The 72,089-nt window shown below is 41.4% G+C and overlaps 3 protein-coding genes across 3 annotated transcripts; 2 read left to right on the forward strand and 1 right to left on the reverse strand.

Moving 5' to 3' along the window:
- The first annotated feature begins 12,322 nt into the window (after window positions 1-12,322).
- LOC110621458 lies at window positions 12,323-15,037 on the forward strand. Its single transcript, XM_021765740.1, has 2 exons — window positions 12,323-12,880; window positions 14,588-15,037. Exons 1-2 carry the CDS (start codon window positions 12,323-12,325, stop codon window positions 15,035-15,037), a joined length of 1,008 nt encoding a protein of 335 aa, XP_021621432.1.
- A 6,813-nt stretch (window positions 15,038-21,850) lies between these two features.
- Window positions 21,851-39,016, forward strand: LOC110621306 (flavin mononucleotide hydrolase 1, chloroplatic). The gene is made up of 7 exons (XM_021765538.2): window positions 21,851-22,141; window positions 22,517-22,592; window positions 36,057-36,108; window positions 37,002-37,116; window positions 37,195-37,265; window positions 37,908-37,995; window positions 38,681-39,016. The coding sequence occupies exons 1-7, from the start codon at window positions 21,927-21,929 to the stop codon at window positions 38,811-38,813; spliced, it is 750 nt and encodes a 249-aa protein (XP_021621230.1). The 5' UTR covers window positions 21,851-21,926; the 3' UTR covers window positions 38,814-39,016.
- A 1,426-nt stretch (window positions 39,017-40,442) lies between these two features.
- On the reverse strand, window positions 40,443-43,869 carry LOC110621459. Its single transcript, XM_021765742.1, has 7 exons — window positions 43,595-43,869; window positions 43,288-43,480; window positions 42,654-43,173; window positions 41,997-42,413; window positions 41,875-41,899; window positions 41,058-41,709; window positions 40,443-40,991 (listed from the first exon to the last, which is right to left on the reverse strand). The coding sequence occupies exons 1-7, from the start codon at window positions 43,867-43,869 to the stop codon at window positions 40,443-40,445; spliced, it is 2,631 nt and encodes an 876-aa protein (XP_021621434.1).
- Between the last annotated feature and the right edge of the window lie 28,220 nt (window positions 43,870-72,089).

The following is a 72,089-nucleotide window of genomic DNA, read 5'->3' on the forward strand; positions in this document are numbered from 1 at the left end:
AAACAACCTTGGAGGAAAGCTCAGGTTCGGCCGCCGAACATGCATGTGTTTTGGGTGAGCCTTAGGCCCCCGAAGGCATAAGTGAGGGAAGTCCAGGTTCGGCCGCCGAACCTCAAGTTCGGCCGCCAAACATGGCATGCATGCGGAGGCACATTCGGCCCCCGAACGTGGCTTGGCCAGCCACTATAAAAGGGTCCCTTAGCCGAAAACGGGCGAGTTTTTCCCCATTTTCGGCCAAGGTGAGCTTTTCGCCGCCCCTCACCGATCTTTGATGCTTTTCCTCTAGATCCTTCAAGTTTTTCACTTGTTTAAACTTTGTTTTGAAGATTTGAGCTTTTGAGCAAAGTTTTGGAGCTTTGAGGTTCAAGAACTCAAATCTCTCCCAACCCCAAGTTTGGTCGCCTCTACTCTCGATCTTCAAGAGGTAAGAGTCGATCTCTAGCTTATATTATGTTTTAAGCAAGTTTTATGAAGTTCATGGGGGTAGAATGCATGTTTAGGTTAAAGTTACGTTTATGGGTATAAATGTATGTTCATGAACAATGTGGCTTGCAAATGCTTGTGTATGTGTGTTGTAGTTGGGGTTTAAGGTTGTAATACCCGGCTAGACTCCGGTATCGGAATTCCTACCGTCCGGTGGAATCTTGGATGTCGGAAGCCTCTAGTAGGGTAGAAACATGTTTTCATAAAATGTTTTAAAGCATTTCATGGTTTTAAGTATGAAAATTAAATGAGTTTTTGCATGAAAAGTCTTTGGAGGAAAACCCAGGTTCGGCCGCCGAAAGTCAAGTTCGGCCGCCGAAAGTCAAGTTCGGCCGCCGAACATGCATGCGTTTTGGAGGCACGTTAGGCCCCCGAAAGCATGAGTGAGGGAAGTTCAGGTTCGGCCACCGAAAGTCAAGTTCGGCCGCCGAACATGGCATGCGTGCGGAGGCACTTTCGGCCCCCGAACGTGGTCTGGCCAGCCACTATAAAAGGGGCACTTAGCCGAAATGGGCGAGCTTTCTCCCATTTTCGGCCACAGCTAGCTTCCGACCTCCCTTTTCCAGATCTAGTGTTCTTCCTTCAAATCCCCACCATTTTTCTTGAGTTTTAAGCTTGCATTGAAGGTTTTGAACTTTTGAAACAAGTTTTGGAGCTTTGGGAACCCAGGAGCTCATTTTCGTGGATCTCCAAGTTTAGGTCGTCTCCCTCTCGATCTTCAAGAGGTAAGAGCCGATCTTAAGCTCCTTATATGTTTTAAGTAAGTTTTAAGTTGTTTTATGGGTAGAGATGCATGATAGGCTTTAAGTTGAGTTTATGGGTTTGATGTATGTTCTTGAGCAATGTGGCTTGCTTGTGTGTTGTAGTTGGGGTATTTGATAGTTTGAGACCCCTAGGTGTGATGTATGGTGTTTATGCATGTTTTAGAACAAGTTTATGCATGATTGGTGAGTTTGGAGGCAAAAATGCTTAAGGGAGCCAAGTTTCTGCCCTTTGGCAGAAACCAGGTTCGGCAGCCGCAGGGAGTTTCAGCCGCCGAACATGGCTTGGGAGGCAGCTTTAGGCTGCCGAAGCTTGCCCCCGAAAGTTGGAGTTTCGGCTCTGTCCGAGACTTTCGGCCGCCGAAGGTGCCGCCGAACATGCATGAGTTTCGTCTCTGTCTGGGAGTTTCGGCCGCCGAAGGTGCCGCCGAACCTGCCTGACTTTCGGCTCTGGAGGGACTTCCGGCCGTCGAAGGTGCCGCCGAAAGTGCCCTGTCCAGCCTTTTCTTGCATATTTTCTAGGGGTGTTTTGAGGTGTTTTTAGGAGGTTTTTGGGGGTACGTTTAGAGTCTTGTTTATGTTTGTTTGGTACCTCATCTAAGTCCACCTATGTAGGTTCGGACCCGAGGAACCGAGACCCCCGGCAGTGAGATAGCTGCCTTTGAGTTGTTAAAGCTTCAGTCATCAGGTGAGTGGAACAACCCCTTAAGTTTTAAAGTAAAGTAAATGAATAAATGAATGAATCATAAAGCATTGCCCATGCATCACTAATGCCATGTAATATTTCAGGATGTTTGCATTAGAACTCACGAATATGCTGCATTGCATAAATTGATGTTGATGTGGATGGTTGATTGGATGATCCATAGTCCTCGATATGTTATGATGAGATATGGCATGTTATGTATGAAAGTCCAGGTTGTACCCATTCTACGTCCCTGGCACAAAGAAAGAGAAAGACCGGTTGACCCATTCTACGTCCCGGCATATTGGAATGTTATGTTATGATGTGATATGTAAGAGAAAGACCGGTTGACCCATTCTACGTCCCGGCACCTTGGAAAGGAAGAGGACTAATGGTGACAATACCATCCTTTATGTGATTAGCTGTGATGTGCTGCATTTCATGAAAGCATGAAAAAGAAAAAGAAAAAGAAAAAGTTAAATAATATGATGAAATAATAATAATAATAATAATAAAATGAATAATAATATACCTAAAAATGGAGGAATTAAAATCAATGTTTTTAGTTTCTGCTCATTGGGCTTTATAGCTCACCCCCTCTCCCCTAACCCCAGTCTTGCAGGTGCAGAGTAGATAGAGAAGTCAGCAGAATAAGAGAAGTTTATGTAATAGCTTAGCTGTGGACATGGTTTGTTTGTAATGTAAAAGTACGATGTAATGTAATGAAAGTTTAATAGTGTGCTTGACTAGAGTCTGTTGTATTCCTGTACACATGGTCTTGTATGAGATATAATGTTTTTATGATGCCTATGTAACCCAAACCTATGTTATGTTATGTTACCCCATTGGAGTATTTGTTGAGGACTCCAATGAGAGGTTTATGTTATGTTTGTGCATGCACAGGCTAGGCTTGGCAAAGAAATGTTTGAATGAAAGAAAAGTTTTAAGTTTTTTTTTATATGTTATTGACCATGTATGGGATTAAACAGGTTCACAGGATGTATGTTTGGCTTGCTACGGATTCTGGCGGCCTTAAGCCGACCTGAATCCTAGCGCCGGTAGCGGTCCGGTTTTCGGGTCGTTACAGAGTGGTATCAGAGCCCTAGGTTCATATGGTCGGACCTAGAGTGTCGGGCTCATAGATGTTATAGAAAGTCAAGCACAATAGGAAATCATGTCCACTAGGATAGGATGTAGAGTCCTGTCTAGAATGAAAGTATGTATGCCATGAGATATGCTATGAATATGATGTGTATATGATGTGGGTTCATGTGTTTCCACATGAACCATTTGATGCTAATGTTTTGTTATCTGTGCTGTTTTTCAGTAAACAGAATGCGAGGAACTCGTCGATCGGCTAGATTGACTAGAGTACCACCGGAGGATGAGGGCACGAGCGCCCGTCCTCCGGCATTGCCAAGGGCAATGTCAAGTAGGTCCAACAGGGACAGAGCAGTGGGAGACCCTAGAAGGTCTCTGGATCTGGGTAGAAACAGATCAGTAAGAGGAACGGTTCAAGGAGGCAGGTCAGTGGATATGGGAGAAGAGATGGATGTGGACCAGAGGAGGGATGGTAATCTTGGTGTGAGCATGCCAGAAGAGGGCATGGGTGAGTCTCAGGGAGGCACTCAGGCCTCGGGGTTTGTTCCACCACCCCAGTACCCACCTTTTTCACCATACCCCGGGTATTCGATGGGAAGTACATCGGATTACCCCAGTTTTAATCCTTACCCTTCTCACATGCCATACCCACCTTTCCACCCACAGTATCCACAATACCCTATGTACCCACCTCAACCCTCCTATCCAGGCACAGCAAACCCTATCCCAGGGGGTGTTGCACCACCACCACCAGCAGAACCCACAGTTCCAGAAACCCTAAGACCTCAGCCTAGCTCATCTGGAGGGAGCAAAGTCAAGATGACTGACTACATTAAGTTGGGTGCTCCCCAGTTTGATACAGGTGATGATCCGTTTGTGTACCTGGAGAAGGTCAAAACAATTACAGATGAGATAGGGGCGGATGACAGTAGAGCCATTCAGATGGCTGGTTTCACTCTGAAATGCAAGAAGGCACGAGAGTGGTTCAAGAACTATGTGAAACCAAGGGTGGACAGTCTGTCATGGGAGGAGTTTGCGGATGAGTTCGCAGGATGGGCTTTCCCTGACAGTTCCAGGGAGCTGAAGATGATTGAGTTTGAACAGCTGAAGCAGACAGATGAGATGGGTGTCGATGAGTACACCGATAGATTCTTAGAGTTGTTGCCGTTTGCTGGGCAACATCTGGACACAGATCCGAAGAAGTCGAGGAGGTATATCATGAGGCTCAATTCCAGGTATTCCTCTTTGATTCAGTCAGCTGATAGAGAAAGTTTCCATGCCATTATAGACATGGCCAGGAGAATGGAGGCTAGTGCCGTAATAGAGGGAAAAGTCAAGCAGTCAGTGGCACAACCTTCTGGTTCCAAGACCCCAGGTGGGGGAAGGATTGACCCTTCATCCTTGAGTTCAGGCAGTAAGAGGTGGAATAATACCACCAGGAAGACAAAGAAAAATAAGTTCTGGAGCAAGATCAAATCAGGTCTGGGATTAGGAGGTGGCTCAAGCTCTGGTGCTGATAATGCAGTGTGTGCAAGGTGTGGTAAGCTACACAGAGGGGTATGCCGGTTTGGGACGACAGCCTGCTACAGGTGTGGGCAAGAGGGACATATGTCTTGGGAGTGTCCGAGAGCAGTTCCTACGGCACAGCCCCAGCAGACAGCTTCGGGTAGTGTGGCACAGCCAGCAGCTTCAGTCGCAACACAGGCTAGTGGCAGAGGCCGAGGGAGAGGGTCAGCCTTTTCTTCATCAGGTTACAGAGGGGAAGGTCCGTCAGCTCCAGCACGGATCTTCACGATGACGCAGCAAGAGGCGAATGCATCCAACACCGTGGTGTCAGGTAATATCATCATTGGTTGTTCAGATGTTTATGCCTTAATGGACCCGGGTGCAACCCATTCTTTTGTTTCTCCGAGAGCGGTCGAGAGGTTGGGTTTGATGGTCTCTGGGTTAGAGTGTCCCCTATGGGTCAGTGGACCCAAGTGTGACCCGTCAGTGGCAGAGTCAGTCTGCCAGTACAGTCCAGTTTTCATAGAGGGAAGATGCCTATCCGCCGACCTAGTGGTTCTAGACTTGACAGATTTTGACGTCATTCTAGGGATGGATTGGCTATCTACCCATGGTGCTACCTTGGATTGCAGAGACAAGGTAGTTAAGTTCAGATGTCAGGATGGGTCAGAGGTTGTCTTTAGAGGAGACAGGGGGAGTACACCTAGAGGTTTGATATCAGCCCTACAGGCTCGTAGGCTGCTCAGGAGGGGTTGTCAGGGTTATCTAGCTCATGTGAGAGAGCTAGACAGAGATGTCAGAGAGCCCGCCTCGGTGCCTGTGGTTAAAGAGTTCTTAGATGTTTTCCCAGACGAGCTGCCAGGTTTACCGCCTCCTAGGGAGATAGAGTTCGAGATAGAATTGATGCCAGGAACCAGACCGATCTCTATCCCTCCCTACAGGATGGCGCCAGCAGAGCTGAAGGAGCTTAAGGAACAGTTACAAGAGCTGGTAGATAAGGGTTTCATCCGACCGAGTACCTCGCCTTGGGGTGCTCCAGTGTTGTTCGTGAAAAAGAAGGATGGATCCCTCAGACTTTGTATCGACTACAGACAGTTGAACAAGGTCACTACCAAGAACAAGTACCCGTTGCCTAGGATCGATGATCTATTCGACCAGCTAGCAGGAGCAGGTTGTTTCTCCAAGATAGATCTGAGATCGGGGTACCATCAGTTGAGGATCAGGGAAGAGGACGTTCCAAAGACAGCTTTCAGAACCAGATATGGGCACTATGAGTTCCTAGTGATGCCGTTCGGGTTAACAAACGCCCCTGCAGCATTCATGGATCTCATGAACAGAGTATTTAGCCAATACCTGGATCACTTCGTTATTGTCTTCATAGATGATATCTTAGTGTATTCCAGGAATGCAGAAGAGCATGCCCATCATCTGCGGTTGGTCTTGCAGACTTTGAGGGAACATGGCTTGTATGTCAAGTTCTCTAAATGTGAGTTCTGGCTGAGGAGCATTTCGTTCTTGGGGCATGTAGTGTTAGAGAATGGTATTGAGGTAGACCCCAAGAAGACAGAAACTGTGGCTAACTGGCCTAGACCCACTTCAGTGACAGAGATTAGAAGTTTCTTGGGTTTGGCAGGTTACTACAGGAGGTTCGTTCAGGACTTCTCAAAGATCGCAGCTCCTCTGACTAGGTTAACCAGGAAGAATCAGAAGTTTCTGTGGACCGACCAGTGCGAAGAGAGTTTTGAAGAACTTAAGAAGAGGTTGACTTCAGCACCAGTTTTAGCTCTGCCATCTAGTGATGAGGACTTTACAGTCTTTTGTGATGCGTCCCGTGTGGGACTGGGTTGTGTACTGATGCAGAATGAGAGGGTGATTGCTTATGCTTCTAGGCAGCTGAAGAAGCATGAGTTGAATTACCCCACACACGACCTGGAGATGGCAGCAGTAATCTTTGCACTCAAGATGTGGAGGCACTACCTCTATGGGGTAAAATGTGATATCTTTACAGATCATAAGAGCCTGCAGCACATCCTGAGTCAAAGAGATTTGAATTTGAGACAGAGAAGATGGGTAGAACTGCTCAGTGACTACGATTGCAAAATCCAGTATCATCCGGGTAAGGCTAATATTGTAGCTGATGCCTTAAGCCGGAAATCACTCGGCAGTCTATCCCAGTTCACCTCCAGGTTTTGGCGGAGTCTGCAGAATGCCATGGGTACTAGGTTGGATTTCAGTACTGCCTTCCACCCCCAGACTGATGGACAGTCAGAAAGGACCATCCAGACTATCGAGGATATGCTTAGAATGTGTGTGCTGGACTTTGGCGGTTCTTGGAGGCAGCATCTACCTTTGGTGGAGTTTGCCTACAATAACAGCCATCATGCTAGCATCGGGATGGCTCCATATGAAGCTTTGTACGGAAGGAAGTGCAGATCACCTGTTTGCTGGGAGAAAGTTGGAGAGAAGGCCTTGGCAGGGCCTGAGCTAGTAGAGATCACCAGCAGGGTGGTACCCATAATCAGAGAGAGAATCAAGACTGCTGCAAGCAGACAGAAGAGTTATGTAGACATCCGCAGAAGACAGTTAGAGTTTCAGGAGGGGGACCTGGTATTGCTCAAGGTGTCTCCAATGAAGGGAGTGGTTCGCTTCGGGAAGAAAGGTAAACTAGCCCCACGATACATCGGACCCTTTGAAATCTTGCAAAAGATTGGGAATGTGTCGTACAAGCTGGATTTACCTGCTTCAATGGCAAGAATCCATCCGGTTTTCCATGTTTCGATGTTGAGGAAGTTTGTGTCAGATCCGAGCAAGGTTCTTAGTGAGCCTGATGTGGAGGTCCAAGAGGATCTCACCTATGTTGAACAGCCAGTATGGATCATAGACACCCAGATCAGAAAGTTAAGAAACAAGGAAATCCCGATGGTGAAAGTCCTGTGGAACCACCACAACTTGGAGGAATGCACTTGGGAGACACGGGAGTCTATGCTCCAGCAGTACCCTCAGCTCTTTTAAGGTTAGATCTCTATGTGTTTGTATGATATGTTGTATGCTATGCATGTGTTAGTTGAGGAACATTCGGGGACGAATGTTCTTAAGGGGGGGAGAATGTAATACCTGGCTAGACTCCGATATCGGAATTCCTACCGTCCGGTGGAATCTTGGATGTCGGAAGCCTCTAGTAGGGTAGAAACATGTTTTCATAAAATGTTTTAAAGCATTTCATGGTTTTAAGTATGAAAATTAAATGAGTTTTTGCATGAAAAGTCTTTGGAGGAAAACCCAGGTTCGGCCGCCGAAAGTCAAGTTCGGCCTCCGAACATGCATGCATTTTGGAGGCACGTTAGGCCCCCGAAAGCATGAGTGAGGGAAGTTCAGGTTCGGCCGCCGAAAGTTAAGTTCGGCCGCCGAACATGGCATGCGTGCGGAGGCACTTTCGGCCCCCGAACGTGGTCTGGCCAGCCACTATAAAAGGGGCACTTAGCCGAAATGGGCGAGCTTTCTCCCATTTTCGGCCACAGCTAGCTTCCGACCTCCCTCTTCCAGATCTAGTGTTCTTCCTTCAAATCCCCACCATTTTTCTTGAGTTTTAAGCTTGCATTGAAGGTTTTGAACTTTTGAAACAAGTTTTGGAGCTTTGGGAACCCAGGAGCTCATTTTCGTGGATCTCCAAGTTTAGGTCGTCTCCCTCTCGATCTTCAAGAGGTAAGAGCCGATCTTAAGCTCCTTATATGTTTTAAGTAAGTTTTAAGTTGTTTTATGGGTAGAGATGCATGATAGGCTTTAAGTTGAGTTTATGGGTTTGATGTATGTTCTTGAGCAATGTGGCTTGCTTGTGTGTTGTAGTTGGGGTATTTGATAGTTTGAGACCCCTAGGTGTGATGTATGGTGTTTATGCATGTTTTAGAACAAGTTTATGCATGATTGGTGAGTTTGGAGGCAAAAATGCTTAAGGGAGCCAAGTTTCTGCCCTTTGGCAGAAACCAGGTTCGACAGCCGCAGGGAGTTTCGGCCGCCGAACATGGCTTGGGAGGCAGCTTTAGGCTGCCGAAGCTTGCGCCCTAAAGTTGGAGTTTCGGCTCTGTCCGAGACTTTCGGCCGCCGAAGGTGCCGCCAAACATGCATGAGTTTCGTCTCTGTCTGGGAGTTTCGGCCGCCGAAGGTGCCGCCGAACCTGCCTGACTTTCGGCTCTGGAGGGACTTCCGGCCGCCGAAGGTGCCGCCGAAAGTGCCCTGTCCAGCCTTTTCTTGCATGTTTTCTAGGGGTGTTTTGAGGTGTTTTTAGGAGGTTTTTGGGGGTACGTTTAGAGTCTTGTTTATGTTTGTTTGGTACCTCATCTAAGTCCACCTATGTAGGTTCGGACCCGAGGAACCGAGACCCCCGGCAGTGAGATAGCTGCCTTTGAGTTGTTAAAGCTTCAGTCATCAGGTGAGTGGAACAACCCCTTAAGTTTTAAAGTAAAGTAAATGAATAAATGAATGAATCATAAAGCATTGCCCATGCATCACTAATGCCATGTAATATTTCAGGATGTTTGCATTAGAACTCACGAATATGCTGCATTGCATAAATTGATGTTGATGTGGATGGTTGATTGGATGATCCATAGTCCTCGATATGTTATGATGAGATATGGCATGTTATGTATGAAAGTCCAGGTTGTACCCATTCTACGTCTCTGGCACAAAGAAAGAGAAAGACCGGTTGACCCATTCTACGTCCCGGCATATTGGAATGTTATGTTATGATGTGATATGTAAGAGAAAGACCGGTTGACCCATTCTACGTCCCGGCACCTTGGAAAGGAAGAGGACTAATGGTGACAATACCATCCTTTATGTGATTAGCTGTGATGTGCTGCATTTCATGAAAGCATGAAAAAGAAAAAGAAAAAGAAAAAGTTAAATAATATGATGAAATAATAATAATAATAATAATAAAATGAATAATAATATACCTAAAAATGGAGGAATTAAAATCAATGTTTTTAGTTTCTGCTCATTGGGCTTTATAGCTCACCCCCTCTCCCCTAACCCCAGTCTTGCAGGTGCAGAGTAGATAGAGAAGTCAGCAGAATAAGAGAAGTTTATGTAATAGCTTAGCTGTGGACATGGTTTGTTTGTAATGTAAAAGTACGATGTAATGTAATGAAAGTTTAATAGTGTGCTTGACTAGAGTCTGTTGTATTCCTGTACACATGGTCTTGTATGAGATATAATGTTTTTATGATGCCTATGTAACCCAAGCCTATGTTATGTTATGTTACCCCATTGGAGTATTTGTTGAGGACTCCAATGAGAGGTTTATGTTATGTTTGTGCATGCACAGGCTAGGCTTGGCAAAGAAATGTTTGAATGAAAGAAAAGTTTTAAGTTTTTTTTTTTATATGTTATTGACCATGTATGGAATTAAACAGGTTCACAGGATGTATGTTTGGCTTGCTACGGGTTCTGGCGACCTTAAGCCGACCTGAATCCTAGCGCCGGTAGCGGTCCGGTTTCCGGGTCGTTACAAAGGTAGTTGGAGACCCCTAAGAGCTTGTGTGCATGTTTTGGTTGAGCTAAATGCATGATGGTATGAGTTTGAGGCTTTTGTGCATGTTTGAACCAAGTTTCTGCCCTTTGGGAGAAACCAGGTTCGGCAGCCGAAGGGACTTTCGGCCGCCGAACCCTCTTGTGGAGGCAGCCTTCGGCTGCCGAAGCTTGCCCCCTAAAGGAGACTTTCGTCTCTGTCTGGGAGTTTCGGCCGCCGAAAGTGCCGCCGAACATGCATGAGTTTCGCCTCTGTCTGGGAGTTTCGGCCGCCGAAGGTGCCGCCGAACCTGCCTGACTTTCGGCTCTGGAGGGACTTTCGGCCGCCGAACCTGCCGCCGAAAGTGCCCTGTCCAGCCTTCTTTTGCATGTTCTTGCATGGATGTTTTGAGATGTTTTAGGGGGTTTTTGGGGGATGTTTTTAGAGTTATGTTATAGTATGTTGGTCCCTCATTTGAGTCCACCTGTGTAGGTTTGGACTCGAGGAACCGATGACCCCAGCAGTGAGTTCAGCTCTTCTGTGTCTGTCAGAGCTAGCCAGAGGTGAGTGGAATGACTCTTATGCTTTTAAATAAATCAGTTTTGAGCATGTTCATGCATCACGGATGCCATGTGATATTCTAGGATGCTTGCATTAGAAATCACGAATATGTTGCATTGCATAATATGTTGATGATGTGGATGAATGTTGAATGATCCATTAGCCCTCATATGTTATGACATGATGATATGATATGGAAGTCCAGGTGTGGCCTGCACTACGCCCCTGGCACTATGTAAGAGAAAGACCGGATGTGGCCTGCACTACGCCCCCGGCATCATGGATTATGTATGTTATGTTATGTTATGTATAAGAGAAAGACCAGGTGTGGCCTGCACTACGCCCCTGGCAGGATTGGATTATGTAGAGGGCTAAATGGTGACAAGTTCATCCTTGATATGATTAGTTGTGATGTGATGCATTCCATGTTATCATATGTTTTAAATGCTTTGCTATTCTGCTCACTGGGCTCTAGTAGCTCACCCCTCTCCCAAACTCCCCAGGTTTGCAGGTACGGGTTAGACAGAGAAGTCAAGAAGAGTAATGAAGTCATTTGTATGTAATAGTTAGAATGTGGACATGACAGATTGTATAATGATGTATAGATATGTAATGTAATGATATTAAGGTTAGAAGTGTGCTTGACCATAGTTTAATGTAATCCCTTTGAAACATGATCTTAATGTTATTGATGTCCATGTTTAGCCAACTCAACTCTTGTTATGCCACCCATTGGGGGCATTGATGAGATCCCTCAGAGGGGTCAAGTTTATGACTATGTATATGTTCAGTGCATGCACAGGTTGAGTTTGGTGGATGATAGAATGTATGAAAGAAAAGTTTTAAATTTTTATGTATGTTGTTGATCATGTATGGGATTAAACAGGTTTACAGGTTACATGTCAGGCTTGCTACGGGTCCCGGCGGCCTTAAGCCGATCTGGATCCTAGTGCCGGTAGCGGTCCGATTTTCGGGTCGTTACAGATCCAGTTAGGTCAATGAGTTAAGCCCACGAAGCAGCAGATCCTACACATTCAGGATCATGCTAAGACAAATACCGAAAGGAATTAAATAGTCACCTGATATAGAGGGAAGGACCGTACATCTGTACATACAATCCTACATGATAACAACACCAGGCACTGTAGTAGGGTGACAGTTATACATCATAAAACGATAAAAAGGAAAAGAGAATAAAAGGATATAGAGAGAAAATAGAGACCAAGCTTACACACACTCCCCAACTCTACCTTATTTTGGATCTCAAATCATCAATTGACGCCATTTGTGAGAACAAAGGAGATCTTTTCATCACCGGAGTTTTTATCCTCATAACACCCGCTGAGATTCACATGGCCAACCACGATGAAAACCACACCGGAAACACCCCAAACGACCCGAGTTCCACCCATGAAGGTCCACATTTTCATTCTCCGGTCCTACAGTCCCATTAAACCAACCACCTGTATTGCTTAATCCCTCACCGAGCTCGGTAGGGAACGTGTTTAGAACCACCCTACCTGACTAAAAGCTACAAAACATTGCTCTCCAAATACAAAACACTATCCATTGGTTGGGGCAAATGTTACAGCAAAAGGGACAGGCGAATAAGATGGAGAGGCTTGCAGAAGAAATGAGCCCACGGTTAGGGCAAGGGGCTGGGTAGTGAGAGAGCTCATAAAAAACGATGAAGTCAAAAGTTATTCCTCCAAATCAATGCGAGGATCAGGGAGTGAAGAGTTGGGGGGAGGCTACTGTTTGGAGAAGCAGCTGAGAAAGGAAGAGGCGGATGTAGACCAAAAACTAGAGAGGCTGAGGGAGCAACTCTTAGCAAAACTGGGGGCATGGGATAACAGCAGCCCCTTGCTACCTCCCTCATCCCCATTTGTGAGATGGGTGCAGCAGGAGACTATTCTTAGGAAGTTTATGATGCCACCGATGGCCGCATACGATGGCACGGGAAACCCCCCAGAGCATGTCCTCAACTATAAGAGGTTTATGGAGCTTCAAACCCATTCTAATGCTCTAATGTGCAAAGTCTTTCCTACCACCCTCACCGGATCAGCTCGGGCATGGTTTAACAACCTAGAAGCGAGAAGCATTAAAAACTCCATGGACCTGGCTAATGTATTTATCAGCAGGTTTATTACAGGGGTCCCAGCGGAGAGAAAAATTAGTTATTTGGATACAGTCAGGCAAAGAAGGAATGAGTCTCTGAGAGAGTACATAGCCAGTTTCAACTCTAAGGCTTTGCAGATTTTCAAGTTCAACGAGGTTAGAGCAGTAGAGGCCATGCAAAAAAAGGACCACATCCCCAGAGTTTTCTGGCTCGTTATGCAGAAAGCCGCCCACCACCCTGGCTGAACTGATGAAAAGGGCTGAAAAATACATAAGGCAAGATGATGCCTTAACTACCAGTAGGTTTGCCAGGGAAATAAGAGATAGGGGAAAGGCAATGGAGGATAGACGACCTGAAAGGCAAGAGAGGAGACAGAATCGAGGGCCAGAGACGCTGAACAGGCACCCGTGGGAGAGGAAAGTGTTAGTGTATTTTTCCTAAGCCATTATCTTGGACCTTTTTGTATCTCATTTTGATTATTAATAAAAGAGGTTTTTACTATCATTATTATTTGTTTGCATGTTACATAATAATTATTAACATCCCTGGTTACTTATTATTATGTTGATAATAATAAAATATAACTAGTGTGGTTATTGATTGATAATCATAAGATGATTATGTATATGTTGATATAATTCAATAATCATAGATACTTGTTAGAGAATAAAGTATTGGATGGACCCGCACTGAGATCACTACATGGGTTATTGTCATAAGTGAATATCAAAATAGTTATGTCTTAATCCTTTAATTTGAGATTGTCATAGTTTTCAACATAAGAACTGTTATATTTTGACATAACCAAACATTGTCTTTAATCGGACAATCATAAAGGTTATGATTGAGCATAATAGAAATTATGTAGAGGATATTGAACAATCAAGATAGAATTTGTCCCTCTCTTTGAGATAGATATCTTCTGGACCCCTCGATAAGTGAGACTGAGAAATGCATGGCCGTGCTCAAATGAATTGATAGTGTGATCAATATCATTTGAATTTATCAGTCTACTTAGAGATCAAGAAATCATAAGTTTGAACATTATAAGTTTGACATTGACCATAATTTATGTTCAAACTAGATATCATGTGACAAAAGGAGTAATACATGTTCTATTTATTAGGCTTTATTGGACTATCGATCATCATATTAATTGGACAGTCATAATGTCTTGCTAGAGGCCGCTTATGATTTATGGGCCTTGTGGGACTGGACCTATTGCCAATTAATATGAGCCTATTGGGTCACACACAAAAGAACGTTGTTGATGTGTTATATTAATGGGCTAAAAGCCCATTAGTATAATTAATAATAATAAAGATATTATTATTATTAATATTAATTATTATTATGAGATAATAATATTTAAAAGATCTGCCGTTTATCTGTAACTGTTACAGATAAAAGATTCTTCAGTTTTCCTTATAAAAATAAACTATCACGTAAAATATTAGAGTATCTATGAGATTGTGATAGTGGGTTATGCACACAACTCTTTTACGAAAAAAGTGTGGGAAAACTAAAAAACTTAAAACGTATATAACTCCTGCTGTGAATTGTGGGGAGATGGCTTTTGGAGAATTCATTTTGAGCTGTAGATTGAAACATGTAGCATATCCATCAGAGAGAGCTAACACTCTAGAAGAATAAGAGACGTTTATGTGGATACCACAGCGGGTGTTCGTTGAAAAAGTAGCACCTTGAGTCCGGGATTGTATCTTCTCGTCGAGTCTAACAGGTTAGTAGCTTATCATTCCTTTTGAATTAAACGAAGCACACGGATCCCGGAAAGGAAATCAGAGATTTTTATTTTTTCGCTGCGTGTTTGGGTTGCAGTAAATCTCTGGGTTTCCTAACAGAAAGAGCAAAGACCATACCATCCCCGGATCCCCGAGGTAATCACTCCTCTGAATGTGTCTAGGGCCGACGTGCTTGTGGTTGTACAGGACAAGGACTTTATACAATGGCCCAAACCCATGAAAGCCGAGGCCAGCCGAAGAGATCCGAACAAGTACTGTCAATATCATCGAATGCATGGCCACGACAATAACGATTGCTTCCAACTGATAAATAAGATAGACAGGCTCATCAAAAGGGGGCATCTCAGAAATTTTGTGAAGAAACCAGAAGGGCAGAGACCTCAGCAAAATGCTGTGGTAGAAAGACCTTGCAGGCAGACAGAAAGACTTGTGAATGACGGCTCTAACGGAACGATAAACATGATCGTAGGAGGAACTAGGGGACGAATGAGTAGGAGGGGGAAGAAGAGAAGCATGAATGGAGAAAGGAGCAGTACCGAGATCATGTAGATAGTAGAACACTCCTCTATGACCGTCTCTTTCTCTCTAGAAGACACCCATGGCGTACAAATGCCTCATGATGACGCCCTGGTCATCGAGGCCTTCATTCACAATTTTCGGGTTCGCAAGGTTTTGGTGGACGATGGGAGCAAGGTAAATATGCTATCTGGGTCTTTCAATAGATGAACATACCTGAAGAGCAATAGGTAAGGGATCAAGCCCCGATTAAGGGGATAGGTGAAACCCCCGTGGCAGTAGAAGGGAAGGTGAAAATAGCCCTGATGCTGGGAGAACCACCCCTGTCCCACACCTACTACACAGTATTCCTTGTGGTGAAGTTACCTTTGAATTACAGTGCTATTTTGGAAAGGCTAGTACTGTACGACTTCGAGGCAGTAACCAGAATCCGGTACTTGACCATGAAGTTTCCAACAGAGTCAGGGGTAGGCATAGTATGAGGAAGGCAAGTGGAGGCTCGGGATGTATATTTGGCCAATGTAGAAGAACCAAGCACCTTGCCAGAAGAAATAAACCCGGAGGTCATGGAGGTCCTAGATGAGAAGAAGGAAGCCAAGATAGAGCTGGATGATAAGCCGAAGACATTCCCACTGTCTAAGGAAGAAAGCGATAAGATCTTCAGTATCAACACGAGCCTTAAAAAGGACCAGAAAGAGACAATAATGGCTCTTATCAGAGGGCATGCCTCACGTTTTGGCTGGAAGCCTTCAGACATGCCAGGGATAGACCTCGAGATGATGACGCACAAGTTGAATGTCCTCCCCATAGCCAAACCAATAAAGCAGAAGAAAAGAGTGTTCGAGAAGGAGAAGCAGCATGCCACAAGGGAAGAGGTACAAAAGCTGGAGGAAGCCGGATTCATTAGGGAAGTCATATACCCACAGTGGTTAGCCAACCCTATGCTATTAAAAAAGGCCAATGAAAAATATAGAATGTGTATTGACTTTACCGATCTTAATCAGGCTTGTCCAAAAGATTGTTATCCCTTTCCTGCTATTAATAAAATGATCGATTCTATGGCCGGTTTTGATTACATGTCATCTTTTGATGCAATATCAGGGTACCACCAGATCCCCATGAACAGGTCGGATGAATAAAAGACCTCATTCATTACTGAAGATGGGACGTACTATTATAAGGCCATGCCCTTCGGGATGAAAAATGCAGGGGCGACATACCAACTATTGATGAATAAGATCTTTAAGGATCAGATAGGAAGGAATGTGGAGGTTTACGTTGATAACATGATAGTAAAGAGCCAAACCTTCCAGCAGCACCCAGCTGACCTAGAATAAGTATTTGGAGTGCTACAATGATACAAGATGAGGTTAAACCCGGCGAAGTGTGCCTTCTGTATTAAAGGGGGAAAGTTCCTGGGCTACATGGTCAGTGGGAAGGGTATACGAACCCAGAGAAGGTAGAGGCCATATTGAGAATTTTCGAACCGACCTACATAAGGGATGTGCAAAAACTTACAGGAAGAGTGGTGGCGCTCAACCGGTTCATGTTGAAATTTGCAGAAAGATGCTTACCGTTCTTCAGAAAGATGCTTACCGTTCTTCAAAAAGCTGAGGAAAATTTTGAATTTTAAATGGATAGAAGATTGCTAAGAAGCCTTTAAAAACCTCAAGCAGTACCTTAGTTCTCCGCATGTCCTCAGTAGCCCTTTAGCTAGAGAGGAACTTTTGATATATTTAGCTGCCTTTGAATAAGCTATAAGCGTTGTGCTGGTAAGGGATGAAGCTAGGATACAAAAGCCTATTTTCTATGTTAGTAAGGTGCTCAAGGATGCTGAGGTTAGGTACATGAATATTGAGAAGTTGGCGTTTGCCCTATTACTGGCGGTAAGGAAGTTTAGAGTGTACCTGGAATGCCACCAAGGAGTAGTGATGACTGACTAGCATTTGTAGAAAATCTTGCACAGACCCGAGACCTCGGGACGGATGCTAGCCTGGTCCATGGAAATCAGCCCATATTGCCTCATTTACCGGCCTCGGACTGCCATCAAAGGCCAAGCCTTAGCTGACTTCATAACTGAGTGCTCTTTCAGTTTGGACCAAGAGGAATAGAGTGAAAGGCCACCGAGGCCAGCAAAAGAGAAGGAAAGGGATCAATAGCCACGCGAGTTCAGATGGAACCTATTCGTAGACAGGGAATCCAACTCCGCTGGCAGTGGGGCAGGAGTACTTTTGAAAGGGCTAGATGGATTCAAGGTGTACTATGCTTTGCGCTTTGGGTTCCCTGCATCTAATAATATGACAGAGTATGAAGCCCTTATAAATGGGATGCATATAGCATTGGAAGTGGGGGCAACCGACCTCAAAATATACATTGACTCTCAACTTGTGATCAACCAAATAAAGGGGGCATACTAGGCAAAAGACCCCGTCATGCAGAAATACTTAGCCAGGATGCGGGCTGTAGAAGTTGAGCTCGGAGAGCAGGGGGTCGCTGTGCAGTACCAAAGAATACCTTGGGGGGAAAATGAAGAAGCAGACCTGCTCAGTAAGCTGTCCGAAGAAGAACTAGAGTAGCTCCCAAACGGACTATATATAGAGTACATTAATACCCCTACTTTCAAAAAACTAGCCCCAGTCATGCAGATCGAAGAGGAACGGAACTGGATGACTCCATACTTAGAGTACCTGGAGGCAGGAAAGTTATCCAAGGACAAAGCAGAGGCTAGAAAGATTGCGGCCAAGGCCGCGAATTATCAAGCAGTGAGGGGAACCCTATACTGAAGGGAGAAATCCTGCTCGTGGCTAAGATATATGGGCCCGGAGAAGGCTGCCAGAATAATCCAGGAGATATAAGATTTTCAGGCAAGGGTACTATTGGCCCACGATAAAAAAGGAAGCAGAAGAGTTCGTCAAAAGATGTGATATATGCCAAAGATTTGCCAATGCCATTAACAGCCCGGCCACACCACAATCAAGCATATCTATCCTTTGGCCATTCTCGCAGTAGGGAATCGATATTATGGGTCCTTTCCTAAAGACTGTAGGGTAGAAGAGGTTCGTGATAGTGACTATAGAATACTTCTCCAAGTGGCTAGAGGTAGAAGCTGTACCCACAATCAAGCTCGTAATGTGATAGACTTCGTTTGGGACAACATCATATGCCGATTTGGAATACTGAGGATGCTCATATTGGACAATGACAAGCAATTTGACTATAGGTCCTTCAAGGACTTCACGAGAAATATGGGCATATGGCACAAGTTTTCTTCTGTAGTTCACCCCCAAATAAATGGTTAGACGAAAGTAACGAACTGGGCTATCCTCCAATGACTGAAAAAACGGCTGGATAGAGCTAAAAAGAATTGGGCAGCTGAGCTGAACAGTATCCTATGGGCATTTCAGACTACACCTCAGACACTGATAGGGGAGACACTATTCGCACTAGCATTCGAAACCGAAGTTGTAGTCCCCATAAAGCTACAGATCTCCTCCCACAAAGTCCAGTTTAGTGACGGGGAGAAATAGAGGAGCAACATGGATGCCCTGAAAGAAATCATAGAAGAAGCTCAAATAAGAACAGTTGTGTAACGACCTGCAAACCAGACCGCTATCGGCGCTAGGGTTCAGATCGACTTAAGGTCGCCAGAACTCGTAGCAAGCCTACTGTATATCCTGTTACACCAGATAAAATCCCATACATGATCACAAGATATAACAAAAACATAAACATCCCATGAACTAAGGCTCGATCTGTGCATGCATCAAAACTGAAAGCATAAACTCATACTAGAGCCCTCATCAAATGCTCCAGTATGGTGTACATCACATGCCTCAAGCTTAGTTCAAACATAACTCATACTTAAAACTTTTACATAAAGATCATGTAAACAGGGATTACAAGATAAACACTAGGGCAAAACACAATTCTAAAACCATAAAAATATTACATGTCCACATCTACACTATTACATCAGGGTATACCGGTAACTATGCCAACTTTTCCGAGCTATCTTTGACCCTACAAACCTGGGGTTAGGGGAAAGGGATAAGCTACAAGAGTCTAGTGAGCAGAACGTAAAAATAGTTTAATAACCATATGATTGAATGAAATGCGCCACAACACAAATAATACACATCAAGATGGATTTGTCACCAGTAGCCCTCTACATATTCCAATAGTGTCCAGCCCTCGACGGGAGCTCCTCAGGACTTCCTCTTAAACATAACATAACATATTGACTGTGTAGTTGTCGAAGCCGGTCAAAAATAACATTTTCAGTTATTAACAATTTTACAACTGCAGATAGTGCAGTGAAAGGATCGAATTCACAGGGAATTGATACTTACCTATCTTTCTTATCAAGACCAAGAAAATAAACTGAAAGTAAAATAAAAATAAACTGCAAGTAAAGTAAAAAGGGGGGGTGTTTGAGATTGATTCAATTAAACTAATGATGAAAGTAATAAAGTAAGCGAATAATAAAAATAAAGAGATTCAATTATGAGAAAAGCTCTAGTTGAAGAATTGGATCCACTTCGGTTGTTGGATTGATCATTGAAACTTAGGTTCCTTTGTTTGATTCAATAAATTAGTTATGGAGATGGAAGACGCTTCTCACCACCATATCTCTCCTTAAGCATAAATATTAGGGAACTTCCTCTAACCAATCACTAATCAACAAGTTGCCAAGGAACGTCCTTGGGTCTTAGGCATCTAACAACTGTCAATTGCATTAAGAAATAGAGAGACCTAATTCTAACTACCCAAACGCATGTTGATATCGCTAGATCATGCAATTTCCTTAGTTTTTACATCAAGAGTTACTTATGTTTGAACAATCCAAGCAATTACGGACTTAAAACTATCCAAACTAATAATTTATTACCTTACAATCAAGAATCAATTGGCCATATTGATCAAAATAACAAAGCAACAATGGAATTAAGCATTAGATTGCATGAATAATGAAAACCAAAAGTTAAACAATGTGTTCAGATCTCCCAATCCATAAAATAACTAAAGTTTCACCTAATATTCAACTAGAAAAAAAAGGTTTCAGCCACTCATGGGTGAAACGAAACCAAAAATAAAGAAAGAGATGAAGAAGAGATGTGGCCACTTGCAATCCCGTATGTGTGTTCAAGGGAGAGTAAAAAAAGCATGGGGAGGCTCCTTATGTGTCTTTTTATAGTTAAAAGTGTTGCCCTAGGTTTTCTTGATGAGGTGGAGTCTTCTTTTGAATTTTAAATTTTGAATCTTGATTACTTGGAAGGCAAGTATGTTTTCTTGAGATTTGACTTCCTAAATAAGCTGAATTTTGAATGTACATCTTTTTAAGATTTGACTTCTTTAATAAGGGAAAGACTTCTTGAAAATTTGAAATTTGAATTTCAAATTACTCTGCTGAATGTACTTTCCTTATTTACCACTTTCCTTATTTATCTTCACTTCAGCTGCAACTTGACTTGGGCAACAAGCTTGTTCTCTTTTATCCTATTTTAGGCAGTTTTAAGAGCACTTTCTCCAAATTACCCTTTTATATAATTTTCTGCAAAATAAGATCAAAATCACAAAATTAGGCAGAAAAAGTGTAAATTAACATTAATAACATCATAATAAAATGGTCTAAATTTGGACTGATCAAATACCCCCACACCTAACTTTTTGCTTGTCCTCAAGCAAATAAACTTAGTCAAACAAGCTCTCTTTGCTACTTGATCATTTATTTCCACTTAAGCTCTTACTCTAGATCCCTAATTTGAAGTATTGCAGTGAATAATGTATTGAGTGTGGGGAGTGCCCTTCCCCCTTTATCCTTTTTCTTTTGTCTGTTAGTGATGCTTAACGGCTTCACAACTATAGTGCCACCTGTCTCTATTGTACAGACCCGTACGTACGAAAGCATGAGACATCTGCTCCACGCTAGGCGGCTATTTAATTTCCTCCGGTGCACGTGTAGACAGGGCTGCGAGGTGACTGGGCCGGCTGTCCTTTCTCTTGTCACGTTTCAGGGCCGAGCTCGTGGTGGGCAGGCTGGGGCTCATTAGCGATCCAATTTACTTGGCAAAACTGAGTCAGAACTGAAGAAATCGGGGCGGCCCATTCGAGAGGCTTCGTGGGCCTTGGACCAATACTGCCATGGCATCGGGCCTTGGACCAATACTGCCATGGACTTGGTCTCATACCGGAATACTGAAATAGTGAAACCCATCGGTCATCGAGTGTTAAACTCTAGGGGTGAGCATTCGGTCGATTCGGTTCAAAATCGAACCGAACCGAATAAACCGAAAACTGAAATTTTAGTGTTTATGAAATCCGAACTGAATCGAACCGATTTTGATCAAAAATTGAATCGAACCGAACCGGTCTGATTCGGTTCGATTCGGTTTGGTTTGATCGGTTTCAATTTTTAATAATTTTTTTATTTTTTACACTTTATTTTTAATATTTTAAAATTTAATTAAAATATTTTAATTTTAATATGATTTAATTTCTCTATATTATTGAAAAAACATATTATTATCACTAATCGGTTCGATTCGATTTTTTTGATTTTTTTCTAATTAAAATCGAATCGAAATAATCGAAATTTCTAAAATTAAAAACCGAATCGAAATATATAAAAAACCGAACTAAAATTTTAAATTAGTTCGATTCGATCGATTAATGCTCACCATATTAAACTTTATATGCTTTTGATCATAATTTATTACAAAGACTTACCCTTGGGAATACCTTTCTGATTCTCATTACGAATTCTCTCTCTCTCTCTCTCTTTTTTTTCTCTCTCTCTCTCTTTTTTTTTTTTTTTTCTTTTAATCATGTTATACTATATATATCTCCAGTGGGAGCTGACAGCGTCACACTGAATTTCCAAATATATATAAAGATTTTGTTTAGACGTGGAAAAGCAAACCAAATGGCATTGCCCCTGACCCTGAGAGTAACCGCAGGATTCTCTTTGCCAAGTTGCAGAAAAATGACTTCGAATCCCACTTTCAACACCCACAGGAGTTGCATAGCCTTCGCCGCGACCTCCCAGAATATTGATAGAAAGCTGCCCATATTGCTCTTTGATATCATGGACACTATCGTTCGAGACCCTTTTTACAACGACGTCCCTCCCTTCTTCGGGTACTTTCTCAATCCTTTTTCAATCGTCTCTAAATTGTCGAACAACTCAATTTTAATGCGTGAAATTTGCTGATATTTTGGTTCTGATTTTGCTTTGCTGGTTGGTATGTTAGTGAAATGAGAAAAATTCTTTCTTATTTGTCTCAATAGCTGCATTTTTTAAAAAAGTTTCATCCCGTTTGGTTACTGAAAGAAAAGAGAATTTGTTAGTGCCCTTTATCAATTTGTCATCATGACGTCGTAAATGGGTTTTTGATTTTGTCATTAGCATAATTGGCTTCCTTGATGGATGGCTCCTGCTGCTGCAAATTCTATGACCATGAAAAATGCTTTTTCTTTTATTTTGAGATAATCAAATCGGGTTTCTATCTGCAGAATGTCTTTCGAGGAACTGATAGAAAGCAAACACCCAACTGCGTGGATTGAGTTTGAAAAGGGGTTGATTGATGAGGTACTCTTAATTGGTGTTGAAACATTATTATTGCTAGTTGAAGAATTTGTATGCAGGTGAATAGAGCTCTGTATTGAGGCATATTTGATATGTTAAATGGTGAAATGACCTTAAGTTTTGCTTAATACAGCACTGATAATGTGGTTTCCAAAGCCATAACAAACTTCGATTTCTTGAATGCTTTTTTCCTATGATGAGTAAAAATTCTTTCTCACATGTAATGAGCTTGGATTTTTCTAATTTTTCCTAATTGTTTCATGTCATCCATATGATGCATACAAGTGTACTAATTTTGGTCTGTAGTAGGTGATGTTTTATAAGATTAAAGATTTTATATTTTCTTGCGTTTCCTAATTGGTGTCGTTAGTATGATGCATATACTTTTCCCAATTGTACTTATTTGGGATATTCAGTAAATATTTTGTAAAATTGAAACAAAAGGGGTTGAGTAACTAGTAATTGTGAATTTTAGAAATAAAAAATAAGTCGCAGATGTATTTATATTGTTTGACAAATATTTGGAAAAAGTACAAAAAAATGTCATGAGATTTTGTGCTTCGACTCTTGGAGCACGCGGTTCAATTTATGGTATTTAATCTTTATTCCTTTAGCACTTAAAGACACTTTCTCCAACACTGTTAAGTTTGCTAATGTACAAATGTTAATTTTTTTCTTTCCTATATATGTTTTTACTCTCATATTATTTGTAAGAACTAAGATAAATTTTAAAAGCTTTAGTAAGAACTAAGATAAATTTTAAAAAGATAAAGCTTTTATTAGCCTCGCACTGCCATGTTAGCAAAATTAATAATGTTAGAGCATTTGTCCTTAAAGTGCTAGCAGAGTAAAGTATAGGATACCAATTTGTGAAAGATTGAATAATCCAAGTGTCAGAGCACAAAATCTCACGGTAGTTTTTTTTTTTTTTACTTTTTTTCCTAAATATTAAAATTTATAACCCAAAAAAGGGATTTGTCAATTTGGTAAATAGTGTGGTTTAGTATTGTTAGAATCTTATGATTCTCGATTAGAATCTTATAATTCGAATCAATTTCCTGACAAATCAATTCGAATTTATAGGGTGAATATTAAATGTTCCTGAATCTTATGATTCTTGATTCAGTTTCATGTCCTAGCGATTTAAACCTTTAGGGTAAATTGGAAATGTACCTAAATTGTGACTAAATTGAAAGCACTGATAGTGAATTAGTTGAATCAATATGAATTAACTGAGCCTTCATCTAATTCATTCAATTATTTATAAAGAGTTCGTTAGACATTATATTTCCAAAATTTAAGATCTCATTCATTTTTGTTGTGAAAAGTGTATATAAAACCTTTTCTTTAACTATTTTTCTTCCACCACTCATTTTTTTCCCTCTTCCTCTTCTTTCTTTTTAGTTAATTTATGTTAGAATTAATGACATTGGCCTTAAATTAAGAAGAAAATTACTCCTTGATTTAAGGATTAATTATCTCTTTAATTTAAGGAATATATCTTCCTAAATTTAAGGATCTATTTGGTAACTTCTCATTGTAAATATGCACTGTGTATTATGCCAGAGTTGATGGAAGTAAAGATGTAGCCCTTTTAGCTATTTTCCTTTTTTTCTATTGTCTTCCATCCCTCTTTCCTTTTCTTATAATAAAAATTTAATATGATACTAGAGCCATTTAAATTTATGGGTCTCTTTTTCTGTTCTTCTTCACAGTTTAGAGTTGGGTTTGGAGTTCCAGCTCACTTTTTCCATTTTTTCTCCTCAAAGTTCTGGACATTCATCTCCTTCATAGAATTCTGGGGGTTTCTCTTGCTTAATCCCCCTTAAAAATTCTGGGATTCTTTTAACTATTCTTCTCTCCTTCTTGATTTGAGAGCCAATGGTTGAAGTCTGATGTAGTGAGGAAGAATTAAATGAAATAACAAGAGTCAGGTAGAGAAAGAGGTATTGTATTCAATAAGAAGTTAGTATAGTGGCTCAACAGCTAGCCAAAAGAACAATTCAATCCCATAATGCAAGGCAAGGCCCCTGAGAAATAATCCCAACTAATCTTTTCTTCCCCTATCCTAGGAAGAAGACAAATGATTCTTTTCCGTAGATACCTGCCTGTCCAGATTCCTTTCTGTTATGCTGATTCCTGACCCTTCTAGAATAAACTTTAAATGGGCGTGGTCCTTGAGCAGCAGAAGTGGGCCTAACAATACCCACCTCTAATGGAGAAGCCTTGTCCTTAAGGCTGAAATGAGGAAATTGGCCTCTGAAATCAGGTTCATCCACACATGTGGCATTCTCTGGTGATTGACCTTGCCATTGAACAAGGAATTATTTAATGGTGGTACTGTCTTTGGACAAAGTTTGAGTGGTGAGGATTTTGGTAGGATCCACCACCATAACATCTTCAAGTACCATTTCAGGTGGGGTGATTTCCAATTGCTCTCTTAAGCTGGGAGATATGAAAAACCGAATGAATCCTGGAAGGGGAAGGGAGGTCCAATTTATAGGCGGTAGCTCCTATTTTGCTGAGAATTGGAAATGGACCATAGATAGTTTCTGATTGACACGGTTAGCCAGAGATTGTTGGCGGTGAGACCGGAGTTTAAGGAACACTGTATCCCCAACAGAAAATGACAAGTCACGATGATGCTTGTTGGCATAATGTTGCATGTGCTACTGAGCTCTAAGAAGGTGAAATTTAAGTTGGCGCAAAATCTCATTTTGGTCAGCCACAGTATTTGCCATTAATTCTACTCTAGTTTCACCTGGTAGGAAATTAAGAAGGATGGGAGGAGCTCGACCATACACTATTTCCAAAGGAGTCTTTGCCTGCTGCACTGTGAAAGGTTATATTATACCAATACTTTGCTCAACTCAACTACAACCATGACTTGGGTTGTTCCGATGAAAACATTGCAAATATGATTCAATCGTTCTGTTTAGCACCTCGGATTGGGCATCTGTTTGAGGGTGGTATGTAGAACTGAATTTCAAATGAGTGTCTTGTAACCTGAAAATTTCTGTCCAAAAGCTGCTGGGAAACAAAGGATCACGATCGTTGACCATTGATTTAGGAATTCCATGTAAACGAACAATTTTCCTTGTAAAAGTTTCAACCATAGATTTTGCAGTAAAAGGATGTTTCAAAGGAATAAAGTGCCCATACTTAGTCGGTCAACAACCACTAGGATGCAATCCACCCCGTTTGATTTTGGTAGTCCGGTGATAAAAAGTAGAGTAATGTGTTTCCAGATGTTCTGGGGAATAGGAAGGGGATGGAGCAGGCTTGCTGGAGATAAAATCTCATATTTATGTTTCTAGCAAACAATACAAGAGGCCACAAACATTTGAATCATCTTCATCATACCAAACCAAAAGAAAGAAGCAACATTTTGCGATAAGTGTGATAAGCACCAGAATGGCCTCCAGTAGATGTACAATGCATTTTTGAAATTAACCGCTGTGTCCAAGAAGAAGAGGGAATCACCAATCAACCCTTGTAGTATAGCTTGTCATTCACTATTGAATAGTGAGTGTGCTTACCCAAGTGAGATTTGATATCAAAAATAATAGTTTGTATCCCTTCATCGTGGAGAATATTATTATGTAAAGCATCATAACCCAACCGTGTAGGAAGTGAAATAGCTGAGAGAACAATTTCCTCCTCATCTCACCTTGGATGAGGCATCTGTTGCACGATTAGCAACTCCTGTTTTATATTGTATCACAAAACGTGTTGAACGATGGAATCTGTGAAAAATTCAGTTGTTGTGTATTTTTCTCCGAAAATGAGGTTATATAGAGATGTATTTACATCACAAAATCAGGAGAGAAAAATGAAGCAATCCTATTCTAAGGAAACAAGATAAGCCTGTACAGGAAACAATATATATCAAATCTGTTAATTGTGCAAATCCCTATGATTACGTAATTTACTCCTGATTAGGCAGTTTATTCCAATACTCCCCCTCAAGTTGGAGCATGGATATCTATCATGCCCAACTTGTCAACCATATTATGGAATATCTTCTCAGACACTGTTTTTGTGAGTATATCAGCTAACTGGTCTTCTGATTTGACAAACGGGAACTATATAATCTTCTGGTCTAGCTTTTTCTTGATGAAATGCCGATCAACTTCAACATGTTTGGTGCGATCATGTTGTACGGGATTCTGTGCAATCTCAATTGCAACCTTGTTGTCGCAGTAAAGTTTCATTGAGCTTGCATTGTCTATTCCCAATTCTTTTAGAACGCTCTTAATCCACAATAGCTCGCATAAACCATGCATCATACCTCTGAATTCGGCCTCTGCACTTGACCGCGCCACCACCTTTTGTTTTTTACTTCTCCATGTAACCAGATTCCCTTCCACGAAGGTAAAATAACCCGAAGTAGATCGTTTGTCCAATCAGCATCCGTGTATCCTTCAATGTTTGATGTACCATTCTTTGAGAATAATAGTCCCTTGCCTAGAGCCCCCTTCAGGTGTCTCAAGATCCGGTATACTGCATTCATGTGTTCTTCACTTGGTTTATGCATGAATTGACTTACAACACTTACAACACTTACAACATATGCTATGTCTGACCTCGTGTGAGTCAAATAGATCAATCTCCCAACCAATCGTTGATAGCGTCCCACATCTGTTGGAATTTGTTCTGTAAACAAACCGAGTTTATGGTTCACCTCCATCAGAGTTTCTGCTGTCTTGCAGGCAAGCATTCCAGTTTCAGTCAACAAATCCAGAATGTACTTCTGCTGTGAAAGGAAAATCCCTCGTTCTGATCTTGCAATTTCAATACCTAAGAAATATTTAAGTTGCCCAAGATCCTTCATTTCAAATTCAACAGCCAAATAGTCCTGCAATAACTTCATTTCACAAGGATCATCTCCTGTTAAGGCCATATCATCGACATACACAATTGAAGCTGTTACCTTCCCTTCTTTGTGTTTGATAAATAAAATATGGTTTGAATTACTCTGTTTATAACCAAATGCCTTCATCGCTGAAGTGAACGTCCCAAACCAAGCTCTAGGTGATTGTTTAAGCCCATACAATGATTTCTTCAGCTTACAAACTTTATTTCTGTTTGAAGTACTCCGTTTAACCCTCGGTGGGACCTTCATATAGACTTTCTCCTCCAAATTTCCATTAAGAAAAACATTTTTAACATCAAATTGATTCAAAGGCCAACCTCGATTTATTGCTACAGAAATAAGGATACGAATTGTGTTGAGCTTGGCCACCGGTGCAAAAGTCTCCTGATAATCTACTCCATACTTTTGTGTATATCCTTTTGCAACCAACCTCTCTTTATATCTATCAATGCTTCCATCTGCTTTAAGTTTCATAGTGTATACCCATCTACATCCAATTGTCTTCTTTCCTTCAGGTAGAGGAACAAGTTCCCATGTAGAATTCTTTTGTAGGCCCTCCATCTCTTCGTTCATCGCCTTTGTCCATTTTGGATCTGCTAAGGCATCCTGCACACTACTAGGAATAGATACTTTGGATAATTGATTAATAGTAAGTGCATATTACTTAGACAATCTATGAGTAGAAAGATAATTGCTAATTGGATACTTGACATTAGCTCTAAGGTCAGGTTCATTCTGTTTCCTTGGTACACCCTTATTTTATCTTTGTGGATATCTAGGAGCCATATTGTCACAAGAGTTACTTGTTTCATTACACTCATCAAATATAGGACTCGGGTTTACCTGAGTAGAAATGTTGGTGTCCAGGATATTCTGAGTTGGTTCTTTGGTTGATGGTGTTATCATGGGCAACTCTTCAGATATTGGTGATTCTTCAGCAGACGTTGGTATTTGTAATTTTCCAGAAGAAATTAATAAATCTTCATCACATCTTTCAGAGAGACCTTGCTGACTGTTATGCTGAAAACTTTCACTTACTTCCTCTAGTTCTAAGAAATCTGTCATTATTTCTTGTGGCACATTCTCTTCACTAAAGCTCTCCCCCTGAAGAGAAGGAGGTGTGACTCTCCCTGAATAGTATGGTTCTGATTCACGAAAGGACACATCCAAGGTCACATGTAACCTTTTTATGTGTGGATCATAGCATCGGTATCCCTTCTAGAAATCGGAGTAGCCAACAAATACACATCGTTTAGCACAATGATCAAGTTTATTTCGCAAAATTTTTGGAATATGGACATATACTGTGCAACCAAAAACCCTTGGTTCAAGATTTGGGACATGTGACAGTGAGGAGAAAGCTTGCATCTTTTGTTGAGGAGTTCGGAAATCAAGTACGCGAGAGGGGGCCCGATTAATTAGATAAATAGCAAACTTCACTGCTTCTCCCCAGTAGAACCGAGGCATATTCATGCCAAAGAGAGAAGCATGAGCAACTTCTATGATTTGCCTATTTTTCCTTTCTGCCAAGCCATTTTGTTGTGGAGTATAGGTGTTAAAAGTATGATGTCGAATCCCTCTTTCGCTTAGAAACTTTCCACAATTTGTATCCAAGAACTCCAGTGCGTTGTCAGTTTACCAAACACGAATCTGCCTTTGATATTGAGTGCCCACTATATTGTAGAATTCCTGAAATGCTGTAAGAACATCACTTTTTTTGTAAAGCAGAGACACCCAAGTCATTTGTGTGCACTCATAAATGAATGTAACAAAATATCGTGCTTTAGAAATAGAAGGAATCTTTGCAGGACCCCAAACGTTAGAATGTATAATCATAAATGGTTCAGAACATTTATTTAAGCATGGTAAATAAGAAATACGGTGACTTTTGGCCAGTTCGCAAATATCACAATGAAAGTCTGAAATATTCAAATTTGAAAAAAGATGTGGTTGCAATTTCTTAAGATATCCAAATGAAATATGTCATAATCACCGATGCCATAAACAAACAGTTGCTTGAGCTTTGTCTCTACTACTCGTTTGACATGCAAGGTTATTTTTCTGTTTTCCATTATTTGTCAGATCCAAGTAATAGAGTTTGCCCCTTTTAACACTATAACCAAGAATCTTTCGGGTCAGAATATCCTAAAAGACAGAATGAGGGCTAAAAAGTTATAGTACACGCAAGAGAAGAGATTATTTGGCTAACCGACAAAAGGTTATATTCAAGAGATGGAACAATCAAGACAGTATCTAGAATAAGGGTACTAGACAAGATGACTGATCCTTCTCCAGTAATTGGAGAAGTACCACCATTAGCTGTAGATATAACAGATTGTGAAGAAGCACAAATGGATTGTAACTGCCCTGAATCTCTAGTCATATGATCAGATGCACCTGTATCAATAATTCAAGTACTATTCTTAGAAGCTGCAGAGAGTACATTTGCCTTACCAACAATACCTGGGTGGGTAACGTTAGCTGTAGGTTGTGATTTGTCCTCCATATTTTTTTGGACTTCTGTTGTGGTCGAACAATAATGGTGTTGGGGAATACAAAATACGATATTGCAGATGGTAAACTATGGTGGTGGTTTCAAGATATGAAATTCGGGAAGTAATTCTTTCAGGATCAGAATTGCTCTGATACCATGTTGAACGATGGAATCTGTGAATAATTCAGTTGTTGTGTATTCTTCTCCGGAAAGGAGGTTATATATAGATATATTTACAACACAAAATCAGGAGAGAAAAAGGAAGCAATCCTATTCTAAGGAAACAAGATAAGCTTGTACAGGAAACAATATATATCAAATCTGTTAATTGTGCAAATCTCTATGATTACATAATCTACTCCTAATTAGGCAGTTTATTCCAACAAAACGGTAACCTATTAATTTTGAAATCCAATGTTGCTGTGCCTTAAGTAGATGTCGGAGATTGCAGTGATCTGTTTGGACAGTAAAAATTCGCTCTATATGCCAATGAGTCACAACTAAAACCAATGCCATTAGTTCCCGATCATAAGCTGAGAGTGCAAGAGAGTTGGAGGAAAGAGTTTTGCTATAAAAAGCTAATGGCTTGACATCTTGCATAAGAACTGCACCCAAACCTATACCTGATGAGTCACATTCAACAACAAAATGTTTCGAAAAGTTTGGCATGGTGAGAACTAGAGCAAAAGTAACAGCCTGTTTAAGATTGACAAATGCTTCATGAGCTAAAGAAGACCATTTAAAAGGATGAAGAGCCTCTTTTTTGAGCAAAGAAGTGAGAGGTCTAGGCAATTGTCCATAATTGCATATGAAGCGACAGTAATATCCTGTTAATCCAAGAAAGCCATGAAAGCCCATTAATGATTTTGGAATTGGCCAACGGAGCACTTCTGAAATCTTAGATGGGTCCATCTTGACACCTTTAGTGGATATGATGTGTCCCAGATGAACACAAAGAGCTTTCCCAAGTAACACTTCTTCTTGTTAGCAAAGAATTGATGATCACACAGAAGTTGTAAAATAGTCCGTAAGTGAACCAGATGTGATTCTCAATCTTTACTGTAGATGAGAATATCGTCGAAGAAGATGAAGACGAAACGCCACAAGGTCTGAATACATCGTTCATGACAGATTGGAAGGTAGCCGGCGCATTAGTAAGCCTAAAAGGCATAACTAAAAATTCATAATGGCCGGAATGCGTTTGAAACGAAGTCTTAGGGATATCATCAATAGCTACACGAATTTGGTGATAACCATATTTGAGGTCCAACTTGGAGAAGTAACAAGAACCATGTAATTCATCAAGCATCTCTTGAATGACGGATATGGGGTATTTGTTAAGAATAGTGGCCTTATTTAATTGGCGATAATCCACACAAAAATGCCAACTTCTATCTTTCTTGCGCACCAAGAGGACTGGACTAGAAAATGGGCTGGAACTAGATTGTATGATGCCAGCAGAGAGCATTTCGGAGACAAGCTTATCGATTTTGTCTTTTTGCACGTATCCATACCAATAAGGCTTGACACTGATAGGAGAAGTGCCTGGTTGCAAGGGAATGTGGTAATCAGCAGGGTGATGAGGGGGCAGTTGGGAAGGTTTGGAGAACACATCTTCATATTCGGATTGTAATTGTTGAAGGGAAAAATTACTATTTAGTCCCTATGATGTGGAGAAACTCACTAATTGGTCCATCGATTTTGAAAAATACATTCAAACGTCCCTAACATTTTAAAAAGTATACTAATTAGTCCCTTCATTAGTTTTAACCGTTAAATATTGCAAAAAAGTCTAAAATGCTCCTGATACAGAGGAACTAATTAGTAAACCTTTTAAAAACTTGGGGGACCAACTAATAAGTTTTTCAAAACTATAGGAATTAAGTAATAAAATACTTAACGGCAAAATTAATGGAGGGACTAAGTAGTGGACTTTTTAAAGCGTCAGGAGCGTTTTAATATATTTTTCAAAATTAAGGGGCTAATTAGTTAGTTTCTCCAAACCATAGGGACTAAATAGTAATTTTTTCTTGTTGAAGCTGGTGGGTCTGTTCAGCATGTAAGATAGAGGCTAGAGGAGGGTTGGTGTGCAAATGATCAATATTCCACAGGAGAGTAGCAAAATTAATATCCAGACTTGTGAATAGTTTCAATTGTGAGAGGAGTGCGGCACAGAGAGGAATCGCGTTTCAATGACACCTGACTCTTATTTGAGGCAAAAGACATGGTCATAGACCTCCAATTAACCTGGACATCCCTCAAAGTCTAAAGCCAAGTAACACCCAGAATAATGTCCATGCCATTTAAAGAAAAACATAACAGTCTGCAGCAATAGAGAATCTCTGCGTTTCAATTGGTAAAATGCGACAAAGACCCATAGAGGTGACATGGTGACCATTCCCCAATTTAACAGAAAATGGAAGAGTGGGAGTAATTGGCAAGTTATGGCGAGAGACAAATTTATCAGAAATGAAATTGTGGCTGGCACCACTATCAATCATAACAACTAAAGAGCATTTAGAGAGGGAACCCTACACGTTCATTGTCCGAGGCTGAGATATGCCACTGACAGAATTAGGGCAACTCAATGTGAGACAAATGAGTTTTGTGAAACTGAACAAGGAATGAAGAGTCAGTAGAAGCATCCAAAAGATCAAGTTTCGTGTCATCAACAATTGTTTCTTTCTCACCCACAATCAAAGCTCATAAGGATTTATTAGGGCACTCATGAAGAGGGGAGTAAGGTTGTTTACACTTGAAACAAAGCCCTTTAACCCGTAATTTCTGGTATTTGAGGTGGGAATATTGGCAAGTGCAGGGTCATGAGGCGGTGGGTTGAAATTTAGGTTGTGGAGCTGGTAGGAGAAATGGATGGGATGCAGGCGGTAAGGATTTTTCTGGTGGATGCAGGTTGCGGTGTTGGGGGCTGGAGGGGTTATGGCAATGACGGATATGTGGGGATAAGGATGGACTGGTGTAGAAGCGAGAAGGTTGATGGGCCAGGCCCAAATTTTATTGCGTTTTTATGGAGGAAGGGGAATAAGATGGTTTAGACTGAAGGAAACCAGAAGAATGATACTTGATTTCACATTCGATTTCACGGGCAAGCTTCATGGTTTGATGCAAATCTTTGAAAATATGAGAATGCAGTTTGATGCGAATATCAAGGTATAAACCATTGAGAAAATAGTCTAAACAATGACAATCATTAAGAAGAGGAACCTGAGCTACTCTTGTGACAAAATCATCAATATATTCAGCAACAGTACCTTTTTAACGAATGGCAGCAATGTGTTCATATGGATTGTCAAAGAGATCAGCACTATATTATTGAATCAGCTCTGTAGTAAATTGAGGCCATGATAATGTTGGGTTATGTTGTCGCATCCAGCAGAGCCAATGTAAAGGAGCGCCTGCCATAGAAACTAGAGCTAAAGAAATTTTAAGGTCTTCTCAGGTTGAGTGTATTTCAAAATTTTGCTCAGCTCTAACTATCCACCCGAGTGGATCATCACCCTCAAACGTAGGCATCTCGACCTGTTTGGCAGAAAGAGACGTATCCTCAGTTGGAACAACAGGTGCAGACACTGGTTGAGGAGAACTTGTCGCTGGTGAAGTTGCTGTAAGAGGGTAGAGGATTCTGCCTCATTGGTGATAGTTTTTCCACGAATAAAAGAAGTAATAAGAGATTCAAGGCGACTAAAACGTTGGTCTTGCTCAAAATGCCACGTTGCATTTTCCACTCAAAAGGCATCAAAGGCTTCTTCTAATGTGGAAGTGTTCCTCTCCACCAGATCAACACGAGATTCCATTCTCGTCTTGGGCATGAGCAAAATGTGCCAGCAGGTTGGGACCAATGTGATGGAGTAAGGAAGAATTAAATGAAATAACAAGAGTCAGGCAGAGAAAGAGGTATTGTATTCAATAAGAAATTAGTAAAGTGGCTCAACAGCTAGCCAAGAGAACAATTAAATCCCAGTGGCTCAACAGCTAGCTAAAATAGCCCTTTTAGCTATTTTCCTTTTCTTCTATTGTTTTCTGTCCCTCTTTCTTTTTCTTGTAATAAAAACTTAACAATTTACTTAATTAATTATAGTTTTCAAGTTATGCAACTTATATTAATAATATTCTACCCTGCCATATTTTTTTTACTATTTAATTATTTGATCAAATTTAAATAAGAGTTTCAAAATATGTATAATGATAATTTTTGTCTATAATTCTAGGAATCTAAAGCTCATAATTTGTAACATAAAACCATATAAATAATAAATACATATTATTCTATTATAAAGAATATTTCTAATTGGGAGAGTTGAACTCAGGACCTCTTGGTTCAACTTTGATGCAATTACCAACAGATTAAGGCGCTAAGCCCACGACTGCAAAAAATTTTTAATTAGATAAATGATAATTTTATATTTATCAAAATATGTCACTATGATATTTTTTCTTTATCTTATTTTAGAACATATATTGTTTTTAATTAACTTTTAGAACTTTTATCAAATCTTATAATTCAATTTGATTCTCGATTTATAAAATGAAGATCTTGATTCTCAATTCTCGATTGAAATCTGGATTTGACAACTATGGTATAGTTATGATGATGGTGGATGTGGTGGGGATAGTGATCATTGTGTAGTGGGTGTAAGGTGGTTGTGGTGTTGGAGATGTGACAATGATTATTGAGCTTATAATTTTTAGTAGTTATAGTGATGATGACAATGGTGGTCGTGGATGTGGGTTTTCATTTTATTTTAGTCAATGTGGTATTAGGGTGGCAACAAAAGCAACAATACCATATTTGAAACAATCAGAAGCAGTGATTGTTGCTTCAATTGAGAAACTAGTCATTATGGACGAAAAAGTTTAGTAATTTTCTACTCAATTTATTGAACTCCAAGTTAAAATGTTGTCACTCCAATAAATAATTAGGTCCTAGCAAACACAATTGTGATGCCAAAAATTTTAACTATAACTCCACTGAGCATCTCTTTTGGTTATTCACTTGGAGCCTCTGTTGTCAGAATATTACATTCTTGATTTGAATTTTACGATTCAAATCTATTTTTCAACAAATCGATTCAAATCTATGGGGTGAATCTTAATGTATCTGAATCTTACGATACTGGATTCGAATTTTAGGATTCTCGATTCGGTTTTACATCCTAGCTATTCAAATCTATAGGAAACATGAATTGTGACTAAATCCAAAAAAATTGATAGTGAATAAGGTGAACCAAAGAAATTTTCACCCGATGCAATTAATTCTCTTATATTTTCAAGATTTAAGATGTTATTCATTTTTACTATAAAAAAGTTTATATAAAACCTTCCCTTAGCTATTTTTCATCCACTAATCATCCTTTTCTCCCCTTATCTTTTTCTTTTTTTCTTTTCAGTTAATTTACTTAACTAATTATAGTTGTTAAGTTATGATAGTTTATATTTATAATATTCTAATGTGCTATTTTTTTGACTATTTAATTATTAGATCAAATTTAAATGAGAGTTTCGATATATGTATAATGAAAATTATTGTCTACAATTCCAAAGTTCATAATTTATAACAAAAAAACTATATAACATAATGCATACATATTATCCTATTATGAAAAATATTTCTAATTAAATAAATAATAATTCTATATTTATCAAAATAAGTCATTGTGATACATTTTTTACTTATTTTTAGAACATATATTATTTTTAATTGATTTTTGGAAGTCTTAGCAAATCTTATGATTCGATTCAATTCTCGATTTATGAAATGAAGATTTCGATTCGAATCTCGATTTGGCAACTATACTTGGAGCTGCTAGCATCCTGTTCTGGACAATATCCTACTCTTTGGTTCTTATGAAATTCATAAAGGAGATGGGTTGCCAAGGTTTGAAACTGTAATCTCTTGCATGGAAGTTGCCTTGTGTTATTCTCTTTCTGCTTTTTTCTTTTAGTTTTTATATTTTCTTATGTGACAACACTACCACCACTCCCTCTTTTTTTACTCCTTGTCCAAATTGCCTCTCTTTCTCTAACCTTCAAAAATCTCATTATGTCAATCTTTGATAAGGAATACTTTTTTCTCCTTCAGATGCAGCTGTTCAAAAAATTCTTCAAAGATGGAAGACCTTTTGATTTGGAAGGTTGAGGACTTGGTATTAGGAGACGTTATGTTTTCTTAATCTTGTTGCTGTTGATTGGCATTTTTCCTTTATCTGGCTATGTTAACCATACTAACATGATGAAATTTTAAGTATTCAGAGTTTGTAGATATTCATGTATTTCATCAGGCTGTTCTTTTATCACATACCCCGTGATAGCACTGTTTAAGTATAATTACCACTGATTGACACATGGTTAATGGTAAACTTATTTGTGATTTATTTACCCATGGTCTCATGTACTTGTAAATAGTTCCACAATTCATGCAATGTTAAGAAAATTATTTCCCCCAAGCAGTCGGACACTATGATAATGAAACGAAATCCTAGTTTTCCTTCAATATTCTTCTCCTTTTCATTTTTCTTATTCACAGAATATGCTGTCATTGATGCATTGCACTTTTGACCACCTTCTGTGGTTTATGGTGCTGTAAGATGTTGGATATTTTCAGAGAACATTGTAGTATATGATAGAAACTGACATATGCCATCTACAATTTTATATTTACATGTCCTGCTTTCAACAAGACAAATATGTCACAATTATTCATTTTGTAATACTGCTTGGATTAACATCTGGCATATTATCCTTTTGGAAAATATAGCATGCCTTCTTTTCCTTTGGCTAAACCATGCCTATTTCATAAATTACTTAGCAAATTCTTCTATCTAGGCTGCAAAATTAACTGTACTGAAATACAAATGGAGGTTGTGATGCTATATCATTTAGGCTAGGAGGAAAAATTAATTTCTTCTTCATTTTTTACTTTTAACATTATAATTTCAATAAGTTCTTAAATAAGCAGCATGTTTCAATGGTTTTGCCTTTTCTTCCATGTTTGCAGAGTTACTAACTTCATCATTTGTCTTTACAGGGCTTAAAAATTGTATGAGGAAAGGATACTCCTACATAGACGGTGTTCCAGAGTTGCTTTATGATTTAAGACAAAATAACTATGAGATGCATGCTTTTACAAATTATCCCATCTGGTAGGATGAAATGGATTTATCATATTATTGATTATGTGCTGAAATGGCTCATCATCCTCTTCAGATTATGATTTATAGGTACAAAATGATTGAGGAGAAATTAAAAATCTCAACGTACTTATCCTGGACATTTTGTTCGTGTATATCTGGTATGTTCAGTAGTTTGATCTTTGTATATAAGTGGCCGTGTATGTAGTCAATAATATATGAGAAATACTCAAAATTCTCTCAATTACTCTGTTTCAAGTCAGCAAGCAGTGGATTAAAAAATATGTTCTTAGTAGTAAACTCTAGTAACCTTTTACTAAAAATTTCAAAAATGTAGAAATATACTTGTTTTTCGATATTAAACTTGCAGTAGTATTGCACTGATAAAAATGTTCAGTGGTACTAGTATCTTCTCTAGGATTGTAGTATCTCGTGCTCAAGTCCTAATGAAACAAAATGAAAAAAAAAAATAAAAATAAAAAGAAAAAAGAAAAGAAAAAATGTGATGACCTTTTCACCCTGGAACTATGGCATGGGTACATGAACATGTTTATGAAATATTTGCTGGATCTTGGAAGATTGTTTATCTTATGCCCTCTTGTGCTGCATTATTTCAATATGATACCAGGATAAGGTTTTATTCATTCCAATATAGTTATTTATTTTCTTTATTATTGTTGTTATTGTTATTATTATTATTATTATTATATGGTTGTACGCATCTATGTTGATTTATGCTTCAAATAGAGATTGCAAATACTGTTGAACTGATTGTATTGATTTTGATCCACTTTACATTTTAGGAAAGAGGAAGCCTGATCTTGATTTCTATCTAGAAGTTGTGAGACATCTTAGTGTTGATCCAGCAAGCTGTGTTTTCATTGATGACAGGTTTTTTTCTTTTGGTTCAATTATATATATGTAATGATGTAGGAATTTGATTTCTGTGCCGAGTTCATGTTTTACTATGGTTAATGGTGAATTACCATTTGCCTCTCGAGGTTAGATTATAAGGATTAGTAGGTTCGTATTGTTTGACTAGCAAATAACTGGTTGGTGACATTTAATTTGGTTAACCATTTGTTCTACCCATCCAAATCAATTACATTATATATTAAATTATCACTAGGCAAATCAATGACATTGTCTATCAAATTCATATTTTAAGTCACCCATTTTCTATGAGTTTCTGGGTATATTCTTGCTGGTCCCCTGGCAAAAATTTCTTGCTTCAAACAATCTTCAGCAATATTAAATACGTTTTACAGCTATGCTATTATTTATTGTTTCTCCATGTTCTTTTGAAAGCATTTCTAGCCTCCTTATCTCTTGCTAGTGAAAATTGAAAGCAGTTCTTTTCCAGGCCATCACAAGTCCAAATGACTGTTCTAAATGTCAATTGCATTTTTAATTCTTTCCAAAGGAGCCATGGAAGTTACAGGAACTTGTCATATTTAGTAATTAGCATTGTATTAATTTAGTGCAAGTGCCATCAAAAGTACAGCGCACAATTGCTTTATTATGTAAAATGATTTGCTGGCTTCACTATACTAATCTGCTGCATGGATTACTGCAGGTTGACAAATGTAAAGGCTGCAACTGAAGTTGGCATTGTTGGCCTTCATTTCAAAAATGCACATACGCTGCGTGAAGATCTTGCTCGGATAGGGGTTAACGTTTCAGCAGATGAACATATAAGGCATGATTAACTAAAGCATTGGAACGAACACAAATATTCATCTCTGAGTTCATCATCTTAACACTTTTCCTTTTTTTTTTATATTAAAAAAAAAAACTATCAGTGCAATTGAAACAGCTGGGTTCGAACTGGCCCAAATAACTTTTGGACCCACTTCCCACTTGGTCCAAAATGATTAACTCAAATTATTTAGTAATTTTGTGTTAATTATTATATACGTGCTAGCTATTATATATAAATCCATTTTCTTCAAATGTTTCAATGTGGAACAGTCAGTTGCCGCAATTTCGTCAAGCAGGTAGCTGACCGTTACAGCAATCCAGCCATTAATCCATGTTATTATTAGCATTCTTCTTGCCGTGTCCTGATGCAGGTTTAGAGACACTTTTCTTCCCAATTTGGATTAAAAAGAAAAAAGATTTATTTGGAGCGTTCTTTGATTTTCTGCATACATTGGTGATTTCCTGGTAAATACCTTTTCTTTACTTGCCATTTTTCACTATATTAACCCTTTTGGTTGTTGGAATTTTGATATGAAATCTCAAACTGAGGGGATTTTTTTTTTTAAGCGTTTCATGCTAATTTACATTTATATTTAAAATTTTAAATGTTTAGTAACGAAATCAATTTTAAAATTTATTATAATTATAGCCTAAAGAATTAAATTAGATTTAGAAAATTTAACGATAATTTATAGTATTTTTCTTAAATTGTTTTATTAACGATAATTTATAGTCTTCAATTTAAATTTTATGTTGTAAATAAATATATTTTATATTTATCATATATAATAATAAATATATTATATGTAATAAATATTTATTATAAATAAATTTATATATATTGTAATATTTTATTTAATATTTATATTTAATATTGTTATAAATTATATGCCGAACGATGAAAATTTGTATTTAATATCAATAATATTAAATAAAGTGAATTATATGCATTACGTAAAGTTTTAATTTGTTTCACACTTTAAATTTTCATTGATTTATGATGTATAGAAACGGGAATAAGTGTTAAAAAGAATGCAATTGACAAAATAAAAAAAAATCATTGGAATATAAATATTTATTTTAAACACTATTTTATTAGTTAAATAAATTTTTTAAAAATATATTATTATTTATTATTAATTTTTTAATATTTAATTTAACTATTTTATTATAATTGTGATTAAATTATTTTAAATTTAAAATTTTGAATGTAAATTAATATAAGCATTTAGACTTAGTTGTTCAACAGGCTAAATAAGGGTTAATTATTAAAATAATATTTTTAAAAAAATTTTTTAATAGTTTAGAGGGAGTTTAAAATAATTTATTAAAATAATATTAACTTGCGAAAACATTAATAAAGAAAGAATTTTTAAAGAAAAAAAATGGAAAAAATACCGAAAACGTTATTGAAGGTGGTGTGGTGTTTTTTTTTTTTTAAATAAAATTATTGGTTGTATTAATAAAATTTTATTAAATAAAGAGATATATTATTTCAAATAGAGAGACGATCAGGCCTAATAAATTCTCTAGCCAAAGTATGAGCAGTTAGAGTAGTATAACGACGAATCCATCTAATAGAAATATGTCTAATAGAGATTTACAATCATTCAAAATCAAACTCAGTTCAGAAATGTCTAAATGTGGAAACTGAAAATTACTTGCAAACAGTCTAGAAAAATGCAGCCATTAAAAGACAAAAATTTTGTCACAAAGAGCAAACAGTGATGAAGAGTTAAAGTTTCAACAATTATCAGCGTACCATTACCTTCCGAGAAACTACAAACACCACGTTGAAATATACTCTCAAAGTTTTTCACAACAAAACCGTAGCCAATAAAATCTTGAACTTGAAATAAAAATCCATCAATTTGACAAAACCAATTGAAATTATCCAAACTTGGAGATGACGCACGAATTTGGAGAGGAATGACTTCAAGATCACGAGCAGGATTGGAGAAATAAAACAAGTTTCTGCCCTGATATAAAGTAGCAATGGTATTTCTATGCAAAGCACTAGCATGTTGAGCAACTTCCCAATCCGAGATATGATGCATAACATCTTCCACAAGGTGAGCTGCTGAATTTTGCACTTGGTTCCATAATAATGAGTTTTTTGCTGACCATAATCTCCATGCACAGACCATTAGAAAGGCTTTTCTAATTTTATCTTGGGACTTCAAGATCTGCAGTAAAAAATTAAAAAAATTATCATTAGGCTGCAAATCTTCCACTCCCCCTAACCTACAAACTTCCTTGGACACAGGACAATGCAACAAAATATGATTGACACTTTCATCTTTATGGCACCAAGGACATCTAGCATCCATATCCACGCTCTTTTGCCTTAAGTTATCCTTTGTAGGCAATATATTTCTACAAGCTCTCCAACAGAAATCCTTCACTTTTGGAGGGATCGAAACATTCCACAAACTAGTCCACGACTCATCCCCCACATTAAAAGATGATCTTCCTAGTAAATTCATATACACAACGTATGCGGATTTCACCGTATACACACCTCCTTTATCAAAGTGCCACAAGAAGGGGTCTTCCTTATTGATAATACTAATAGGAATACTAATACTAGGCTTGATATCTCTTGAAGAAAAAAGCTCCATTAAAAGAGTAATGTTCCAAACCCTCCCATTACCTTCAAAAGGATCACAAACACGCAAATGTGGTTCAATAAAATCGAAGCCATCATCTGCAAAAAAGATATCCTCCTTAGGAATCCAGGGAGCTGAAGCCATTAAAATATTCTCTCCATTACCCACCCTCCACCTTGTACCCCTTTGAATCAACTCCCTTATTGCCATCACACTTTTCCAAATAAAGCTAGCACCATTACTTACATTGGTGGAAAATAAATCACCATTTGGGAAGTACTTTGTTTTAAACACTCTATAACAAAGAGTATTATGATTTGTTAAGAACCTCCACAGTTGTTTGCCAAGTAAAGATAAATTAAAATTCCTAAAGTCCCGAAACCCCATACCCCCTCCTTCTTTCTACTACACATCTTCTCCCACGCTAACCAATTAATACCCCTCTGCCCTTCTCTTTTACCCCCTACCAAAAGCCATTGACCATTCTATACAATTCATTCAAAATAGTAATAGGAATCAAAAAAATATTCATGCAATATGCAGGTATAGCCTGCAACACAGATTTTATGAGAACCTCCCTACCTGTTCTAGATAGGAATCTGCTGCCCCATGAATTAATCCTCTTCCACATTCTTTCTTTTAGAAAATCAAAAACTGCTTTTTTGTTCCTCCCAATAAGAGAAGGTAACCCCAGATAGGCACTATGACTCAATGGTGAATGAACATCTAGGATATTACTGATATTAGACCTTACAGAGGAGACCACATTGGGATTGAAGAAAATGCCAGATTTGTTGAAGTTCACCACTTGTCCAGAAGCAGCAGCATAGGTATTGAGAATAGATTTAATACTATCTGCTTCCTCCAGTCTAGCATTAAAAAATAACAGAGAATCATCTGCAAAAAATAAATGTGAGATCTTTGGGCATCTAGCACTTGCCTTACAGCCCTGCAACCGGCCTCTAGATTCAGCATCTTTAAGTAGTAACGATAAGCCTTCTGCACACACCAAATAGAGATACGGAGAAATAGGATCCCCTATCGAAGACCTCTACTAGGCACAATAGGACTAATCCAATCACCAATAAAATTGATATTGTAAGAGACTTTCGAAAAGCACATAGTCAACCACCTAATCCATTGAGTAAAAAAACCAAATTATTCCAGCATACCTTTTAGAAACTCCCACTCTACCATATCATAAACCTTAGAAAATATCAATTTTAAGTGCACAAGTACCATCATTTCTGCCCTTATTAGTTTTCATATTGTGTATCATTTCAAACGCAACCATAATATTATCGGTAATCAACCGATGAGGGATAAAGGCAGACTGATTCTTAGAGATAGTCATAGGAAGGACCCTTTTAAATCTGTTCGCCAAAGCTTTAGCCACAATTTTATATAACACATTACATAACGTAATTGGACGAAAGTCTTTAACAGTTTCAGGGCTATCCACTTTAGAGATCAAAATAATCAATGTTTCAGTAAGAGAAGAAGGAAAAGTACCTTGTTGAAGCCATAGGCGACAACCATCGGAAACATCATTACCAATCAAGTGCCAAAATCTCTGGTAAAATGCAGGATTTAACCTATCCGGCCCAGGTGCCTTGTCTGGATGCATCTGAAAAAGAGTAACTCTAAATTTCTCATTCGAAAAGGGAGCACAAAGATCAGCATTATCGGCATCACTAATCAAGGGCAGCACCAACTCAAAAATCCGTTCACAATCCACAGAATCGCCATAAAGAATAAACTAGAAATAATACAGAACATGATTTTTAATTTCCTGCTCATCCTCAATCTAGGTACCCGATGACTCCTTTAATTTAGTAATACGGTTCATTCTTCGTCTACCATTAATTTGTACATGAAAAAATTTTGTATTTCGGTCCCCATTGTTAAGCCAAAAGCATTTTGCCTGTTGTTTAAGTCTAACTTCTTCCTGCTCAAGGAGACGATTGCAATCTTCCTTTAAAGAGGCGTGAGAAACAGTACTTGGTCCATTATCCAATAATCTCTGCATAGTCTTCTTCTTTTGCCAAAAATCTCTATTTCTACTCCTACCCCAAAATGAAAGAGCAGAAACTAAATCATCACGTTTCATCAAAAGGTTGCGTGGTATAGAATTAACCCAAGTTCATTTAACAATCTCAGCCAAACCCTCATCACATAACCATGCATTATCAAATCGAAATCTCCTTCTATCTCTCCTATTATCCTTAGGAGCTGTATTAATCACCAACGGTTTGTGATCCGATCTAGGAACATGAACAACCAAGCAGACATCATTAGTGAATTTACGAGCCCAGTCCTTAGTAGCAAGGGCTCTATCAAGCTTCTCTCTAACCAGATTATTCGACTCCCTGCCCTTCTCCCATATGAAGAAAGAGCCAACAGTGGGTATTTGAATAAGATTACTGTGCTCAAATGCTTGTCTAAACCCCTGCATAAGATAATTTGGTAAAGTTGCTCCTCCTTTCTCATCTCTCGAGCATAAATCATTAAAGTCTCCCGAACAAAGTCATGGAAGAGAGCTTCTACAAGATAAAGCTCGAATAAGGTTCCAAGATTGACGTCGTCGTTGCGATTCCGGAAACCCATAATAACCAGTAAACCTCTATTGGACATTACCTTGCGAAACGATCGAATTAATAAAATTTGAAGAAAAGCCAATAAAAAAAAGACACATGACTCTTCCACGTTAATGAAAGACCTCCTCCCAATCCTTGTCTATTGACTGAGAAGCAACCATCAAAATATAAAAACTACGAAAAAATTTCATACGTGAACTAAGAGCTTTTGTTTCCATCATAAAATGTCCGACTTGTAACTAGTAACCAAATCCTTCAATGCATTAACTGTCCGAGAATTGCCGAGTTATCGGCAGTTACAACACAAGACGACCATTGCTTTCGGCTATTCTGACCTTTGACAGGATGAGCCGCTTCGATAGTCAATTGACGCAAATCGTCTTCTATGGGGGAAGGGAAAAAAAGAAGTTAGATTTAAGAAGAGAAAAAGGCGAGAGTATCGAGACACAGAGAGACCACAGAGGGAAACTTGGCCAAAAAGCTATATAATTATTTTAAAACTCTATTTAAAATGTGCTTACAATACCTCCTCATATATCAACCTTACTAGATACTTCATCCAGCCATCCATAGTATATAGCTTCGTCTTTAGTTGTTAAATCCACATCCTAAATTGCAAATACTCACGACACCTGCAATATACTACCCATCAGTCCTCAACCTCTAATACCACAAATGAAAGAAAACTCACAACCACTGGAAACCACCTTCCATACCTTCAATATTTTTCCTACCCATATATCAAGTGATTGATTGGGCAAAACCACCTTTCCTTTTACACAGCATTAGACTTTAGAAATACCAAAGTTTGGTCCCTTCACTATACTTTCTACCATTAACCCTGATACAGTCGTACCTTTATCTTCAAAAAATTCTACTAAATCCTTTTCACACATGAATTATGCAACCATTTCTAGAACTATTTGTAGGAAATGGGGATTCATCTCATTAATCGAAGTAATTTCTTTAGAAAATATAATTACCTATCGCATCACTTTCATACAGTGGCTTTTAATGCTCTTTGCTCTCTTAACCAATATGATTCTTTAGTAACTAGCTAAATCATGATCCTACCCATTCCAAACTTGACCTAAACCAAATCTCTAAAAGTGGGCCAAATGAATATGCTATTTTGGTCCTAAACCTCAAAAGGCCATGAGTGAAGCTTTTAATGAGGGAGATATCGTCTCTTATGGTTCGAGTTGCGTGACAGTGAACATAAATCCTATAACAAATTCAATTTTTGATTTCAATTCTATATAATTGAGCCTCCTTTTTATTTTAATTTTTTTATGATATTTTTGATTTCAGAACATATATTAGCACATATTTTTTTCAATTATATAATAACTAAAAAATATATGATATTTAAATCTAAATGAAATCCACAATGATGGAGAAGCTGGATTAAAAAAAAATACTAGTTATAAAATATTTAATGAAATCATCGATGAGTTGAGATTTAAAAAAAAAAAATAAATATTTGAATTTTATTTTTGCATGTTATATGAATGATTCGATCTGCAAGATATATGATCGTGCCTAATGATTTTTCATAAAGTTTTAATGAAAAGTATACCTTATATAAAATTTCTAGAACACCTTTAACTATGAAGTTAGTAGAAACTGAACTGGGCCTCCTTTACGATGGCAATATAGAAAGGCTAACATTTTAGCCTATTGCCCATACTTTTGTATTTTAAAAAGTCCATAGACTTAAATCAATGGATTTCTTTTGAGCATCTTATGGATCCAATGAGAGACTTGTTTCATCCAAATGTGGCACTCGGAAAATTTTTCGCTAATTTGGAAGGAGTGTATCAGCAAAGTCAAGAACATGCCCCATAACATAAGAAGTGGAAGAGATTGGCCAAAGCCAAAGAGAAGTAGCATGTGGGTGTGGTGATTATTGAAATCCAACAAGAACCAAGTAGGGGAATTGAAGAAAAAAGAAGCAGAGAGAGGGAACGGAAGTTGACGAACGCAAGAGGATTTATTCTTCTATATACAACACTAATCAGGTAGGGTGGCTAACCTTAAATGGACCCAGGAGCATCCATGAAGTTCTTAAGCTGGAACGTCCAGGGTGTGGGGAATCCTTAATGTTCCACTCTTTGAAAGGGTTTCGTCAAACCATTCCCTAAATTTTATTTTATTTTTTTGTTGGAGATAAAAAATTAGGAAAGTGCGATAAGGAAGAAAGTAGTAAATGTGGGTTTTTTCTTATAAGCTCCTGGTTAATCCAAATTGTAGTGCTAGAGGTTTATGTGTGGCATAGAATGATGCTTGTAATAAGTATACTTCTTTTTTATCCATGACATTATTGTGGATGATCATTCTCAGTTGAACTAAAATGGTTTATCATGTCTATGCAGTTCCAAATTCTTATTAACTATGCTCCATCCTTGAATAATGAACTGTTAATTTTGGGGTGATTTTAATGCAATTCGTAACTTATCTGAAAAGAAAGGAGGTATCGAATGTGTTGACTCCAAAATAAAGCTTTTTTGTCTTTTGTTAATGACTTGCTTCTACTTGATCTTAAATTTATGTGCCTAACATGACTTAGAATGATAAAAGAAGTGGAAATCAGAATATCCATGAAAGGATTGACCTTGTTCTTTCTTCTCACAACTGGTTTATCATATATCTATTGACTCAGGTTCAGCACCTTGATGATTTAGGTTCTGACCACATATTGTTATTACTTTTGATAGATTTTTTTGCCCCCGATGTAATACCCGACTAGACTCCGGTATCGGAATTCCTACCGTCCGGTGGAATCTCGGATGTCGGAATCCTCTAGAAGGATAAAATCATGTTTTTATAAAATGTTTTCATGTATTTTATGGTTTTTATGAAAAAAGGATTTGAGATTAAAATTTTAAAGAAAAGAAAGAAAGAGAATGAAGGAAGAACACAGGTTCGGTCGCTGAACCTCAAGTTCGGCCGCCGAACATGGGGTGCATGCGGAGGCATGTTAGGCCCCCGAAAGTGGCCTGGCCAGCCACCTATAAAGAGGTCCCCTGTCCGAAATGGGCGAGTTTTCTCTCCCCATTTCCAGCCAAGGTGAGTCTCCGACCTCCCTTGTCGATCTTGTGTTCTTCCTTCAAGTCTCTCATATTTTTATGAGTTATTTAACTTGGTTTTGAAGATTTTTGGAGCTAAGATCAAGATTTGAAGCTTGGAGACCCTGGAGCTTTCTTCCTCCATTTCTCCAAGTTTAGGTCGCCTCCCCTCTCGATCTTCAAGAGGTAAGGGTAGATCTTTAGCTTATCCCATGTTTTAAACAAGTTTTATGAAGGGTTATGGGGTAGAAATGCATGTTTAGGTTAGTTAATTGTTGTTAGGGTTAATGTTAAGTTTATGGATAATGTATGTTGTATGAGTTGCTATATGTGTTTGTGTTTGTGTTGGGGTTTAGGTTAGTTTGAGACCCCTATATGCTTATTTGCTTGTGTATGCATGTTATAGAATAGCTAAATGCATGTTTGAAAGTTGTGGGAGGCAAAATGTGCATGAAGAGGCTGAGTTCTGCCACTTTGAAAGAACTCAGGTTCGGCAGCCGAAGGCCTTTTCGGCCATCGAACCTGCCTGTGGAAGCAAGCTTTTAGCTGCCGAACCCTGCCCCCAAAAGTTGGACTTTCGGCTCTGAAGGGGAGTTTTAGCCGCCGAAGGTGCTGCCGAAAGTGGCTGAGTTTCGGCTCTAGAGGGACTTTCGACCGCAAACCTACCGCCGAAAGTGCCCTGTTCAGCCTTCCTTTGCATGTTTTCTATGATTGTTTTAGGGTGTTTTAGGGGATTTTTGGGGAGTAGTTTAGAGTTATGTTAGTGTATGTTGGTCCCTCATTTTGAGTCCACCTGTGTAGGTTCGAACCCGAGGAACCGAGGACCCCAGCAGTGAGCTAACTGCTTCAGAGTCAGCCTGAGGTGAGTAGAATGAATCTTTATGTATCAAATTAAATCAGTTTTGAGCATGATCATGCATCATGAATATCATGTTATTTACTAGGTTGTTTGCATTAGAATCCACGAATATGTTGCATTGCATATTATGATGTTGATGTGGATGGATGTTGGATGACCCATTAGTCCTCGATATGATGTGATATGATGTGGAAAGACCAGATGTGGCCTGCACTACGCCCCTGGCACGATGTAAGAGAAAGTCCGGATGTGGCCTGCACTACCCCCCCTCGGCATAATTGGATATGTTATGATATGTTATGTGTAAGAGAAAGACCAGATGTGGCATGCACTACGCCCCTGGCATGATTGGATTATGTAGAGGGCTATTGGTGATAAGTCCATCCTTAATGTGATTTATTTGTGATGTGATGCATTTCATGAAAGCATATGTTTTAAATTTAATATTATTCTATTCTGCTCACTGGGCTCTAATAGCTCACCCCTTTCCCTTAATCCTCAGGTTTGCAGGTTCGGGATAGACCAGGGAGTCTTCCAGGTTGAAGTTATGTCTATGTAACAGTTAGAGTGGACATGTATTGTAAAATGATTTTATGTAATGTAATGTAAGGAATGCTTTAAGGTTTAGTATAGTGCTTAGCCCGAATAGTAAAGTTATTTCCCTTGTACATGATCTTTTAATGAAATGTTTTTTTTATGATGAGAAATGATAGTCCAAGCTTGATGTATGTTATAATAACCCACTAGAGCATTTGATGAGGGCTCTAGTATGGGGTTTTATGTTTATGATGTCAGTGCATGCACAGGTCAGGCTTGGAATATTGAAGGTTTTTAAATTGTTATGAAAATGTATGATCATGTATGGGATGTTATCAGGTATATGACAAGTATAGGAGGCTTGCTACGGGTCCCGACGGCCTTAAGCCTATCTGGATCCTAGCGCCGATAGCGGTCTAAATTTCGGATCGTTACAGATTGGTATCAGAGCCCTAGATTCATATGGTCGGACCTAGAGAGTGTCGAGCTCATAGGTGTTCTAGTAGGGCAAGCACAATAGGAAAATCATGTCCACTAGGATAGGATGTAGAGTCCTGTCTTGAATAATGATGTGAAATGCCATGATTTTATGCATGTGTATTAATGTTATGCTATATATGTGATGCGGGTTCATGTGTTTCCACATGGACCATTTGATGCTAATGTTTTATGTGATGTGTTGTTTTCAGTAAACAAGATGAGAGGAACTCGTCGATCAGCGAGATTGACTGGAGTCCCACCAGAGAATGAGGGCATGGATGCCCGTCCCCCTGCATTGCCAAGAGCAATGTCATGTAGATCAAGCAGAGAGAGGGTGTCAAGGGACCCTAGAAGGTCTTTTGATACTAGCAGAAGGGGAACAGATCTAGGAGGAGGGTCTTCTGATGTGAGGGAAGTGACGAATGAGGATCAGAGAAGGGATGGGAATCTGGATGTGAGCATGTCTGAGGAGGGAACAGGGGAGTCTCAGGGAGGCGCTCAGGCCTCGGGGTTTGGTTATCCACCCTTTCCACAGGGCCCAGGGTATCCGATGGGGGGTACATCGGATTACTCCAGTTCTAACCCCTACCCTACCTTCATGCCTTATCCACCTTGCTATCCACCATACCCCCAATACCCAATGTATCCACCCTCACCTTTCTACCCAAATGTGACAAACCCTCAGCAAGGGAATGTTGCACCTCCACCACCCCCTGAACCTGTAGCTCCTGAAGTCTAAGTGCCTAAACCTAGCTCATCTAGAGGAAGCAGAGTTAAGATGACTGATTACTTAAAGTTGGACGCTCCCAAGTTCAAGACGAGAGATGATCCTTTTAAGTACTTGAAGACAGTGAAAATGATTACGGATGAGTTAGGGGCAGATGACAGTAGAGCCATTCAGATGGCGGGGTTCACCCTCAAATGCAAAAAGGCCCGTGAGTGGTTCAAGAACTATGTGGACCATAGATTGGACAGTATGACCTGGGAGGAGTTTGCAAATAAATTTCCAGGATGGGCTTTCCCTGATAGCTCCAGGGAGCTGAAGATGATTGAGTTTGAACAGCTAAGGCAGACAGAGGAGATGAGTGTAGATGAATTCACTGATAGATTCCTGGAGCTGTTGCCATTTGCAGGGCAAGCTTTTGACACAGACCTGAAGAAGTCTAGAAGGTATGTCATAAAGCTTCACTCCAGGTATTCCTCTTTGATCTAATCAGCAGAGAGGGAGAGTTTTCATACTATAGTGGATATGGCTCGGAAGATGGAGGCTAGTGCAATAATCGAGGGAAAAGTTAAGCAGTCTATGGCACAGTCTTCTGGTTCTAAGACCCCCGGCGGGGGAAGGTTAGACTCCTCTTCTCTGGGTGCAGTAGCTTCAGGTGGAAAGAAAAAGTGGGACAGAGGCCCTAGGAAGTCTAAGAAGAACAAGTTCTGGAATAGGTTGAAATCAGGTCTAGGACTTGGTGGTGGCTCGGGTTCGGGTTCAGATGGTACAGAATGTTTGAGGTGTGGCAAGCTACACAAGGGAGTGTGTCGGTTTGGGACTACAGCCTGCTTCAGATGTGGGCAAGAGGGACACATGGCTCGGGAATGTCCTAGGGCACCTTTCAGGGCACAATCCCAGCAGACAGCCTCTGGCAGTGTGGCACAGCCAGTAGCTCCAGCCGCGACTCAGGGCAGTAGCAGAGGCCGAGGGAGAGGGGCAGCCTCTTCTTCAGCAGGTTCCTGAGGTGAAGGTCCATCAGTTCCAGCTCGGATCTTCACTATGACACAGTAGAAGGCGAACACATCCAACACCGTAGTGTCAGGTCATCTCATCATTGGTTGTTCAGATGTGTATGCTTTAATGGATCCCGGTGCATCTCATTCTTTTATTGCTCCGAGAGCCGTTGAGAGGTTGGGTTTGATGGTCTATGGGTTAGAGTGTCCCCTCTGGGTCAGTGGACCCAAGTGTGATCCATCAGTGGCAGAGTCAGTCTGCCGGTATAGTCCAGTGTTTGTGGAGAGTAGATGCCTTGCAGCCGACCTAGTGGTTCTAGATTTGACGGATTTTGATGTCATTCTAGGGATGGATTGGCTGTCTGCTCATGGGGCTACCTTGGACTGCAGAGAAAAGGTAGTCAGGTTCAGAGATCAGGATGGGTCAGAGGTCGTCTTCAGAGGAGACATGAGGGGTACACCTAGAGGTCTGATATCAGCCCTACAGGCTCGTAGGTTGCTAAGGAGAGGTTGTCAGGGGTTTCTAGCTCATGTGAGAGAGCTGGATAGTTAGGTTAGGGAGCCCACCTCAGTGCCCGTGGTCAGAGAGTTCTTAGATTTCTTCTCAGACGAGCTTCCAAGACTACCACCTGCTAGGGAGATAGAGTTTGAAATAGAATTGCTGCCTGGAACCAGACCGATCTCTATCCCTCCCTACAGGATGGCGCCAGCAGAGTTGAAAGAACTGAAGGAACAGTTGTAAGAGTTGGTAGACAAGGGTTTCATCCGATCGAGTACCTCACCTTGGGGTGCTCCAGTGCTATTTGTAAAGAAGAAGGATGGATCCTCGAGACTTTCTATCGACTACAGACAATTGAACAAAGTCACTACCAAGAATAAGTATCCGTTACCTAGGATCAATGATCTATTTGACCAGCTAGCAGGAGCAGATTGTTTCTCTAAGATAGATCTGAGATCCGGGTATCACCAGCTGAGAATAAGAGAAGAAGATGTGCCGAAGACGGCGTTCAGAACCAAACATGGGCATTATGAGTTCCTAGTAATGCCGTTTGGGCTGACCAATGCCCCTGCAGCATTCATGGATCTCATGAACAGAGTGTTTAGCTAGTACCTGGATCACTTTGTTATTGTCTTCATTGATGATATCTTAGTGTATTCCAGGAATGCAGAGGAGCATGCCCATCATCTGATTATAGTTCTGCAGACCCTGAGAGAGCATGGCTTGTATGCCAAGTTCTCCAAGTGTGAGTTCTGGTTGAGGAGCATCTCATTCTTGGGGCATGTTGTGTCAGAAAACGGAATAGAAGTGGACCTCAAGAAGGTGGAAGCTGTAGCTAACTGGCCTAGACCCACTACAGTGACAGAGATCAAGAGCTTCTTGGGTTTGGCAGGTTACTACAGGAGGTTCGTTCAGAACTTCTCTAAAATTACCGCTCCTATGACCAGATTGACTAGAAAGAATCAGAAGTTTGTGTGGACCGACCAGTGTGAAGAGAGTTTTGAAGAGCTGAAGAAAAGATTGAAGTCAACACCGGTGTTAGCTCTGCCTACCAGTAATGAAGATTTCACAGTGTTTTGTGATGCATCCCGTGCGGGACTAGGTTGTGTGCTAATGCAGAATGAAAGGGTGATCGCTTATGCTTCTAGGCAGCTGAAGAAGCATGAGTTGAATTATCCCACACATGACCTAGAGATGGCAGCTGTGATCTTTGTACTCAAGATGTGGAGGCATTACCTCTATGGAGTTAAATGTGAGATCTTCACAGATTATAAAAGCCGGCAGTACATCCTGAGTCAAAGAGAGTTGAACCTGAGGCAGAGAAGATGGGTAGAACTACTTAGTGACTATGATTGCAAAATTCAGTACCATCCGGGTAAGGCAAATATTGTGGCAGACGCCTTAAGTCGGAAATCACTTGGCAGTCTATCCCATATCACAGCAGAAAGGAGGCCGGTGGTGAAAGAGTTTCATAGGCTCATTAATGAAGGTCTACAGTTAGAGTTGTCTGGTACAGGTGCTTTGATAGCCCAGATGAGAGTGACACCTGTGTTTCTGGAGCAGGTGGCTCAGAAACAGCACGAGGACCCAGAGTTAGTGAAAATTGCCAGGACTGTTCAGTCAGGCAAGAATGAAGAGTTCAGATTTGACAGCAAGGGGATCCTCCACTATAGGAACAGATTGTGTGTACCAAATGACGTGGGTCTGAAGGGAGACATTATGAGGGAAGCTCATAATGCTAGATACAGTGTTCACCCTGGAGCCACCAAGATGTATCAAGATCTGAAGAGAGTTTATTGGTGGCCATCTATGAAGAGAGAAGTGGCACAGTTCGTGTCCGCCTGCGAAGTATGTCAGAGGGTGAAGCTGGAATATCAGAAGCCGGCTGGAATGCTTAACTCACTGCCGATTCCAGAGTGGAAATGGGAGAATATAGCTATGGACTTCGTGGTGGGGTTACCGGCAACATCCAACAGATTAGACTCCATATGGGTGATTGTGGACAGACTGACCAAATCTGCTCACTTCATCCCTGTCAGGAGTGGCTACTCTGTGGATAAATTGGCACAGGTGTTTGTTGATGAAGTGGTCAGGTTGCATGGGGCTCCTGTCTCAATAGTGCCTGATAGAGGACTCCAGTTCACCTCCAGGTTTTGGCGGAGTCTGCAGAGTGCTATGGGTACCAGGTTGGATTTTAGCACTGCTTTCCATCCACAGAATGATGAACAGTCAGAGAGGACCATCCAGACAATTGAAGATATGCTCAGAATGTGTATGCTAGACTTTGGCAGTTCTTGGAGGCAGCATCTACCCTTGGTGGAGTTTGCCTACAATAACAGCTATCATGCTAGCATAGGGATGGCTCCATAAGAAGCTTTGCATGGAAGGAAGTGCAGGTCACCTGTCTGCTGAGAGGAAGTTGGAGAAAGGGCCTTGGCAGGGCCTGAGCTAGTGGAGATCACCAGCAGAGTAGTACCAATTATCAGAGAAAGGATCAAGACTGTTGTGAGCAGCCAAAAGAGTTATGCAGATATCCGCAGAAGACAAGTAGAGTTTCAGGAGGGAGATTTGGTGTTGCTCAAGGCGTCTCCTATGAAAGAGGTGGTTCGTTTTGGGAAGAAAGGTAAGTTAGCTCCACGGTACATCGGACCCTTTGAGGTCTTGCAAAAGGTCGAGAATGTATCATACAAGTTGGACTTGCCTGCTTCCATGTAAAGAATCCATCCAGTTTTCCATGTTTCTATGTTGCGAAAGTTCGTGTCAGATCCGGGTAAGGTTCTTAGTGAGCCTGATGTGGAGATCCTAGGAGATCTAACCTATGTGGAGCAGCCAGTGCGGATCCTTGACACACAGATCAGAAAACTGAGGAACAAGGAAATCCCGATAGTGAAAGTCCTTTGGAATCACCACAACATGGAAGAGTGTACCTGGGAGACACGGGAGTCTATACTCCAGCAATACCCTCATCTCTTTTAAGGTTAGTATCTATGTGTGGTTATGTGTTTATGTATGCTATGCCATGTTTTGCTTGTTCGGTGAACATTCGGGGACGAATGTTCTTAAGGGGAGGAGAATGTAATACCCGGCTAGACTCCGGTATCGGAATTCCTACTGTCCGGTGGAATCTCGGATGTCGAAAACCTCTAAAAGGGTAAAATCATGTTTTTATAAAATGTTTTCATGTATTTTATGGTTTTTATGAAGAAAGGATTTGAGATTTAAATTTTAAAGAAAAGAAAAGAAAGAGAATGAAGGAAGAACCCAGGTTCGGCAGCCGAACCTCAAGTTCGGCCGACGAACATGAGGTGCATGCGGAGGCACGTTAGGCCCCCGAAAGTGGCCTGGCCAGCCACCTATAAAGGGGTCCCCTGTCAGAAATGTGCGAGTTTTCTCTCCCCATTTCCGGCCAAGGTGAGTCTCCGACCTCCCTTGTCGATCTTGTGTTCTTCCCTCAAGTCTCTCATGTTTTTATGAGTTATTTAACTTGGTTTTGAAGATTTTGGAGCTCAGATCAAGATTTGAAGCTTGGAGACCCCGGAGCTTTCTTCCTCCATTTCTCCAAGTTTAGGTCGCCTCCCCTCTCGATCTTCAAGAGGTAAGGGTAGATCTTTAGCTTATCCCATATTTTAAACAAGTTTTATGAAGGGTTATGGGGTAGAAATGCATGTTTAGGTTAGTTAATTGTTGTTAGGGTTAATGTTGAGTTTGTGGATAATGTATGTTGTATGAGTTGCTATATGTGTTTGTGTTGGGGTTTAGGTTAGTTTGAGACCCCTATATGCTTATTTGCTTGTGTATGCATGTTGTAGAATAGCTAAATGCATTTTTGAAAGTTGTGGGAGGCAAAATGTGCATGAAGAGGCTGAGTTCTGCCACTTTGGAAGAACTCAGGTTCGGCAGCCGAAGGCCCTTTCAACCGCCAAACCTGCCTGTGGAGGCAAGCTTTTGGCTGCCGAACCCTGCCCTCGAAAGTTGGACTTTTGGCTCTGGATGGGAGTTTTGGCCGCTGAAGGTGCCGCGCGAACATGCATAAGTTTCGTCTCTGGAAGGGACTTTCGGCCGCCGAAGGTGCCGCCGAAAGTGGCTGAGTTTCGGCTCTGGAGGGACTTTCGGCCGTCGAACCTGCCGCCGAAAGTGCCCTGTTCAGCCTTCCTTTGCATGTTTTCTATGATTGTTTTAGGGTGTTTTAGGAGGTTTTTGGGGAGTAGTTTAGAGTTATGTTAGTGTATGTTGGTCCCTCATTTTGAGTCCACCTGTGTAGGTTCGAACCCGAGGAACCGAGGACCCCAGCAGTGAGCTAACTGCTTCAGAGTCAGCCTGAGGTGAGTAGAATGAATCTTTATGTATCAAATTAAATCAGTTTTGAGCATGATCATGCATCATGAATATCATGTTATTTACTAGGTTGTTTGCATTAGAATCTACGAATATGTTGCATTGCATATTATGATGTTGATGTGGATGGATGTTGGATGACCCATTAGTCCTCGGTATGATGTGATATGATGTGGAAAGACCAGATGTGGCCTGCACTACGCCCCTGGCACGATGTAAGAGAAAGTCCGGATGTGGCCTGCACTACCCCCCCTCGGCATAATTGGATATGTTATGATATGTTATGTGTAAGAGAAAGACCAGATGTGGCCTGCACTACGCCCCTGGCATGATTGGATTATGTAGAGGGCTATTGGTGATAAGTCCATCCTTAATGTGATTTGTTTGTGATGTGATGCATTCCATGAAAGCATATGTTTTAAATTTAATATTATTCTATTATGCTCATTGAGCTCTAATAGCTCACCCCTTTCCCTTAATCCTCAAGTTTGCAGGTTCGGGATAGACCAGGGAGTCTTCCAGGTTGAAGTTATGTCTATGTAACAGTTAGAGTGGACATGTATTGTAAAATGATTTTATGTAATGTAATGTAAGGAATGCTTTAAGGTTTAGTATAGTGCTTAGCCCGAATAGTAAAGTTATTTCCCTTGTACATGATCTTTGAATGAAATATTTTTTTTATGATGAGAAATGATAGTCCAAGCTTGATGTATGTTATGATAACCCACTAGAGCATTTGGTGAGAGCTCTAGTATGGGGTTTTATGTTTATGATGTTAGTGCATGCACAGGTCAGGTGTAATACCCGGCTAGACTCCGGTATCGGAATTCCTACCGTCCGGTGGAATCTCGGATGTCGGAAGCCTCTAGTAGGGTAGAAACATGTTTTCATAAAATGTTTTAATGTATTTCATGATTTTAAGTAAAAAGGAAATGAGTTTTTGCATGAAAACAACCTTGAAGGAAAACTCAGGTTCGGCCGCCGAACCTCAAGTTCGGCCGTCGAATGTAACGACCCGAAAATATAACCGCTACCGGCGCTAGGATTCGGGTCGGCTTAAGGCCGCCAAGACCCGTAGCAAGCCTGACATGAAACCTGTAAACCTGTATAATCCCATATATGATCGACAACATGCTTAAAAATTAAAACTTTTCTTTCCATATACATCAACCAAACTCAACCTGTGCATGCACTGAACATAACATAAACATAATCATAATCCCTCTGTGGGATCTCATCAATGCCCCAATGGGCGATACATCATACGTTGAGTTGGTTTGCATACTCATCATAAAACATATAAGATCATGTATTGAAAGGGATATCTTAAACATATAGTCAAGCACAACCTCTAATCCTCAAAGTCATTACATACTTAAAACTGTACTTTTGCATAACATTAATACATTTATCATGTCCACGCTATCTATTACAAATACGAAACTTCAATACTCGTGTAAACCTCCTGGTCTACCCTGTACCTGCAATCCTGGGGAAAATGGGAGAGGGGTGAGCTACTAGAGCCCAGTGAGCAGAATGATAAAAACATTTAAATCATATGGATCATGGAATGCATCACATCACAGCTAATCACAATCAAGGATGAACTTGTCACCGATAGCCCTCTACATGGTCCAACTGTGCCAGAACGTAGAATGGGTCCTGGTCTTTCCCTTACATAACATATCATAACATAACAGTGTCCAACTGTGCCAGAACGTAGAATGGGTCCTGGTCTTTCCCTTACATAGTGCCAGCGAACGTAGAATGGGTCCCACTGGTCTTACATTCCGTACCGTACATATCACATCGTCACATCGTAGATCGAGGGCTATGGATGATCCAACATTCATCCACATCAACATTTAAAATATGCAATGCAACATATTCGTGAATTCTAATGCAAGCAACCTAATTCATCACATGGCATTCATGATGCGTGAAACATGCTGAAAAGTCCGTTATTTGCTTAAAAACATAATAAGTTATTCCACTCACCTCTGGATAGCTCTGACCAGATACTGGAGCAGCTGACTCACTGCTGGGGTCCTCGGTTCCTCGGGTCCGAACCTACACAGGTGGACTCAAATGAGGGACCAAACAAACAAGAACATAACTCTAAACTACTCCCCAAAAACCCCTTAAAACATCATGAAACAATCATAGAAAAACATGCAAGAAATGGCTGAACAGAGCACTTTCGGCGGCAGGTTCGGCGGCCGAAAGTCCCTCCAGAGCCGAAAGTCAGGCAGGTTCGGCGGCACCTTCGGCGGCCGAAACTCCCAGACAGAGGCGAAACTCATGCATGTTCGGCGGCACTTTCGGCGGCCGAAACTCCCAGATAGAGACGAAAGTCTCCTTTCGGGGGCAAGCTTCGGCAGCCGAAGGCTGCCTCCACAAGAGGGTTCGGCGGCCGAATGTCCCTTCGGCTGCCGAACCTGGTTTCTCCCAAAGGGCAGAAACTCGGTTCAAACATGCACAAATGCCTCCAAACTCAAACCAACATGCATTTAGCTCAACCAAAACATGCATTCAAGCTCCTAGGGGTCTCAAACTACCTTAAACCCCAACTACAACACATCAAACATACATTACAAGCCACATTGTTCAAGAACATACATTTATACCCATAAACATAACTATGACCTAAACATGCATTCTATCCCCATGAACTTCATAAAACTTACTTAAAACATAATATAAGCTAGAGATCGACTCTTACCTCTTGAAGATCGAGAGTAGAGGCGACCAAACTTGGAGTTGGGAGAGATTTGAGTTCTTGAACCTCAAAGCTCCAAAACTTTGCTCAAAAGCTTAAATCTTCAAAACGAAGTTAAAACAAATGAAAAACTTGAAAGATCTAGCGGAAAAACATCAAAGATCGGTGAGGGGCGGCGGAAAGCTCATCTTGGCCGAAAATGGGGAAAAGCTCGCCCGTTTTCGGCTAAGGGACCCTTTTATAGTGGCTGGCCAGGCCACGTTCGGGGGCCGAATATGCCTCCGCATGCATGCCATGTTCGGCGGCCGAACTTGAGGTTCGGCGGCCGAACCTGGACTTCCTCACTTATGCTTTCGGGGGCCTAAAGGCGCTCCCGAAGGCATGCATGTTCGGCGGCTGAACTTGAGGTTCGGCGGCCGAACCTGAGTTTTCCTCCAAGGTTGTTTTTATGCAAAAACTCATTTCCATTTTACTTAAAACCATGAAATACCTTAAAACATTTTATGAAAACTTGATTCTACCCTACTAGAGGCTTCCGACATCCGAGTTTCCACCGGACGGTAGGAATTCTGATACCGGAGTCTAGCTGGGTATTACATTCTCCCCCCCTTAAGAACATTCGTCCCCGAATGTTCACCAACTAACACATAGCATGGCAAACAACATAACATACACACATAGCACATAAGCACATAGAGATCTAACCTTAAAAGAGATGAGGGTACTGCTGGAGCATAGACTCCCGTGTCTCCCAAGTGCATTCTTCCAAATTGTGGTGGTTCCACAGGACTTTTACCATCGGGATTTCCTTGTTTCTTAGCTTTCTGATCTGGGTGTCTATGATCCGTACTGGCTGTTCAACATAGGTGAGATCCTCTTGGACCTCCACATCAGGCTGACTAAGAACCTTGCTCGGATCTGACACAAACTTCCTCAACATTGAAACATGGAAAACCGAATGGATTCTTTCCATTGAAGCAGGTAAATCCAGCTTGTATGACACATTCCCAATCTTTTGCAAGATTTCAAAGGGTCCGATGTATCGTGGGGCTAGTTTACCCTTCTTCCCAAAGCGAACCACTCCTTTCATAGGAGACACCTTGAGCAATACCAGATCCCCCTCCTGAAACTCTAACTGCCTTCTGCGGATGTCTGCATAACTCTTCTGTCTGCTTGCAGCAGTCTTGATCCTTTCTCTGATTACGGGTACTACCCTGCTGGTAATCTCTACTAGCTCAGGCCCTGCCAAGGCCTTTTCTCCAACCTCTTCCCAGCAAACAGGTGATCTGCACTTCCTTCCATATAAAGCTTCATATGGAGCCATCCCGATGCTAGCATGATGGCTGTTATTGTAGGCAAACTCCACCAAAGGTAGATGCTGCCTCCAAGAACCGCCAAAGTCCAGCACACACATTCTGAGCATATCCTCTATGGTCTGGATGGTCCTTTCTGATTGTCCGTCCGTCTGGGGGTGGAAGGCAGTACTGAAATCCAACCTGGTACCCATGGCGTTCTGCAGACTCCGCCAAAATCTGGAGGTGAACTGGGGCCCTCTATCTGACACTATCGAAACAGGAACCCCATGCAGCCTGACGATCTCATCCACATATACCTGCGCCAACTTGTCCACGGAGTAGCCACTCCTGACAGGAATGAAGTGAGCAGATTTGGTGAGTCTGTCCACAATCACCCATATGGAGTCTACTCTGTTGGACGCCGTTGGTAACCCCACTACGAAGTCCATAGCTATATTCTCCCATTTCCACTCTGGAATAGGTAGCGGGTTAAGCATTCCAGCCGGCTTCTGATGTTCCAGCTTCACCCTCTGACACACTTCGCAGGCTGACACAAACTGTGCCACTTCTTTCTTCATAGCTAGCCACCAATAAACCTTCTTCAGATCTTGATACATCTTGGTGGCTCCGGGGTGAACGCTGTATCTTGCATTATGAGCCTCTCTCATAATGTCTCCTTTTAGCCCTATGTCGTCTGGTACACATAGTCTGCTCCCATAGCGGAGGATCCCCTTGCTGTCGAATCTGAACTCACTATCTTTGCCTGACTGAACAGTCCTGGCAATCTTCACTAACTCCGGGTCCTTATGCTGTTTCTGAGCCACCTGCTCCAGAAACACGGGTGCCACTCTCATCTGGGCCACTAAAGCACCTGTACCAGACAACTCCATCTGTAGACCTTCATCAATGAGCTTGTAAAACTCCTTCACCACTGGTCTCCTCTCTGCCGTGATGTGGGATAGACAGCCTAGTGACTTCCGGCTTAGGGCGTCTGCCACAACATTCGCCTTACCCGGATGATACTGAATCTTGCAATCATAGTCACTCAGGAGCTCTACCCATCTCCTCTGTCTCAAGTTCAAATCTCTTTGACTCAGGATGTACTGCAGGCTTTTATGATCTGTGAAGATCTCACATTTTACCCCATAGAGGTAGTGCCTCCACATCTTGAGTGCAAAGATTACTGCTGCCATCTCAAGGTCATGCATGGGGTAATTCAACTCATGCTTCTTCAGCTGCCTAGAAGCATAAGCAATCACCCTCTCATTCTGCATCAGTACACAACCCAGTCCCACATGGGACGCATCACAAAAGACTGTAAAGTCCTCATCACTAGATGGCAGAGCTAAAACTGGTGCTGAAGTCAACCTCTTCTTAAGCTCTTCAAAACTCTCTTCGCATTGGTCGGTCCATAGAAACTTCTGATTCTTCCTGGTTAGTCTGGTCAGAGGAGCTGCTACCTTTGAGAAGTCCTGAACGAACCTCCTATAGTAACCTGCCAAACCCAAGAAACTCCTGATCTCCGTCACTGAAGTGGGTCTAGGCCAGTTAGCCACAGTTTCTGTCTTCTTGGGGTCCACCTCAATCCCATTCTCTGACACTACATGCCCCAAGAACGAAATGCTCCTCAGCCAGAACTCACATTTAGAGAACTTGGCAGACAAGCCATGTTCCCTCAAGGTCTGCAAGACCAACAGCAGATGATGGGCATGCTCCTCTGCATTCCTGGAATACACTAAGATATCATCTATTAATACAATAACGAAGTGATCCAGGTATTGGCTAAACACTCTGTTCATGAGATCCATGAATGCTGCAGGGGCGTTGGTTAACCCGAACAACATTACAAGGAACTCAAAATGCCCATATCTGGTCCTGAAAGCTGTCTTCGGCATGTCTTCTTCTCTTATCCTCAGCTAATGGTACCCAGATCTCATATCTATTTTGGAGAAACAACCCGCTCCGGCTAGCTGGTCGAATAGATCATCGATCCTTGGCAGAGGGTACCTATTCTTGGTAGTGACTTTGTTCAACTGCCTGTAGTCGATACAAAGTCTAAGGGATCCATCCTTTTTTTTCACAAACAAGACCGGAGCACCCCAAGGTGAGGTACTCTGTCGGATGAAGCCCCTTTCTACCAATTCCTGCAATTGCTCTTTCAACTCCTTCAACTCGGCTGGGGCCATCCTGTAGGGAGGGATAGAGATCGGTCTAGTTCCAGGCATCAACTCTATCTCGAACTCTATCTCCCTAGCAGGTGGTAAACCTGGGAGCTCATCTGGAAAGACATCCTGAAACTCTCTGACAACTGGCACCGAGGCTGGCTCCCTGACCTGACTACTAAGCTCTCTCACATGAGCCAAATACCCCTGACATCCCTTCCTAAGCAACCTACGAGCCTGAAGAGCTGATATCAGACCTCTAGGTGTGCCCCTCTTGTCTCCTCTGAAGACGACCTCTGACCCGTTCTGATCTCTGAACCTGACTACCTTGTCCCTGCAGTCCAAGGTAGCACCATGGGTAGATAGCCAATCCATCCCTAGAATGACGTCAAAGTCTGTCAAATCTAGAACCACAAGGTCGGCGGAGAGGCATCTTCCCTCAACAAAAACTGGACTGCACTGGCAGACTGACACTGCCACTGACGGGTCACACTTGGGTCCACTGACCCATAGGGGACACTCTAACCCAGAGACTATCAGACCCAACCTCTCGACGGCTCTCGGAGCAATAAATGAATGAGATGCACCCGAGTCCATTAAAGCATACACATAAGAACACCCAATGACTAGATTACCTGACACCACGGTGTTGGATGTGTTAGCCTCCTGCTGAGTCATGGTGAAGATCCTGGCTGGAGCTGATCGACCCTCACCTCGGGAACCAGAAGAAGAGGCTGCCCCTCTCCCTGTACCTCTGCCGCTGCCCTGAGTTGTGGCTGGAGCTGCTGGCTGTGCCACACTACCAGAAGCTGTCTGCTGGGGCTGGCCCATAAAAGGTGCTCTAGGACACTCCCAAGCTATGTGTCCCTCCTGTCCACATCTGAAACATGCATTAGTCCCAGCTCGACACACTCCCCTGTGCGGCCTTCCACATCTCTAGCATTCTGTACCATCTGAGCCTGAGCTCGAGCCACCGCCAAATCCCAGACCGGATTTCAACTTATTCCAAAACTTATTCTTCTTCGGCTTCTTGGTGGTGTTGTCCCACCTCTTCTTACTTGAGCTCTGAGAAGAGAGACCTGGCCCTCCTCTGCCTGGGGTCTTAACCCCTGAAGACTGGGTCACTGACTGCTTCACAGACCCCTCAACTATAGCACTCGCCTCCATCCTTCGAGCCATATCCACCACAGTGTGGAAACTTTCCCTCTCAACTGACTGAATCAACGAGGAGTACCTGGAATGCAGCTTCATAACATATCTCTTGGCTTTCTTCGTATCTGTATCTAGAGCTTGCCCTGAAAAAGGCAATAGCTCTAAGAATTTATCCGTGAACTCCTCTACACTCATGTGCTATGTCTGCTTCAGTTGCTCAAACTCAATCATTTTCAGTTCCCTGAAACTGTCTGGAAAAGCCCATCCAGCGAACTCATTCGCAAATTCTTCCCATGTCATGCCGTCTAGTCTCGGGTCCACATAACACTTGAACCATTCCCGTGCCTTCTTGCACTTTAAGGTGAACCCTGCCATCTGAATGGCTCTGCTATCATTCGCCCCTAGCTCATCAGTTATTGTCTTCACTACTCTCAGATACTCAAAGGGGTCATCCCCTGACTTGTATTTGGGAGCATCCAGCTTGAGGTAATCTGTCATCTTTACTTTGCTCCCACCGGCTGAGCTAGGTCTGGGAGGTTGAGTAACTGGGGCTGCTGGTTCTGTAGGTGGTGGAGGTGGGGGTGCAGCATTCCCCGAGGTGGGGTTTGCCGGGTTTGGATAGAAGGGTGAGGGTGGATAAGCTGGGTACTGTGTATAAGGTGGATAGAAAGGTGGATAAGGCATATAGGTAGGGTAGGGGTTAAAGCTGGAATAGTCCGATGTACCTCCCATCGGATACCCTGAACCCTGTGGAAAGGGTGGATAATGGGGTGGAAAACCATACCCTGAGGCCTGAACGCCTCCCTGAGACTCCCTTGTCCCCTCTTCCTCCATGCTAACATCCAGATTCCCATCCCTCCTCTGATCCTCTTCCATAACCTCCCTCACATCTGAAGAACTTCCTCCTCTATCTGTCCCCCTTCTGCTAGCATCAAAAGACCTTCTAGGGTCCGTTGACACTCTTTCCCTGTTTGCTCTACAAGACATTGCCCTAGGCAATGTAGGAGGACGGGCGCTCGTGCCCTCATCCTCGGGTGGTACTCCAGTCAATCTTGCAGATCGACGGGTTCCTCTCATCCTATTTCTGAAAAACAGAACACATCACAAAAACATTAGCATCATATGGTTCATGTGGGCACACATGAACCCTCATCACATATACATCATTCATATCATAGCATTAATGCACATGTACATAATCATGGCATTACACATCGTCATACAAGACAGGACTCCACATCCTATCCTAGTGGACATGATCTTTCCTATTGTGCTTGACCTTTTATAACATCTATGAGCCCGACACTCTAGGTCCGATCCTATGAACCTAGGGCTCTGATACCATTCTGTAACGACCCGAAAATCGGACCGCTACCGGCGCTAGGATCCAGGTCGGCTTAAGGCCGCCAAGACCCGTAGCAAGCCTGACATGAAACCTGTAAACCTGTATAATCCCATACATGATCGACAACATGCTTAAAAATTAAAACTTTTCTTTCCATATACATCAACCAAACTCAACCTGTGCATGCACTGAACATAATATAAACAGAATCATAATCCCTCTGTGGGATCTCATCAATGCCCCAATGGGCGATACATCATACGTTGAGTTGGTTTGCATACTCATCATAAAACATATAAGATCATGTATTGAAAGGGATATCTTAAACATATAGTCAAGCACAACCTCTAATCCTCAAAGTCATTACATACTTAAAACTGTACTTTTGCATAACATTAATACATTTATCATGTCCACGCTATCTATTACAAATATGAAACTTCAATACTCGTGTAAACCTCCTGGTCTACCCTGTACCTGCAATCTTGGGGAAAATGGGAGAGGGGTGAGCTACTAGAGCCCAGTGAGCAGAATGATAAAAACATTTAAATCATATGAATCATGGAATGCATCACATCACAGCTAATCACAATCAAGGATGAACTTGTCACCGATAGCCCTCTACATGGTCCAACTGTGCCAGAACGTAGAATGGGTCCTGGTCTTTCCCTTACATAACATATCATAACATAACAGTGTCCAACTGTGCCAGAACGTAGAATGGGTCCTGGTCTTTCCCTTACATAGTGCCAGCGAACGTAGAATGGGTCCCACTGGTCTTACATTCCGTACCGTACATATCACATCGTCACATCGTAGATCGAGGGCTATGGATCATCCAACATTCATCCACATCAACATTTAAAATATGCAATGCAACATATTCGTGAATTCTAATGCAAGCAACCTAATTCATCACATGGCATTCATGATGCGTGAAACATGCTGAAAAGTCCGTTATTTGCTTAAAAACATAATAAGTTATTCCACTCACCTCTGGATAGCTCTGACCAGACACTGGAGCAGCTGACTCACTGCTGGGGTCCTCGGTTCCTCGGGTCCGAACCTACACAGGTGGACTCAAATGAGGGACCAAACAAACAAGAACATAACTCTAAACTACTCCCCAAAAACCCCCTAAAACATCATGAAACAATCATAGAAAAACATGCAAGAAATGGCTGAATAGGGCACTTTCGGCGGCAGGTTCGGCGGCACCTTCGGCCGCCGAAACTCCCAGACAGAGGCGAAACTCATGCATGTTCGGCGGCACTTTCGGCGGCCGAAACTCCCAGACAGAGACGAAAGTCTCCTTTCGGGGGCAAGCTTCGGCAGCCGAAGGCTGCCTCCATAAGAGGGTTCGGCGGCCAAAAGTCCCTTCGGCTGCCGAACCTGGTTTCTCCCAAAGGGCAGAAACTCGGTTCAAACATGCACAAATGCCTCTAAACTCAAACCAACATGCATTTAGCTCAACCAAAACATGCATTCAAGCTCCTAGGGGTCTCAAACTACCTTAAACCCCAACTACAACACATCAAACATACATTACAAGCCACATTGTTCAAGAACATACATTTATACCCATAAACATAACTATGACCTAGACATGCATTCTATCCCATGAACTTCATAAAACTTACTTAAAACATAATATAAGCTAGAGATCGACTCTTACCTCTTGAAGATCGAGAGTAGAGGCGACCAAACTTGGAGTTGGGAGAGATTTGAGTTCTTGAACCTCAAAGCTCCAAAACTTTGCTCAAAAGCTTAAATCTTCAAAACGAAGTTAAAACAAATGAAAAACTTGAAAGATCTAGAGGAAAAACATCAAAGATCGGTGAGGGGCGGCGGAAAGCTCACCTTGGCCGAAAATGGGGAAAAGCTCGCCCGTTTTCAGCTAAGGGACCCTTTTATAGTGGCTGGCCAGGCTACGTTCGGGGGCCGAATGTGCCTCCGCATGCATGCCATGTTCGGCGGCCGAACTTGAGGTTCGGCGGCCGAACCTGGACTTCCTCACTTATGCTTTCGGGGGCCTAAAGGCGCTCCCGAAGGCATGCATGTTCGGCGGCCGAACTTGAGGTTCGGCGGCCGAACCTGAGTTTTCCTCCAAGGTTGTTTTTATGCAAAAACTCATTTCCATTTTACTTAAAACCATGAAATACCTTAAAACATTTTATGAAAACCTGATTCTACCCTACTAGAGGCTTCCGACATTCGAGTTTCCACCGGACGGTAGGAATTCTGATACCGGAGCCGAAGGCCCTTTCAACCGCCGAACCTGCCTGTGGAGGCAAGTTTTTGGCTGCCGAACCCTGCCCCCGAAAGTTGGACTTTCGGCTCTGGAGGGGAGTTTTGGCCGCTGAAGGTGCCGCGCGAACATGCATAAGTTTCATCTCTGGAAGGGACTTTCGGCCGCCGAAGGTGCCGCCGAAAGTGGCTGAGTTTCAGCTCTTGAGGGACTTTCGGCCGTCGAACCTGCCGCCGAAAGTGCCCTGTTCAGCCTTCCTTTGCATGTTTTCTATGATTGTTTTAGGGTGTTTTAGGAGGTTTTTGGGGAGTAGTTTAGAGTTATGTTAGTGTATGTTGGTCCCTCATTTTGAGTCCACCTGTGTAGGTTCGAACCCGAGGAACCGAGGACCCCAGCAGTGAGCTAACTGCTTCAGAGTCAGCCTGAGGTGAGTAGAATGAATCTTTATGTATCAAATTAAATCAGTTTTGAGCATGATCATGCATCATGAATATCATGTTATTTACTAGGTTGTTTGCATTAGAATCCACGAATATGTTGCATTGCATATTATGATGTTGATGTGGAAGGATGTTGGATGACCCATTAGTCCTCGGTATGATGTGATATGATGTGGAAAGACCAGATGTGGCCTGCACTACGCCCCTGGCACGATGTAAGAGAAAGTCCGGATGTGGCCTGCACTACCCCCCCTCGGCATAATTGGATATGTTATGATATGTTATGTGTAAGAGAAAGACCAGATGTGGCCTGCACTACGCCCCTGGCATGATTGGATTATGTAGAGGGCTATTGGTGATAAGTCCATCCTTAATGTGATTTGTTTGTGATGTGATGCATTCCATGAAAGCATATGTTTTAAATTTAATATTATTCTATTCTGCTCACTGGGCTCTAATAGCTCACCCCTTTCCCTTAATCCTCAAGTTTGCAGGTTCGGGATAGACCAGGGAGTCTTCCAGGTTGAAGTTATGTCTATGTAACAGTTAGAGTGGACATGTATTGTAAAATGATTTTATGTAATGTAATGTAAGGAATGCTTTAAGGTTTAGTATAGTGCTTAGCCCGAATAGTAAAGTTATTTCCCTTGTACATGATCTTTGAATGAAATATTTTTTTTATGATGAGAAATGATAGTCCAAGCTTGATGTATGTTATGATAACCCACTAGAGCATTTGGTGAGGGCTCTAGTATGGGGTTTTATGTTTATGATGTTAGTGCATGCACAGGTCAGGTGTAATACCCGGCTAGACTCCGGTATCGGAATTCCTACCGTCCGGTGGAATCTCGGATGTCGAAAGCCTCTAGTAGGGTAGAAACATGTTTTCATAAAATGTTTTAATGTATTTCATGATTTTAAGTAAAAAGGAAATGAGTTTTTGCATGAAAACAACCTTGGAGGAAAACTCAGGTTCGGCCGCCGAACCTCAAGTTCGGCCGTCGAACATGCATGCACTTCGGGAGTGCTTTAGGCCCCCGAAAGCATAAGTGAGGGAAGTCCAGGTTCGGCCGCCGAACCTCAAGTTCGGCCGCCGAACATGGCATGCATGTGGAGGCACTTTCAGCTCCCGAACATGGCCTGGCCAGCCACCTATAAAGGGGTCCCTTAGTCGAAAACGGGCGAGCTTTTCTCCCCATTTTCGGCCAAGGTGAGCTCTCCATCGTCCCTCACCGATCTTGAGTTTCTTTCTTCCATTCTTCATGATTTTTATGAGTTTGCAACTTTGTTTTGAAGGTTTTGAGCTTTTGAGCAAGTTTTGGAGCTTGGAGGTTCAAGGAACTCTCTCTCTCTCTCCCATTTTCCGAGCTAGGGTTGTTCTTCTCTCGATCTTCAAGAGGTAAGGACCGATCTTGAGCTTATGGCATGTTTTAAGTAGGTTTTAAGTAGATCTATGGGGTAGAATGCATGTTTAGCTCATGGTTAGGTTTATGGGTTTTGTATGTGGTTATGAGCAATGTGAGTTATTTGATGCGTTGTAGATAGGGTTTTAGATAGTTTGAAGCCCCTAGGAGCTTGTATGCTTGTGTATGTGTGTTGTAGAATAGGTTTGTGCATGATTGGAAAGTTTTGGAGGCAATGTGTATAGAAGAGCTGAGTTTCTGCCACTATGGGAGAAACCAGGTTCGGCAGCCGAAGGAACTTTCGGCCGCCGAACATGCTTGTGGAGGCAGCCTTTGGCTGCCGAAGCTTGCCCCCGAAAGAGGACTTTCGTCTCTGTCTGGGAGTTTCGGCCGCCGAAAGTGCCGCCGAACATGCATGAGTTTCGCCTCTGTCTGGGAGTTTCGGCCGCCGAACCTGCCTGACTTTCGGCTCTGGAGGGACTTTCGGCCGCCGAACCTGCCGCCGAAAGTGCCCTGTCCAGCCTTCCTTTGCATGCTTTTCTATGGTTGTTTCATGATGTTTTAGGGGGTTTTTGGGGAATAGTTTAGAGTTGTGTTCATGTATGTTTAGTCCCTCACTTGAGTCCACCTGTGTAAGTTCGGACCCGAGGAACCGAGGACCCCAGCAGTGAGTCAACTGCTTCAGTCTTTGTCAGAGCTAGCTAAGGTGAGTAGAATAAACTCTTATCTTTTTATAAATGAAAATTTTAGCATGAATCATGCATCACGGATGCCATGTGATATTTTAGGTTGTTTGCATTAGAAATCACGAATGTGTTGCATTGCATAATATGTTGTGGATGTGGATGAATGTTGAATGATCCATTAGCCCTCATATGTTATGACATGATGATATGATATGGAAGTCCATATGTGGCATGCACTACGCCCCTGACACTATGTAAGAGAAAGACCGGATGTGGCCTGCACTACGCCCCCGGCATCATTGGTTATGTATGTTATGTTATGTATAAGAGAAAGACCAGGTGTGGCCTGCACTACGCCCCTGGCATGATTGGAATATGTAGAGGGCTAAATGGTGACAAGTTCATCCTTGATATGATTAGTTGTGATGTGATGCATTACATGATAGCATGTGTTTTAAATGCTTTATTATTCTGCTCACTGGGCTCTAGTAGCTCACCCCTTTCCCCTTATCCCCCAGGTTTGCAGGTACAGGGTAGACCAGGAGGTCAGCAGGTACAGGGTAGACCAGGAGGTCAGCAGGAGTAAAGTTATTTTTATGTAATAGTTAGAAGTTGTGGACATGATGAAATTGTAATGTAATGTCTTATGTAGTCATGATATGTAATAATGATATTGAGGATTAGAGGTTGTGCTTGACTCTATGTATAAGGTATCCCTTTTAATACATGATCTTAGATGTTTATGTCAACCAACTCAACACATATCGTATCGCCCACTGGGGCATTGTTGAGATCCCCAAAGAGGGGTCATGGTTATGATTATGATTATGTTTAGTGCATGCATAGGTTGAGTTTGGTGTATGAATGTAAGGAAAAATTTTAAATTTTTATGTATGTTGTTGATCATGTATGGGATTAAACAGGTTCACAGGTTATATGTCAGGCTTGCTACGGGTCCAGGCGGCCTTAAGCCGATCTGGATCCTAGCGCCGGTAGCGGTCCGGTTTTCGGGTCGTTACAGAGTGGTATCAGAGCCCTAGGTTCATATGGTCGGACCTAGAGTGTCGGGCTCATAGAGGTTATAGAAAGTCAAGCACAATAGGAAAGATCATGTCCACTAGGATAGGATGTGGAGTCCTGTCTTGTATAATAATGTGAAATGCCATGATAATATGCATGTGCATTAATGTTATGATTGTTATGTGATGTATGTGCTGCGGGTTCATGTGTTCCCACATGAACCATATGATGTTAATGTTTATGTGCTTTGTGCTGTTTTTCAGAAAACAGAATGAGAGGAACTCGTCGATCTGCACGATTGACTGGAGTGCCGCCTGAGGATGAGGGCATGAGCGCCCGTCCTCCTACATTGCCTAGGGCAATGTCAAGCAGGTCCAACAGGGACAGAGCAGTAAGAGACCCTAGAAGGTCTCTGGATCTGGGAAGGAGCAGATCAGTGAGGGGAACAGTTCAGGGAGGAATGTAAGAGGACATGGGGGATGATATGGATGTAGAACAGAGGAGGGATGGCAGTCTAAGAGTTAGCATGTCAGAAGAGGGAATGGGAGAGTCCCAAGGAGGCACTCAGGCCTCGGGATTTGTTCAGCCACCCCACTACCCACACTTCTCACAAAATCCCGGGTATTCGATGGGAGGTACATCGGATTACCCTAGCTTTACCCCTTATCTCACACACATGCCATACCCACCCTACTACCCACCATATTCACAATACCCAATGTATCCACCCCCACCTTACTATCCAAATCCAGCAAACCCTACCTCAGAAAATATTGCACCTCCTCCACCATCAGCAGAACCCACAGTTCCAGCAACCCATATGCCTAAGCCTAGCTCATCTGGTGGGAGCAAGGTCAAGATGACCGACTACATGAAGCTGGGTGCTCCCCAGTTTGAAACCGGTGATGACCCGTTTGTGTACCTTGAGATGGTCAAAACAATTACAGATGAGATAGGGGCGGATGACAGTAGAGCCATTCAGATGGCTGGGTTCACATTAAAATGCAAAAAGGCCCGTGAGTGGTTTAAGAACTATGTGAGCCCGAGGTTGGACAGCCTATCATGGGAGGAGTTTGCAAATGAGTTTGCAGGATGGGCTTTTCCTGACAGTTCAAGAGAATTGAAGATGATTGAGTTTGAACAGTTAAGGCAGACACAGGAAATGAGTGTAGAGGAGTACACCGATAGATTCTTGGAGCTGTTGCCGTTTGCAGGGCAAACTCTTGACATAGACCAGAAGAAGTTAAGGAGGTATATCATGAAACTTCACTCCAGGTATTCCTCCTTGATTCAGTCCGCAGATAGGGAGAGCTTCCATGCCATAGTGGATATGGCTAGGAGGATGGAGGCTAGTGCTATCATCGAGGGGAAAGTCAAGCAGTCAGTGGCACAGCCTTCTGGTTCTAAGACCCCAGGCTCTTCTTCTATGAGTGCAGTAGCTTTAGGTAGTAAAAACTGGGACAGAGGCTATAGGAAGTCCAAGAAGAACAAGTTCTGGAACAAGGTTAAGTCTAGTCTGGGATTTGGAGGTGGCTCAAGCTCTGGTACGGATAATGTAGTTTGTGCAAGGTGTGGTAAGCCACACAGGGGAGTATGTCGGTTTGGGATGACAGCCTGTTACAGATGTGGTCAGGAGGGGCATAAGTCTCGAGAATGTCCAAGAGCAGCCCCGATGGCACAGTCCCAGCAGATAGCTTCAGGTAGTGTAGCGCAGCCAGCAGCTCCAGCCACGACTCAGGCCAATGGCAGAGGTAGAGGGAGAGGGGCAGCCTCTTCTTCAGCGGGTTTCAGAGGTGAAGGTCCATCAGCTCCAGCACGGATCTTCACAATGACACAGCAGGAGGCAGATGCATCTAACACCGTGGTGGCAGGTAACTTAGTCATTGGCTGTTCAGATGTGTATGCCTTGATGGACCCCCTGGTGCATCTCATTCTTTTATTGCACCGAGAGCCGTTGAGAGGTTGGGGTTGATGATCTCTGGGTTAGAGTGTCCTCTCTGGGTCAGTGGACCCAAGTGTGATCCATCAGTGGCAGAGTCAGTCTGCCAGTGTAGTCCTGTGTTTGTTGAGGGAAGATTCTTGTCCGCCGACCTGGTGGTTCTAGATTTGAC

This window comes from Manihot esculenta, chromosome 14, assembly GCF_001659605.2.
Source record: "Manihot esculenta cultivar AM560-2 chromosome 14, M.esculenta_v8, whole genome shotgun sequence".
Classification (NCBI taxonomy): Eukaryota; Viridiplantae; Streptophyta; class Magnoliopsida; order Malpighiales; family Euphorbiaceae; genus Manihot; species Manihot esculenta.

What these genes read in the sequence shown, in the direction of transcription:
- LOC110621306 (XM_021765538.2), top strand. Translation starts at nt 21,927, where the DNA reads ATGGCATTGCCCCTGACCCTGAGAGTAACCGCAGGATTCTCTTTGCCA. An exon ending in AAAAGGGGTTGATTGATGAG is followed by an intron (nt 22,593 to 36,056) that starts GTACTCTTAATT and finishes TTTCTCCTTCAG; the next exon opens with ATGCAGCTGTTCAAAAAATT. An exon ending in TTTACAAATTATCCCATCTG is followed by an intron (nt 37,117 to 37,194) that starts GTAGGATGAAAT and finishes TATGATTTATAG; the next exon opens with GTACAAAATGATTGAGGAGA.
- LOC110621458 (XM_021765740.1), top strand. Translation starts at nt 12,323, where the DNA reads ATGCGAGGATCAGGGAGTGAAGAGTTGGGGGGAGGCTACTGTTTGGAG. An exon ending in AGATTTTCAAGTTCAACGAG is followed by an intron (nt 12,881 to 14,587) that starts GTTAGAGCAGTA and finishes GTTTCCTAACAG; the next exon opens with AAAGAGCAAAGACCATACCA.
- LOC110621459 (XM_021765742.1), bottom strand. Translation starts at nt 43,869, where the DNA reads ATGCAGGGGTTTAGACAAGCATTTGAGCACAGTAATCTTATTCAAATA. An exon ending in CAGATTCCTATCTAGAACAG is followed by an intron (nt 41,900 to 41,996) that starts GTAGGGAGGTTC and finishes TGAATTGTATAG; the next exon opens with AATGGTCAATGGCTTTTGGT. An exon ending in TCAATGGCTTTTGGTAGGGG is followed by an intron (nt 41,710 to 41,874) that starts GTAAAAGAGAAG and finishes TCTTTGTTATAG; the next exon opens with AGTGTTTAAAACAAAGTACT.